We start from the raw sequence: 72,089 nt of genomic DNA, 5'->3' as shown, positions 1-72,089 counted from the left end.
TCAGCTGGTTCCAACCAAGTATTTAATTTTGTGTTTATTGGTAAGAGGGAAATTTAAAATTTGTACCTACCGGAAAAAAAAAAAAAAAAAAAAAAAGAGGACTGTTTTAAATTAATTATAAGTCAAATCAAGAGTAGGTATACCAAGAGTACTTTTGTTCCGTATACAATCTGGAAGAGTGAAAACTTAATCTAAATAAACGAAGACTTACTGTAATTATTTATTCCGATCTTGAATAAACCTCCAAATTTGGGGGTTCTCGATCTGCAAGTTGTTCCTAGACAGTATCAATAGTAGATAAATATAAACGAAACACTCCGGTCCAAAATTAATTAAGAAAAAAAAATATTTAGTGTACTAACGTGCACTTGAATTAACGGGAATGAACTACTGGATAACATGAAGTATATTTTTTTGTTATTAAAAAGAAAATTACCTTTAAATATCAACGGCTTAAATGTGTTGAAATTGCTGGTTCATTTACACCACTGATGCATAGAAGAATTTTGAAAAAAGAAAAGACTATATACTTTGCCTAATGTCCAAAATAAAGTTAGTTACGTATTTTAAGGTGGGAAAACAAAAACTTTTCTTGCTCATGTCTTAGGTTTCCGTTTGCTTTTCTTTTTATAATTTATTAGTCTATTCATTATTTTTTTAGTCCAACTTGGGGAGGGGGAACATGAGACCAAACAACAACTTGGCACAGGTCTGTATTTTATTTTTTCTGAAAGAAAATGACAGCTTTATTAATAATAAAAAACATTATAATTGAAAAATGTAGGAAGTACATCAAGCTGAAAGAAAGGCAAAAAAAAAAAAACTATACTTTGCCTAATGTCCAAAATAAAGTTAGTTACGTATTTTAACGTGGGAAAACAAAACTTTTTCTTGCTCATGTCTTAGGTTTCCATTTTGTTTTCTTTTTATAATTTATTAGTCTATTCGTTATTTTTTGGAGAAATGATTATTTATCTAATTTTGGGGTTAATTAACCCTTTTTACTCAAACACTCTAAGAGATTGCCCACTTACACAATATTTTATATATATTTTGCCATAATACTCAATTAAGTATTTTTTTAATTACTTTTTATTTATTTTTAGGACAATTTTGCCGTCTCCTTCTTTGTCACTTAGAGAGAGAAGTCATCGGAGACCTTACCGGACTCTGGTGACGGGCGGTCGGCCGCGGACTTCGGTGACAGGAATTCGACAACCGGTGATCGGAATCCAGGGTCCGATTTTATTGCTCCCTAGTAATACCTAATAATCATATTATTGCCCCCCAATACTCTTTTTATTGTCTCTCAATAATCATATTATTGCTTCCTAATAATCATATTATTGACCCCCAATAATCATATTATTACCCTCCAATAATCATATTATTGCCCTCTAGTGAATTGCATAAACTCCTAAAACCAAAATGAATACACTTCAGGCACAATTGATCAATTTATATGTTCAATTCTACATGTTCACTTTTTTCATTTTCCCCTTCTCCATTCTCAGAGTTCACAATTTACCAAAAAAAAAAAATTTGGCCACCCAGAAAATGCTCTGAGCACCAAATCGGAGCAAACCATGAAGCCTTCCAACCCCCTGGCCGGGACTTCCTCTCTACCATTCCTTCCAACTACCACCTCCTCCTCATCGCCGGCGACTGCCAGTGCCGCATCGTCCTCCTTAACCTCCGCCACAAGCCCCTGTCCTCTGGTTTGACGCCGACACCACCAACAACTCCCTCCTCCCCGTCCAGGCCCTCTGCTCGGTCCAGGCCCAACCCGAATCCTACCTCCTCGCCACCATCTCTGGACTCTCCTTCCTCTCCGTTTACGACCCCAACAAGTCGTCCAAATCCAATTACGAGAGCGATGACGGCGATGAAACCGCATATGATGACGAAGCCAGCAGACGTTGGCGCCGATCAGGTTCCTACATAGAGAAACAGTGCGCCACCACTCAGCAACAGAGGGCGACGGCGTTGTCAGATTCGGTCTCTGGTGAGAGAAGAAATCTGTGAGGGGGGAAGAGAGATCGAAGAGGGGGAGAGAGAGAGAGAGAGAGAGAGAGAGAGAGAGAGAGAGAGAGAGAGAGAGAGAGAGAGAGAGAGAGAGAGAGAGAGAGAGAGAGAGAGAGAGAGAGAGAGAGAGAGAGAGAGAGAGAGAGAGAGATGAGTGTAGTTTATTAATTAAAATGAGGGTAAAACTGTCAATAAATGTTAAATTGGATAAATGGGAGTAAAAAACTTTTAGTAGAGTAAGTGGGCAATTTTTAGGCTCAAATTGTGTAAATAATAAATATCCCTTATTTTTTTAGTCCAACTTGGGGAGGGGGAACATGAGACCAAAAAAACAACTTGGCATAGGTATGTATTTTATTTTTCTGAAAGAAAATGATAGCTCTGTTTGAGCCCAAAAGTTGAAAATAAGGCCAAACAAGCTCTATTAATAATAAAAAAAACATTACAATTGAGAAATGCATGAACTACATCAAACTGAAAGAAAAAAAAAAGACACGATGCTACGAGGCATAGGAAAACAAAGCCTAGAAAGAATACAAATTTTTGCAAAAATGCATCTAATTAAGCACTAAATATAACTCGGACGATGAAGAAAGTTACTAATGGTATGACTGACCATGAGAGGGCAACCTCCCATCCATATAACTGGTGATATGACCGCCAACACATTTTCCTTGTGCATCTTATGCCAATAAAGGCACAATCTTTCACTAATTTTACCAGTAGTATAACCGATCATGATAGAGCAATCTTCTATCAAGTAGCCGGTGATATGATTGACCAAATATATTCCACATAAACTAAACATAGATACAAAGGCAATCTTCTACCTATGTAACCGACACACCAAATAATAGTAATACGATGCGGAAACCTAACAAAAATGAGAGACCAAGTCCAGCATAGAACCCGACCAAACCCAAACCACAAATTTAATAGATCCCCCTGTGTCCCATATTCATATCCAAACTGAAGCCCTAACTAGCTTGATGGAGGCCCAAACTAAGACCGATAAAGGCACATGCCCAATACCGGTGTCTCCAAGCACCCAGACCATCGCCACCGCTACTGATGTCATTCAAAACAACCACAACACCAGAGCAGCGCAACCCCCAAGCTACCTACCATCAAACCTGTAAACAACATCAACACCGCCAATCATCTCGGCAATAACGCAGCCCAACTCACATTTAATCGCCCTCGTTTAGGTCTCATTGCCGAACAATATCCAAACTCTGACTTGAGAGAGAAACTTCTGTCGGGTTTGCAACCCTTGGCTGTATAGCCTCCAGATTGTCATGTGTTGTGAAGCCAATCACAGCGGCTTACCAAGGAAGGAGACAGCGTATACCTCATCTAAGGTCACGACCCCAATGACGGTGTCAAGAAGGATTCCCATCAAGGAGAAGCGTAGATACAGGATTGCCATGCCCAAAGGCGTCCAATTCGGGCCGGAGAGTTATTATGTTTCCAGTCCTCATTTTTTTTTTCATATAAAAAAAAAGACCAAAATCGTTTAACGAACAATTAACTAGTACAAAAGAGAAAAACCCTATTCTCCTCTCGACCTTATTAGTAGGCTTGGGACGGTTCGGATCGTGTTAAAATTGCAAGGAATTGATAACTAAGCCAGTTCGAGTTTGAGGGCGAAATTTTCCATAACCGTTGTAGAACCGAATCGAGTGGAATAGGTTCAGTTTTTATCATTTTCTGGTTCCTAGTAGGCAACCACCACCGACGCAAGTCGCATTCTGACGACAACCTCTTCTCTCTCTACCCGTTCTGGCAATCAGGGTCCCAAACATTGTCATCTTCTTCTTCTTTGACTCAGATCGTACAGAGCAGCATGGATAGAGCAAAACTGCATCGTCGGTTGCAGGATCGCTACTCTCTCCTCAGCATCTTCGATTTTTAAGCTGCAATTTATAGCAAGTTGTGGATACTTCAAAGAATTTGAAGGTTTCAATTTTGGGATGAAGATAGTCAGTCAATGCGGGGTTTGAATTGGGGATGAAGAATTGAAGAGATGAGAGACAAAGAGAGATGAAGAGTTGAAGAACTTGAGGGTTTTAATCAGTTTCTAGGTTTGAGAAGTCGACAATAATCATTCGGCCTACCAGAAAATTATAGGGTTTTAATCAGTTTCTAGTTTAGCACCAATTAACAAAGAGCGCATGAAAGGTTACTCCATTTGGTTTGACATAATGGTGATATACCGGAAAAATAACTCTATAACAAAGAAACATCATTAGAAATAGCAAAACTTTCCCTATATGTTGCAGCACAAAAATAAATCTGGCAGCACTCAATTTCATCATACCACTAAGAGGTTGTGTCCATTTAATCAAGTAAATAGCTCGCCGCCTCTCTAGGCCAAACAAGGCACATTGAGTGTGCATACCAGGACAAATCCCACTTCATCCTACCAAAGAGTAGTAGGATATTATTGCCGCATAAAGCCACAACTTACTAGAAGTAAAAGATAATAAAACATAACAAAAAAAAAAATAACATAAGCCCAAATCCAAGACCTACGCCCAAAAACTAACAAGCCCAAGTCTAAGGTGACCAATGTGAGTTTTACTGCACCGCTAGCCCGCCTGCAGATCCTTTGCCATCCCACCAGGGGCAGCATCACCGGCGTCCCCTGCTTTGTATCGAGATCCCTCCATCCCGCCATCATTCTCGGACCACCAGCTAGGAGCGCCATCCTTACCACCATCCCCCATCCTTGGTCGCACTCTAGCAACCCAAACTAGATCTCTGTCTTCCAATCTGATATATGCACTGCAGATCTTGACGATGTCGCAACATGCTCATCGCCATTCAGCGACGTCACATCACGCGCCATCCAAACGGTTCACCTACCAGACTCTGATTTCCACACCACCACCCACCCCTTCCTTTCCTCGACAAAAACCCCAAGTGTTCTGACCGGCGAAGCATCTCCCACACTACCTTTACATCGACTGGGCGAATCACTGAACACGAGGTCCCCTTTGGCCCAGCCGACGATGCCGCTACAAGGGCGTGCGGTCGGACAAGACATAAGCCTTAACTGTAGAGACCTAGATGAGCAGCATTTTAGGTCAGAGAAACGAGAGAAAAGTAGAGGTTTTATTATTCCAATGTAGTTACATACATACTAGTAATAATTTTGTCTACCATTAAATAATAAAAGGGGAAATTACTTGTCACACCCTGTACTTTGGGTGCGTCGACAGTTCATTCCCTAACATCTTAATTTTAACAAATAATTCCTTAGACATTCAAATCTCACACAATTTAGTCTAAAATGACTATTTTACCCCTCACTTCCTTTTTTTTTTTTTTAAAAAATCTCTCTCTCTTTTAATTATGTTTTCTCACTTTCTGTTTCTCTCCCACTCTCACACTCTCTCACAATGTGAACCAACCCCTTAACCAGACCGGCGCTCCACCGTCAGGCCGCCTCCAGCCGGTGCCCGGGTATCATTGTCTTCGTCTTGCCGTCGCCGACAACTCTATGGCCTTGGATCATCCATGCATCGAACGAGCTGAGGAAGGAGAATCGACAATCCAAAGCTTGACATTTTTCGACGAAGTCTTCTGCAAATTCCGGTGACTCTGGCGGCCGATTTAACTCCATGTGGTATGAATCTTTCTACCCTCGTCACGCTTGACCAGCTTGTATAAATGGTTTTCGATTTCGAATGGGTTCTGATAAATTTGAGTTTTGGGTGACGTCGTAATTCACTACGATTCCGGTTTATGGCAACCGTCTGGGTGTCTTCAACTCGTTTTTCGTCGGTCACTGCGGTCCTAGAATTGGCTGTGGTGAGCTGACTGCCTCCATTTTGGTAATTAGTAGTCATTGACTTGATCAACTTCGGAATCCATGTTTTGTTGTTGTTGTTTATATTATTATCTCTTGTAATATTTGACCTTTGATTGCTGTTTTGTGTTTCGAAATTGTTGAAGAGGTGGATAGATTAGGATTTGCTTCGGCTTGAATTTCTGGCCTGATTTTGATATTGATTTTTTTTTTTAGTTCTGTCGAGGAGGTGAAATTAGTTAATTAGAGTAGATTTTGCATTTTTTACATCATTCTCTGGTTAATGATGCCACTTTGTGTACTGTTTTGCGATTGTGATGATTGACTGGAGTTGATTCTTCAGGGATAGGATCAGTATCCGAGAGAGAGAGAGAGAGAGAGAGATAAATTTGGTGATCGGCCGGAGTCGAATTCGATTCGGACCTCGTCTCCTTTTTTTTTTTTTTTTTTTTAATAAGAGGGCAGAAGGCTTTATGCTGGAGTCGAAGTGTTTGGGTTTGGTCTTTGCAGGGCAGTGCATACGAGGAGAGGATGAGGAGATTGGAGAGAGAGAGAGAGAGAGAGAGAGAGAGAGAGAGAGAGAGAGAGAGAGAGAGAGAGAGAGAGAGAGAGAGAGAGAGAGAGAGGGGAAGTGTGGGGTAAAATAGTCATTTTGGACTCAATTGTGTGAGATTTGAATGTTTGAGGAGTTATTTGTTAAAATTAAGATGTTAGGGACTGAACTGTCGACGCACCCAAAGTATAGGGTGTGACCAGTAATTTCCCCATTATAAAATTACGAATGTCGCGTGATTGACATTAAAGTCTATTGCAACTCTTTATATGTTGCCATGTCAGTTACAAATGACCTCTCTTTTTTGTTTCGGGGAGCATATATTTCGTTGGAGTTGCATATAATAATTAATGGTTATCTGTCTTAATTTTCTTTCATAACTAAAATGATGTTGTTCCGAATTTTGGTGATAAGTGTTAATTTTGTCTCATTATTAAAATTTTATTGAGTTCCAAAGATATTACAGAGAAAGATAATAGTGATGTTACATTTTCTTTTACTCTCAAAGTTTAAAATAATATGTACATTACGAGATTTCAAAGTTTAAAATATTATGAGAAGTTTTTGATTTTGCTTTAATAAGCCTATAATAAGTTATTTTTGACTTCAATAGTAGGGGTCACTATTTGAAATTTCAACTATTTCATTAGTATTCTTTAATGCTTATTATTACGGGTTTTACATAACTGAATTTGCTATTAGTGTATTTAGCATTTACCATTCTCTCATAAAGAGCATCTATCGTGGTGATGTGGGGGTAAGCTCTAGTTATAACTCCTGTTAGTATTTATTAAACATGTCTTTAAGAAAATTTAAGATAAGGTAATATGGGGGTTATGGTCTATATTTCTGGTCATTATTTACTATTTACTTCAATGATTTCTTTAAACTCCCTATGGTAGGGGTAACACTCATAGCGACTTACGTGATCATTGAATAATTAGTGAGTTATAAATTTACTTGTTCTCATATGGAGGAGAATACTGCCGGTGAGCTGTGACCCATTGGTAATTTATAATTCCAACACTATACAGATCATGAGTCCGATACTCACTGACATATGTAAGGTTGAGATAGGCTACAAGTTTTTATTTATTTTTATTTTTATTTTATTTTTATTAGATATGGAGGAGAATACTCCTATGAGAATTGTGCTTGATGGTTTATTTGAGGTTTGCAGACAATTAAAAATGCAAGAACTTGCATGATAAATTGACAAGCAAGATATGACCAAAAGAAAAGGAAAATAAATATAATATGACAAAAGTCATATAGTATATGTCTAGCGGAGTATGCCTCTATAGTCTTGAGGAGGAGATTATATATAAAATTTCTGAAGGGGGGATGTGCTTAAGCCCATAAGGGGAGTCACCTAGGGAGGTAACCCAACTTCTGTGATTGGAGATCCCATCAAAGAAGTTAATGTGGTAGAAATAACAATCCATACTGCGTAATTCAAATATAGCACACATAAATTTTACGGATATACAAAAGAGATATTTTCCTGTACATCCCTAAGGCATTAAGTGCTATATGTAATGCGACGATAGGAAGGGAAAAAAATGATACCCTAAATGAGTTTTGAGGCAGGCAAATGCTGCCGGGTCCAGGCACACATACCCTTGGAGAACTCATGTGATGACCCGGATTTTCGTTATTTAATTATTGCAATTAATAATGGACTAGTTGTACAAATTATGAGTATTATGCTTGATTCGTATGTTGTTCGTGATGTGAAATTATTTTTGGTCGAACAATTATTTGAAAAGTGTGGATTTAGGGGGGTACGAGGGTTGACTTTTTGTACGTTGAGATTCTCCAAAAACCTCCTTCACAAAATTCGTAGAGTGCGTTGATAGGACTTCGTGGACATGTAGAACATGAAAATCGGAGTTCGTATTAGAAAGTTATGAGCGATTGAAAATTTGAAAAATTCTATAAATAAGGATTTCCATTTTCAGAAATTTACTATTTTCATTTTGGAAACTTCCATTTCCGGAATTTTTTTCAAACTCTCTGTTCTCTCTCTTCAGCCGCATGACCCGACCTGTACCCGGCCGATCCGACCCTACTTTTCCGGCGACCTCCGGCCTTGAAACTTGGACAGACTTCTTCGCCTCCATCGCGCGCTCCTCCCTGTGACATCCTCAAGCGACGATTTTCACCGTGTGCGGCGCTGCAAAACGGCGAACCCGAGGGTAGTTGGACCTGGTCGGAAATCCTAGCTCTGACGACATCATAGCTTCAAACTTTCTATTTTGAGTTCGTAGGAGCCTCCTCAATTAATCCATTGTGGTAGTTTTGATCGATTCACTTTGGAATCGGATCAACTCACTGTGAACAGTGCACGAAAGCTTGTGAAGCAATAGGCTGCGATCTAGGCCAAGTTGGCTTGAAACCTAGTTATTAAAGTTGTTCTATTTGGTGTTTTTGGCATTTTGGACGGTTCGATTAAGTTGGTTTTGAGTTTTGGCCGGTGGTGGTTGTGGTGGTTTTGCCACCGCTTGTGGAGGTGTTCCGGCCATGTAAGGGACAATTTTTGGTTTTATGTATCATCTACTCGTCGATACGAGCGTTTCGATATATAATATGTAATTTTTGGAGATCGTATGAATATGTTATTATTTTTACAGTTTCGGACCATTCGATTATTCGATCCGTGAGGATTCGAGCATTTGATTGACTTTTGGTTTTGACATATCGATCGTAGAAGTATTCCAGAGACATTGGGTGGTCTCGGATGTGGTTTTGCTTCGATTGGCTTCACTTTTGGGGATTTTAGTTCAAAACGGGGGTTTCGGACTTAAATCGCTTGTGATTCGTTACTAAGTTGAGACCGTATGTGATTAGGTACTTGACGAAGTATTCTTGGACAGATATTTTGTGGTTGTGCTGCTTTGTTTTGTATTGAAGACGCAACGGGAATTTTGAGGTGAGTAATCTCACAATGTTCATTTACGAACGAAGTTACCTTTATTGTTTTTAGAGTTATTTATTTAACTGCAAACTATAGTTGGTAATAGTAGGTATTCCTGAGTGAATGACCACATATATATATATATATATATATTTAAGTGAAATATATATGTATTGGTAGTTTTTGTTGATTGATGAAAACAATATGCAAGATTATGCTCATTTATTGTTTTGTGGTGTGCTTTTCGGAAAACAAATGATTGTGGAAATGTGGATTTCTATTGTTTTGAAAAGCATTGAGATTTGTGTAACATTTTGAGTCCTGTGCGACTTCTTTAATGTTTTATTCTGAGGCACTGAGAGGTCCGAGGAATTAAGGTCAGATGGTGACCTTAGGCAGTATATCGAGTAATCATGTCTTTAGCCGGACGAGTGGTTATGATTTCAGTTAGAGCTCTAGTCTGTCTGCCAATGTAACTCATGGGGTAACAGAGCGAGGTTATATCTAACTCATGAGTTTATGTTTAAGGAATCAAGGAGTGAGTTGTTTTCCTTATTTACGATTTAGAAGAAATTAAGGAGTGAGTTGTTTTCCTTATTTACGATTTAGAAGAAATTAAGGTGTGAGTTGCTTTCTTTATTTCGTATTGATAGGAATCAAGGTGTGAGTTGCTTTCTTTATTTCGTATTGATAGAAACCAAGGAGTGAGTTGCTTTCTGTTGTTGCGTTTTGAAAGAAATCAAAGAGTGAGTTGCTTTCCTTTATTACGTGAATCAAGGTGTGAGTTGTTTTCCTCATTTTGGGTATGAGTTGTTTAGTGGTTGTTTTGAGTTACTCATACAAGCTTTCATAAGCTTACCGGTTTTGTTGTGTGGTAACCCGGTGCACTATTCAATGGTGTAGGGGTTAATCCTGCAGGTCAGGATAATCATGACTGAAGCTGAGGTAGCGTCTTTGCAGCTTTACAGTAGGAAGCCATTTTTGTGACTTTACCGTTGATAAGACTTCCGTTGTGTAGTAAGCTCTGAGGAGCATTTACGTTTTATTTTGTTGTGACAGTTTAATTCGTAAACTTATGTAATATATGACTCTGTGGAGCGGGTCTGTACTGACATAGTGGGTTCAGGGCATCAGTTTGTACTTGGTTTAAAAGGGAAAAAGTTTTCCAGGTATTTTGTATTGATGGCTGACCCATCACACATGTATCATTATGAGATTATATATCAATTTTTATTTGTGTTAAAAATCAGGGGCGTGACAACTCACCTAAGTGAGATAAGTTTGTGAGGCCGCGACTATGAGGATTGGGTTATTCTCTAATACTCTCATGAGAATCAAGATACACACATGACCATAAATGCGCCAACACGCAAACCTGTCTAATTACCCATACTGTGTGTGTGATATGTTGAAGTTTGATCAAAAGTGCTGACTTCAACACTTTGTTCCTCAAATGGAGATTATAACTAAGCTAGGTTCAAACCCTAAAGGTATCTATGCCGATTGTACAGTAAAACCACTAACTTATTTTATTTTAAAAAAATTTTATTTAAATTTTAAATCAGTGGGGGTTATATTGTTGGAACTTTTTTGTAATTTAAAATTAGCTTGTCAATTTAAGCCTTGCAAAAAAAAAAAAAAACACGCGCGCGCGCGCACAATTGATAGGGAGATAGACATTCAAGGCTAGATTTACTATAATTTCAATACATAGTTACATTCTAAAGTGTAACTGTTCGATCAGCCTCTTAATTGATGCGCCTTCAGTTTAAGTTTGGCCAACTTAACTAAATACTACTCTAGCGAGCCCAATTATTAAGTGACCATGCAAGTAATGCTCTCTATTCTAGCAAGTAGGGAATAGTTTAATAGATTGCATATACTTGAAAATTTTTAAAGAACAACTCAAAATGGAACGTTGAATTTATAAAATAGAATAGGAAGCCACTCTTCCCATTAAAAATGTAGGGGGACTACATACTAAAATAGTCTTATGAAAGTTTGTTGGAGCATGGTTTTCTCAACATCCCTAAATTCAGTGGCGGAGCCACATAAGGGCACAGTGGGTCCCGTGACCCACTGACTTTTTGACTACAAATATAAAATCACGTCTATGACAATAACCATTTTAATAGATAGAAATTTTATTTAGAGATTTTGTATGTTTTTGGTGTATACATCTATTGCCTCTGAAAATCATCTCAGTCAAGAAAACCGAGAGATCAAGGAACAAACGTCCTTCTCGATGAATAGATTGCGGGGCGTGCCAGCACACAGCCAGAAGGTCAAGTGTGCAATTGGAGATGTAGTGTGCGTGATTCTGACTTCGTCAAGCGATTGAAAGCCGAGGAATGAACAATCTCGGTTGAGGGTTCAATGCCTTTGGATCAAGGACTTTCAGGTTGTTCAATGGATGAAACAAACAGTGATTAGTAACTGAACAATTACGTTAAACTACTTTTAGTGCATAAACGTAGAGTACGATAACAGAAGAGTGAAGAAGTAAACTCTAGACTAAGAGTGGGAAAGTAAATAGCATAAACACAATAGTAAAAGAGCAAGGAAGTAAACTCTAAATTAAGTGCAGAAAAATAAAGAACAAGAAAGTAAATTGCAAGAAACTAAATGAACGATAACGTAAATAGCGAAAAAGTAAACGGCTTGAAGAATAAAACTATCAACTATTACCAAAAAAGTAACAACGGAAACAATTGAAATATCTATACTAGGTAATAAGGAAAACAAAGGGAAATGACTTGAACTAGCAGAGCTAACAACTAAGATGGAGTTTTGGCTGGAGTTGTTTGTGTCTGATGTTTTCTGTCGATGTTTCTATTTATATTGGCTGCTTTGTGACCTGAACTGATCTCTTGACTCTTTGAAGTTGAGTGGAATTCGGGCTCCTCTTGGCTTAATGACTCTATCTTGACTTGGCTCTAATACTTATCGTCGGCTGACTTGACGCTGGACTCTATCTTGATTGGCTTTGATGCTCATCATCAACGGCTGGAACTAATCTTCAAGCAAACTAACTTGGATTGAACTCTCCTTATCGGTTGACTTGAACTTCAAGTCAATTAAAATACTAACTTGATCAAATTTCATCTTTATAACTTATCGACCTTCTCTGTCTATCGACTAGCTATTATCTTCCCAAGTTGCTGTGTCTAAGTTGGACACTGACTAGAGTGATTTGAACAACTGGCCGATGGGCTTTTAGACAATAAACCTTATTTTGAATTGATGACTACGGGCCGGCCGATAACCAATGGCTTAACTTACGAAACCCTCCATCGGCCTAGTTTTTATCAAATTTGTCTTGGACCAAAGGAACTGTCCAATTATTCATTGGCTAATATATCTGGCTGTCGGCCCAGTTACTTATTGGGCAGCTCATTGTAACTCAAAACATTCAATAACTATATGCACATTAGCTATGTCTGAGTGGACATGCAAATGTGGGTACAAACAACATCTGTGCCTCAGTCAACTTAAATTTCTGGCTCTGCCACTGCATGAATTGCTAAGGAACATGAATACGTAATCTGTTGGAGCTACTTTAAGTTGTTTAGATGAGAGTCCTTGCGTTTTAGTTTGGTGCTTCTTAGTTGATCGGTGTACTAGAGTACATGAATAGATAATATTTGTAGTTTTATCCATTAACCTTTTACATATCAATGGAACTCGAGAATTGTACTATTTTGAAATTTACGAGAACTACATTACAAAGCACAGCTATTTATTGAAATAAAACCAGTGTCTTAAAAGTATCATATTGCATATTCTCGAAACAAGCATATTGTGGTTAACTTCCTTTTATAATTTATGAATCTTTTGGACATTAAGGTTCTCATTTTCATGAGATATTTGTTTTGCTTACCAGGTGGCATTGTTAAAGCAGCGGGTTGATGAGTACATTTACTCTCAGTTGATGCAACAAGCTGGTGCTCAACAGACAGCGTTATCTTCCTGCATTAATGCTGCCCGACTTGGTTTGTTACTTGTCCTGGCATGTAACTTGATTTCTTAGTAATCTCGGCTTTTTATCCTCACAAGTTGATTTTCCAAAAGCAAATATCTTATAACATGTGTATTTGTAGAACTAACAACTATAAGTGGGATCATTTAAGTGTATCACAGATGCTGTTAAATATTTAACAGAGGGTACAATATCACTACAAAAAATATGTCCTTTTCCGACCGACTTTTTCCAACTAAATCCTTTTTTGATCAGAAGTGACATTATTTCCGACCAAAAATATTTTCCCATCGGAAATACAATTTTTGGATGACCATTATTTCCGATGGTAAACAACCACTCGGAAAAAGTTTAGAGTGGGGTCGGAAATAATTATAATTTGGCGGCAAAAGTTCCCACTAATTGTTTTTCCGACCAAGTGTGATGTCGTCAGAAAATAAATGGTCATTTTCCGATAAAATTTTGTTTTGTCGGAAAGTCGTCGGAAATTATATATAGGGTTTATTTCCAACCACATAGTCACTGTCGGAAATACCCAAAAAAAAAAAAAAAGAAGAAGAAGTTAAAAGTAGCCATTATATAGATTCCTGCATTTTTTGTCTTCATATTCTTGCAAATTTGGTCATAACATATATAATGAAAAACCAGAATAGGTTCATCATCATTCAATGCAACAAAGTATAGCCACTATTAGAAAGAGCCATATCCGTAAAAAAGGGATCGGGCTCCTCTAAAGTTATTTTTGGTGAAGTTTTGTGAAGTTCGTAAAATCACAATCACAAGTATAATCTAATGGTTTAAAAGGATATCTGTTCCTAGACTTGATATTTCCCTAGACATGTTTAACAAATGTAATCTTTTATTATTTTTTTTTAGGTTAGTATTTTCTCTCGTACTATTCTAATGTCATGGATGATGTTATTCTATCTATGTATTAAGACTATGTAGTTTGCATTCAATCAATTATTCAAATCTTCACTATATCTATTTGGTTCTTCATGTTCCAGAAAATAAATATTCAATTTGTGAAAAAATTCTAATAATTGAAATCGAATGTAATTTCATTTACTATATTTATTCCCACAAGAGGTGAGCCATTTGCGACAACAATTTCCGGACGAAAATGTTTTATTTTGATAAACCATATTGATCGGTAAAAGTCATTTGTAAAGACGGTAATGGTTATTAATTCCCACAAAGCAAATATGTAATCGGAAATACTCAAATTAGATAGTCGGAAATATTTATTCCGACGAAGTTTTTGGTCGAAAATATGTCATAGGAAAATGTTTTCCCGCAACATTTGTGGTCGGAAAAAATTCATGGGAAAGACATATTCCGACGAAACGAGTGGTTGAAACTACGTCGTCAGAAATAGATATTACGACAAAAAGTGTGGTCGGAAATAATGCGTCAGAAATACAATTAATTTCGACCGAAAACTTTAATTCCATTGATTTTTTTCGGATGAAACAAACATTAATTTCGACCAAAACGAGACCAAAATCCAATGGCCATTTTCGTCGGAAATGGCCATGAATTTCGCACGGTTGGTCGGAAGAAAATTATTTCCGACCAAGGCATTTCCGACGACGACTTCTCGTTGGAAAAAGGTATTTCAGACAAAAATATCCTATTTTCGACCATTTTTCGTGGTCGGAAATTACGTCTATGTTGTAGTGATATTGGAAGAACTTTTTCTTGGATAGGTGTTATACCCATCGCACTAAATTGTTCTCTTGCTCTTTTGATTTGCAAGTCATTCATACTATTTGATTTACTTAATGGAGCAAGTTTGTGCGGTATGATCGTTAAAAGTATATTAGCATAGGATAAAGTTTCACCTTCTTTTTTCCATTTTCTTTCTTTGCTTGTGCAATATATTCCTCAATTCTTGTCCCACTTTTAAGCTAATTAAATGTTCTAACCACTTGTAACAGTAAAGGTGAAGGGAATATTCAGATATTGTACCACCATTTCGACATTCAGCACATAGAAAATTCAGACCCCTTTAACTGCTGACTTTATTGCTTCATTAGTGTGTTTAAAAATGTGAGCATTGCAGTTGATGTGCCGGGGTCTTTTGAAATTTGGCTATATACTGCAATTGTTTGTAATGGTTGTGTTTGGACTTTGGAAGATAATTGGAGATAGTGAAGGTTTACATGCACAATCCAGAGAATTATCTGCAACTTCATAAGGCTTTTGAGATGGTTTTCGTGCACGGATTTGTTTATGACTTCAAATGAATTTGGTCATTTGATGTGTGAGTTTTGAAATCTATCCTTGATTTGGAAGTCAGGTTGTACAATAGAGCAATTTTACTTCCTTGGTAAATTGGCTCGGGGCAGTTTACAAATAGAGATATTATTGTTAAGATGACATCAGAGATATCAAAAATCTGCAGTTAAGATATTAACAATATATCCTTGATTTTAATTAAAGTTTTGATATATTTTAAATTTTTCTAAAATTTCCGAGTGCATCAACTTCTGGTTTTGCCACTGCATATTTTTATGAGTGCTCTAGGGATATGAGGTACGAGTGATTTAGGTACCACCTTTAGGCATCAACAAAATTTGTAATATTCATTGAAAATAATGAAAGTGAAAATCTGAAACTACAATTGCATATAAGACAAAAACACATATATTGCACTCATACACACATGCATATATAATTATAGAGAAACATATATGCATATCTTTAGAACAAGATGTATACCTGCTGGAACTGATGAAGCCATCTCAAATACAGATCTTCTATACTTCTCTTTGTTTGCTATCTATCTATGGGGCAAGAACTAAATAGCTCGTATCAAAGAGGGTACAGGGACCTAGTATTTATAGTGAAAACATCCTAATACAATTGTGGTGACCCGAGAGAGGGGTCCCACAGCGCCGCGACCCCTAGCCATTGGGAAACCGACACGTCACGAATGACATCCCGATAACTCTTCAACCCGAAATCGCAAGGCGTTTTGGGTTCAAACTGTTGGTTTACAAAACACTTTCTTGGACAAAAGTCACAAAACATTCTAGCAACCGAACAACATAGTTTCGAAAGCGGAATTTAAAGTGGGCTAAAAGATTTGGGCTTACAATAGGAGCCCAATTTGGAAAATAACAAATCACTAAGTAAATACAAGTATGAGAGACGCGCCCCAGGGTTGCCGGTCTCCCGAAATTTTGTAAATAATTGAGTAGGAAACAATTAAATAACTAAAAGTAAATAAATAAGTTACTTTAAAATCCGATAAGGGACCAAAACCTTCTTTTAACTGAGTCAAAGAGAAGTGCGCCAAGTCGGACCATGTGCCTCCCATGTAAGCTTCCCTACCACTTGCTCGAAACTTGCACACTGTTGTAGGGGTGAGCTTTCATCCTCGCATGCTCAGTAGGGGCCGACCCAACCATGCTAGGTTTGAAAAATAATATACTTGAAAATATTTATTACATAATATTGTGCACGTTTATCGAAAAATACTTTAGGAAAATAGGCAACCACAAACATTTGTTTTCTTTTATAAAAACATATGCAGTATGCTTCACACAACTTGGAGCTCCGAGATACTTACCTGCCGGCTAATATAAATCAAATCGGTGACCGATCTGGTTCGTCATCCTTCGAGAACCGGCCAACTACTCTGTAGTCCTTATAACTACAAGTAACGAAAGTGTCCATTTCCTGGCTCTGAGTCTCCTATGACTGGTTCACTGTCTGTACTTACCTTTCCTTGACAAACATAGGAGCACAGCCCCCTCAAGAGGTTCACGGTTATCGACACCGTGGGATCCCTATGAATCTACGCGTCTAGGTCCTATTCACTTTCAGGTCACAAGTACAAACATACAAAGGGTACAGTATCTTAACATGCAAGTCTAGCCTCGGTTTTCGCAATAAGTAATTATCAGTTATGAAACACATGTATCATAAGGCATCGACTAATGAACAACCAAAAACGCACTTGCAAGCAACATACTATCTTAGTATAGCATTCCATATATATCGAAAACCTCTAACAAGGAAGGGACAGCTCACTCTACCTGGAATTGGAGTGCTCGCCCAAACTTAGCTTCGTTTCCAACTTTCGATACTTCTTCCAATTTCATGTGCACACGCTCGAGTCCTTTAACAAGAATTATACCAATAAGTAACTAATTCATAACTCACTTTAAAATTCACCAAATAACCCATGATCGATAATTATTAGGAACCATTCCCGAACAATTCACTTAGAATAGTAAGCTCATTCGGGATATGGTGATCATACTTCTTTCGATGAGATAGGTCTGGTTAAATATTTGATGTCATTGTCTACCATTCGTTTCTTAAGCAACAAATACACTTACCATTCCCAAATAATCCAAGGGATGTAACATTTGAATTATTTAGGATATGGTGATTATACTTAGCACTTTGACCAAAATTCATTTAGCATTTCTACTTTAATAAAACAAATGACAATTACCATTTCCGTACGATTTCACCTCTCAAAATTATTTCGGGATATGGTAACATTAGAATACTCCGAGTTTCTAACCTTGTTTCATGAACCTCAATTGAATATACAAAATCCATTATTTTCATTAACGGTCCATTCTCATTTATCAATTTCTTTCTATGTCGCATCACATAGTAATTCTATTGAATAGAAAAACAAAAGGGGTACTTTACCATTCCCAAATGATTTTGCTTATTATGTTCATTCCGGGATATGGTAACTAAGAAAACACTTTAATTTTGATTGTCCCCTTAACTTTAATCGAATAACATCATATGGGATCCACCATGTTCTTGACCAATTGCTTCTCAATATTAACATCAATCACAGCATTTAGTTCACTTCATAAAATTGATCCAATCTCAATTACCAATCTGTTTAAGCATTTACCCAAAGTAAAAGTCATCTTAAATCAACATTCCTTCAATTCATACACCAAGTTACATTTATGCATCTTTTACTCAACAGAATACATCCACAATAATTTCAACACCAGCAAGACCAAAAATCCGGACCCTTACCATTCTTCTTCTCCAACAAGGATAACCCATTTATGTTGCTGTGAACTGGCTGCTCTATCACCACTCCTTTCTCAAATCCCTAGCAGCATAACATAATTAAAATCAACCCTCAACCAATTTTCGTAACCAAAACAGAGTTCTTGGTTCTTACCTTACCCAATTCAATTCGAAGCTAAGCTAGCAGTTTTCCTCCTCCAAAAACCTCGAGTTCCCAGACTCCATGGACCTCAAAGCTCTCTAGATCAAATAACAAGTTATTAGAGTTCACTCTACTCAAACTAGAAGCTCCAGCTAAAGAGAAATCACAGAATTACCTAATTGAGAAGTCTTGACGATTCCGGCGACTGTGAGCGATGGAGTTACGGTAGTCCACGCGCCTGTGGCGGCCCATAAGGTGCGTGCGGCGGCTCTAGTCGGAGCTAGAGGTCGGGGGTCTAGGGCTTTGATAGATCGTTAAGCCCTGATTCCATCCTTGGAGGCAGCGTAGCTCAATTTCGATCGGAGGAGATGAATTGATCTTAGCAGAAGCTAAGACTCCGGCATAAGACGTGTACGGCACTTTTCGGCATCGGCAGTCAATAGGGATTCAAGGTTTAGACGTTCGGCGGCTTCTGAGTAGAGAAGTGATGACAATGTGGTTAGCTGATGGCCGGAAATCAAGGAAAGCCAACGAGCAGTGGCGTCGCTGCTTTGAGGAACCTGTGCGGAGGCTGAAGACGATGCATGGCGGTGCTGGGCTAGGGTTTTGGTCAGATATAGGAGCTGGTTCGAAGGGTGGAGGCTGTGAGTGGAGAAAGTGATTGGAAGTTGGGTTTCCCGGCGATGGCAGAGAGAAGGAGAGCGGAAGAGAGAGGTTGGGTCAATGCATGGCTTCGATTTCTCCTGGGTTTGGGTCACATCTTGGTGTTGCATTGATGGGTGGTGGCGGTTTTTGCAAGGTGGTGGCCGGAGATAGGGTTTTCTGACGTTTGCAAAGGGAAGAAGGGAGAGAGAGTGCAAGAGGTCGGGGAGAGAGAGATGCGGCCGAGAGGGAGAGAGGAGAGTTTTGAGGTTTTAGGGTTTCTATTCCTATTTATACTAGTGTATGGGAAATGTCAATTTTGCCCTTTCGATGAGTTACAGAACTCCTCTAGCTAACTGCTTTCGGTTTTGAGCTCGTAACTTTTCTTTAATTCGTTTTGTGTCGAAAACTTCCTAAATTAATTCTTGACTTCGTCCTAGGCCCAAAACTCAACTTCGTTAAAACTAAAAATTCAAATCTTCACTACAACTCAATTCGCCTTCCTTTCAAATTTGCTTCAACGATCTCTTGCTTCAATGAACTTCAGTAACCTTCTAGGCCCAAAATGAAGGACTTTGGCCTAAACGTAAATCATAAGGCCCATTAGATGGTCTCGACATTAAAACAATGTCCAAAGTCATTTCCTCCACTTAAATCACCTTGCGGAAAAATCTTATTGGTAAGAAATTACTTTCAGAAATTGCCTAAAATTTTCAGGGGCTCACAACAATGCCCTCCCATAAAGGATAATTGTAATCACAATAATGTCTGTAATCACTATGATATATGTATTCCGACATCTTAGTGCTTGATTCAAGCTATTTAGGTTTCCCAATATATTCATTTGATTCATATGATAAATATATTTGACAGGGAAAATGAATTACTTAATATCTCTAATTACTTGCTCTATTGGTAACAGTAATTGTTGTGCTAAATATAAGCTTGTAATTGTTCAATTCCAACTTACAAATAATAAATTGAGGGTGTGGCTATTGCGATAAGACTTCAAAATTATTTCGTTCTCTACGGAAAATCCGGTATGGTGGCTCCGATAATATGTGGGTGCTACGGTGATTTTCTAGAAGACATCAGTGGGGGATTTGTAATCTTAAATTAGGAACATATAAATGAGTGATTTTGCTACGAACTCTTTTGACAGACGGTGACTATTTTCATCCCCTGTGCTTCACTACAGAGGGTGGAGGTTAAATGGATAATGAAGGTTTGCTTCAGAACATGATAAGAGCAGTAGTGCGACGTGGTTATGGCTGTGTTTGGCCGCAAATGGATTGCCTATTACCTCTAAACTTTAATGTGATGATTGTTGAGGTTAGGCGATTATGTGATGTGGATGGCAGTGACAAAGACTCAGGGAAGAGATTGGCTGAAGCTTTAGCCTTATGCTTGTGCTTCCTTGATGGACTCTCCCAAATTGTTTACTTTTTTTTTTTTTTTTTAAATTACATAGTTTCCTATGAAGTAACCAAACATGGATTAGTAATGCGCTTAATCGTTTAAGAATAAGTAAAGTTCAGTATCTTCCCGAATAAAATAAGTAGATATTTAAACGCATCACTTATGTTATTCATCTTCTCTCCTTACTATAAATGTTTTCTCTCTTATATAACGCACAGCACATGAATTATTCCATTAATCTCATCCATAAGCACCCCCTCATTAGTATGGTCTTTGAAAAAGTTAAATATGTTCATTGGGCTTAGCTATTACTAATTTATAGATAAGTGTTTATGTGAACATGGTGCCTATCTACCGTGGGCTGGCCTTGGGCCAAAGTCAACTTTATGAGGGTTTTTTTCGGTCATTTTCTCTCCTTAATGGTTACAGATGAGATTGGTAGAATTATGGTCCCACAGATTTTCCTATAAAATTAAAGATACATAGCATTTTGTTCAAGTAAATCCTTATTTGTGTGTCTGGCCCAAACTCTAGGTTATTTAACCTAGTGGTAATAGGGTTTAATTAGAAGAATTTAGATATTCCTATTCAATGTATGATTACCTTTCCAAGTATAATTCGGATTCTGTGCATTGTAATCCTCTACATAAAGAGACCCCTTTTATTAATGAGAACACACAGCAATTCTCTCTCAAATATCGTTTCCCTAAAACACGTTATCAGCACGAAACTCTAACCCTGAAACCCTAATTTCGTAGCCTTCAATCCCTAGCAACCACCGTTGTATATATTGAAGTCCCAAATCTTAGGAGTCCAGAACCGGCGGCACCACCCCAAGAACCGGCAGGAAAGACTGCGAACCGGCCACCATAAAAAGAAGAACATCCTCTGTCCGGTTCGAACCATTCCAGTCCACTTTTGACCATCATATTTCGTTAGAGACGGCATCTCTATCCTACAATCCGGGAACTGGAAAAATTATTCTCGGAACCGACCTTGAAGTTCCCGAACCGGCCACCAGAATTGCTGAATCAGTGAACCGCCGCCTTAATTCTCCTTCAGTCCCAGACAAGCCTAGAAAGGAAAAAAAAAAAAAAAAAGAGGAGAAGGAAGCGACGCAGGCCATCCCAGAGAAGAAGGAAAGGGAGCTCGGCCCAGAAAGAAGATTGCTCGGCCCGTGGCCCACTGAAGAAGGAAAAAAAAAAAGGGGACAGCAGCCTGGCCCACTAACATCAGAGGCCTACTGACTCGTCTCTGGCGCACTCCAGCTCCACCTCTACTCCGAAACAATGCCAACTCAGCCTGCCACATCAGCTACCGTCAGCACCGGTGCCACGTCATCACCGGCAACTTTCCGGCGACTTTTTCCGACCACTTTTTCCTGTGATTTTTTCCTGTCAAATTTTCCGGCGACCTATTTTGAGGTATTTTTTTTTTCTAAAAGTTCTAGTTTTTTTTAGAGTTTTTTAATTCAATTTCTCTTCTTTTTATCGGGGACTTGGAACCTTCCTTCTTCTGCCTCCCCCTTTTTTCGTCATAGGGGAGACCAAATTAAGCTGAACTGTGGGGTTTCGTGCTCACTCCAAGCTTAGAGCTTGTTGAGATCTCCAAACTTAGAGTTTGTAGAGAATTTATGATCGACCACTTATGTCATTGTTTTGATCTAATCTAATACTTCTTGGAATTTAATTTCTTGGAAGCGATTACGCTAAAAAATTCCTAATTTCTTGGAAGCGATTAGGAATTTTATATGTTTTCGTAGTAGCCTTTTACGCTCCGAAACTAAACTTAATTTCTTGTTCTCTTTCAGGATGAGTAATCTGAACTTTATTAGGGACAACTGGCTCTGAATATCACAGGTGGGTTCGTGATGTCCGCCAGTATCTTAAGGCCGATGGAATCCTAGATACGATTCTCGTGCCTAGCCAGAACGTGCTAACTGTTGAGCATGCTCAAGCTTTGGAAGCAAATAGAGTAGCCTTAGAGGCAAATAAGGCGAAAGCTATCATCCTAATGACTCGTCATATGGATGATTCGCTCCAGTACTAGTGTATGAATGAAGAAGATCCCAAAAGGCTGTGGGTCTCACTCGAAGAAAGATTTGGCAACGTCCATGACTCCCTGGTTCCTGACCTAGAAGCGAGATGGCATAGCCTCCGCTTCTGTGATTTCAAGTCAGTTCTTGACTACAGCTCGGAAGCACTTCGCATTAAATCCTTAATGGAATTTTGTGGTAAAGAGATCACAGATGCGATGTTGATTGAGAAGACTCTCTCTACTTTCCCCGTCTCTGCATTGATGGCTGATAAGAACTATCGAATCGATGTTACTGCAGGACGGATCACAAGGTTTCATGAGCTTATTGGAGCTGTGAATGTCGCTGAAAAGCATGACAACATCCTTGTGAAGAACTATAATTTGAGATCCATGGAAACAGAGCATATTCCAGAATCCAATTATAGTCGCGCCTCAAAGAGAGGGTGCCAAGAGCGAAACCCTAATCTTAGGGATACGTCTGGACATTCTGGTTCATATAATCGCTCTACTTAGGAAGGTAACCGCCAAAATAGGCGAACACGGAATCGAAGAGGTCAACGTGGAAATAGAGAGGGAGGCAACGCCTCTATCCATGTTGGTGACGCCATCAACAATAAGAGCCCATGTAAATGACGCTTTTAAAGAGCCTCAATCAATGGAGTCTGAGCAAAGAGATGTATGTTCTTGATGTGGAGAATTCGGTCATTGGGCACACATTTGTAGAGCTTGTGAAGAAATTGTCACCACCTACAAAGCATATTGTGAAGCAAGAGAAACTCACTATGTGGAACAAGAAGATCATGAAGATGATCTAGAGTGAAGGGTTAAAGACTACAAATCTGGATGGGATCAATAGATCGCCAATTCTGTTTAAGTCTTTATTTTTCCAAGAGATGTAATAGGCAATTGCCATATATTTTGTAGTAAATGCCAATGGTTTAAGTCTTTCTTCAAAGTAGACTCACCTAAAGTAAGTGTGATGTTTAGGAAGCTTCTGAGATTAGTGGTAGTAGTACTTAAGCGAGCCTTGCTCCACCGACATCTCTCTACTCACCTGGTCACATTTATTTTGGAATTACTAAAAGAAGTTAGACGACTACCATTGTTTTGCATTAGCTAGCATTTTGGATTAGATTTTCTCTGGTCAAAGAGACAATGATGTAACTCCGTTGGCTTATGAATAAAATTTTGAGTTCTTTTCATGACTCAATTTTGATTCTGAGCATATTACTTTGTGACTTCAATGGCTGGGCCATCAGTATTAATTCAAGGACATGGAATAGCCCAAGTTCCCCTTGCCAAATGGCACCTTGATTACTGTCACAGAAACTCTCTACGCTTTTAGGGCAAATCGTACCCTATAGTCAACAGATTCCATGTGAAAACGCATGTAGAGAACGGAAATGAGTTCTTTTACAATACCTCTAATGATTGCGAACAAAGGCGCATCTTAGAGAAGTTTATGTGTCTCTCTAGTGGACTATATGTCACTATTCGAGCTATTAACTCTAATGAAGATATGAGAGAAGATGTCTTGGATTTAGACACATATTGGCTTTGTCACGACATGATAGGTTATCCTAGTCATGATATGATGATTCGTCTACTAAAGGCTTCACATGGACATCCTTTCTTTCGAGCAAACAGAAGCATGAATCAAAAAGTTGATTCCTGGACTAAGTGTGACCTACGCTGCTGCCTAGGGCACCGCCTCCGTCCACCACCAGCCTAGGGCTGGCTCAATCTTTATCCATGATTCCATGGATAGCGTACATCATGGTGATGACGCCCCAAGTGATGTTGTAATCACCAACTTTGCTTCAAATAGCGTATCAGACACTCAGGCCCAACCAAAATCCTCATTAGTTGCTTCTAAAGCCTCTCGCTCGTTTTACAAAGCTCGTTCCTTAGGGAAATTAGGACTGAGACCGTCCTATGCAAAGGATATGAAAATAATCATTTTGTTCTTACATAGAACCCATGGGGATTCTATGGATTGATTCAACCAACTTGCGGATGTTTAAATATCTCATGATGTTAGTTGACACACAAACACGCTGGTCACATGTTGTGCCATTGTCCACTTGTAAATGCTGCTTATGCTACACTCCTAGCACATATCATACAACAATGGGCTCACTCCCCGGATCATCCTATTCCGTCAATTGGACTTGACGATGCTAGAGAGTTTACATTGAAGACTTTCTATGGTTATTGCATTGGGGTTGATGTTGGACATCATATTCCCATGAACACACCCTAATGGCCTCGCGGAAATGACTACAATGTTAGTCTGAACATTGGTAATGCACACCAATCTCCTTATATCCGCTTGGGGTGATGCAATATCGCATGCAGCTATGCTAATTCGTCTACGACCCATCGCCACTCAATCTACCTCTGCGTTACAGCTAGTGACTGGGTACAAGTATCGTATTTACGCATATTTGAGTGAGCCATTTATGTGCCAATTGTGCCACCACAGCGCACTATGATAGGTCCTTACAGACAAATGGGCAACTACGTTGGATATGAGATTCCAACAATCGTCCGCTACCTAATGCCCTTGCTAGGTGATCTCATTACCGCTAGATTTGCGGATTGTCACTTTCATGAGACAGTCTTCCCGTCATTAGGGGGAGATAAGAACACGAATGTTCAGCAGGAACGACAGGAATTGTCGTGGCCTGTCCCCACTATGTCTCATCTCGATCCCTACTAAAGTGATGAGATCACATATCTGTTGCAAATATGCCTGCAAGGAAGTGCGTCCCCACAAGAGGACATAGCGCCACCCTACACAGAGGTAGGCATGGCGCCAATGCCAAAGAAAGTGGTACTCTGGCGTTATAGGCCATGGCCCCAGCTAGGTTGCGTGGGAGGCCCATGGGTTCGAAGGATACTTTGGCACATTTCAATCCTTTGATCATCAAGACTCAAAATCTGTCTCATGAGAATCTTCCGGATTATGGTTATTGTTGGGGCACTCCTCAATGTCAGAACCTATTCCTGAGAATACAGAGCTCTTTGAAAATTACACTAGTGTACATGAGACATGGGATAGAAACTCCATCATAATTGATGATGTAGTTGCGCATTTCATTGTGCATGAGTTTGTTTGATTCCGATGACATCGAACCACGCTTCGTTGATGAATGAATGCCAATGTAGAGAGATTGGCCTAAATGGAAAGATGTGATCCAGGTTAAATTGGATTCTCTAATAAAGAGGAAGGTTTTTGAGCCAGTGATGCCAACACCTCCTAACATAAAACCCTGTTGACTAAGGGTTCTTCGTTAGAAAGCGTGATGAGAAAAAAAGATGGCAATCTCGCCTTATGGAGCAAGGCTTCTCACAAAACGCCCTGGAATTGACTAGGATGAGACATATTCTCTCGTAATGGATGTCATTGCACTCCACTACCCTATCAGTTTGGTAGTTTCTGAATAACTGATTATGCAGCTTACAAATGTGGTCACTACGTATCTCTATGGGGATCTAGATACGGAATACACATGAAGGTTCATGGTGAACTTCATTTACCCAAGTCAAGTGGCTCTTTACAATAAGGTTGAAACGCTCACTAAGGTGACTACTTGATTGGGAAGAGATATACCCACGCGTTTCCATAACAAGTTTCGAATTCTATCGCAGTTCATGTTAGACATGATCATCATTGGAAGCCCTTAAAGAGTTAAGGGAAACCGTTGAACATTTGAAATCCGAGTTTGAGATGAAGGATTTTGGGAGAACACGATTATGTCTCAGTTTGGAACTTGGGCATCGTGTTGATAGATGCTTAGGCCTTTTGACAAGGTCAAACCTTCAAGCACCCCCATGATCGTCCGTAGTCTTGATCCTGAAAAGGATTCTCTTCGTTTGAAGGATGATGACGGAGATGTGCTAGGGGTAGAAATGCCCTAGTTAAGTGCAATAGGCGCATTATTGTACTTAGCTCAATGCACAAGACCGGATATCTCATTTGCAATGAACTTGTTAGCTAGATATAGCTTTGTGCCAACGCGACACCATTGGATTGGTGTAAAAGATATCTTTCGGTACTTGAGACGTAGATTGATATGAGCTTGTTCTATCCCTACAGAGAGATGATGGATTCAGACCCATCACAGACTAGGAATGCCACCAACACTGGCCTGGTTCCTCTATCCCTATCCCAAAACGACATCAGTGTTTTGGAAGGTTTTGCTGATGTTGGGTATCTCTCTGACCCATACAAAGGTCATTCCCAAACTGGTTAAGTGTTCACCATGGGAAAAGACTGTGATATCTTGGAGGTCTACAGAACAGACCTTTGTCGCTATATCCTTGAACCATGCAGAGATTATTTCTCTTCATGAAATGATTCATGAATGTATATGGATTGGATCCATAGTTACGCATGTTCGAACAATTGTGGTTTGAAGTCTACCACAGATAAGCCTACAAGCATTTAGGATAATGCTGCTTGCTTTGAATAAATGAAGCAAAGGCTACATCAAAAGTGACAACACCAAATATAATCAACAACAAAAAACTCTCCTCAAGATCAAAGTGAACTAGGTTCGATCTGAGGACAGTATGATAGACTTGCTCACTAAGTCATTGCCCAAATTCTACTTTCGAGAAACATGTTCGTAGCATCGTTTGCGGAAGTTATCCGAACTCCAATGACCGTAGTCATCAGGGGGAGATGCAGACATCAGGGAGAGGTGTCTACATGTATGGTCTAGAAAAGTGAAGGGTGTGTTATGCTCTTTTTCCCCTTCGACCGAGGTTATTTTTGTCCCACTGGGTTTTTGTTACTCGGCAAGGTTTTTAGCGAGGCAACGAGAGAAGCACCACATTTGGGCGACACAAAGGGGAGTGTTCAAGTAAATCCTTATTTGTTTGTCTGGCCCAAACTCTAGGTTACTGAACCTAGTGGTAATAGGGTTTAATTAGAAGAATCTAGATATTCCTATTCAATGTATGATTACATTTCCAAGTATGATTCGGATTCTATGCATTGTAATCCTCTATATAAAGAGGCCCCTATTATCAATGAGAACACACAGCAATTCTCTCTCAAATATCGTTTCCCTAAAACTCATTTCCAATTTAACAAAAATTCATATTAATAAGAAATAAGAATCCAATGAATTCACATCGGTAAACTTTATAAAATAAATCATGTTACAACTTTGGTTTTGCTAATAAAGTTTTACCAGCCACACATTGCATGTTATCTTATCAATTACTCTTTTATAATTACCATTATTGTGAAATTCTCATTTATTCACAATAAATCAGACAACAAAGATTCCATTAAAGATTGGATATGTTGGATATGTTTTAATTGATAACCCCCTCACCAACTTGCCTATCTTGGCTTTAACCCTTTGTATATATACCAGGTGGTGTCAAGAAAGTAAACCATCTTAGATCCATTGTTTTCATTTTATTTGGTGAGGTCTATCCATGGCTAGAAAGAAAGTCAGAATGTCCTACATTACCAACAATTCAGCAAGGAAAACTACATTCAAGAAAAGGAAAAAGGGTATGATGAAGAAGTTGAGCGAATTGAGCACTCTCTGTGGAGTTGATGCATGTGTTGTTATTTACAGCCCATTTGATTCTCAACCTGAGGTTTGGCCTTCTCCATCTAGAGTCAAAAATGTTCTTGAGAAATTCAAGAACATGCCTATGATAGAGAAGAGCCAAAAGATGTTGAACCAAGAAAGCTTTCTGAGGGGGATGATATCTAAAACGAATGAGCAATTGAAGAAAGTAAGAAAGCAAAATCATGAGAAGGAATTGAGACATACCATGTTCCAAAGTCTCACAACAGGAATTCCCCAATTCCAGAATCTGAATCTGATGGATATGGGTGATCTTGAGCAGCTTATCAACCAGAAATTAGATGAGATTAATAGCATAATAGAGAATCTCAGTGAGGAGGTGATCGAAAATGAAACCAAAATGTCCAAGTTGAACAATAATGCATGCGAAGGAATCCATGGCATGTGAACATGGTGAACCCAAACCACACCAAAATATGGGATGTGATGCAGATGAAGTTCTCCCATTTGAGGATCCTCATCATAATGATGTTGTCCCCTAAGAAATTAATGTGGTGTTAGTTTCCTTCTTGGTGATTTCTCTTTAGATCACAGTGTCATTTCTAGCTCTTACTTGAGTTTATGTAATAAATCATTAATAAAAGTATTAAATAGAACATTGAAAATTTCTTCATCTTCAATCTTATGATTGATATTCAAATAAAAATTTTCTTTAAACATTGAAGGATTCAAAAAACACACACACACACACGGATTATATTTTTAGGTTACTACCCTAAACTTTACACCAAAAATCATGTCAGTCCCTGATGTTTGAATTTCATCAGCAACACCCATATGCTTATAAATTTGATCACTCCGTCAATTTTGTCAATTTTGACCGTTAAGTGCTAAAGTAGCTCAAATATAACCCACAATTTTTAAGACATTGTGATGACTTGAAATGACAATTTGGATCCAGTTGACAAACGTGGTGGTTGGGCTTGGCTTTATTTTGAGATCCAGTTGTCATTATTCAACCCCAAGTCATCACGTCATAAAAACAGGTGACACCTACTTGAGCCACTCAGTACTTAACAGTTAAAATTGATAGATTGGACTAGACTGATCAAATTGGTAAGCATAAGGGTGTCACTGATGAAATTAAAACATTAGGACTAACATGATTTTCTGTGTAAAGTTCAAGGTTAAAAATTTAATTTGGTCGTTTTAAGAAATCGCTTATTAGAACAACTTTTCAGTCACATATTGTGATCTTAACCGTTTAGTTTTAGGTACCTATTAGTAGATCATTTCTGTAAATTTTCAGTCAACTTGAGGATCGTTTTAAGGTACCAAACTAGATCAAATCAATAGACAAGCTAAATCTGTCAAACCTGAATCGTTCATGTTCCTAATTGTAAATCACGATTATGAACTGTAATACCCAAGATTTTCGAGTTATTTTTTTCAGTATTCTATGTGCTAGTGCATGTGCCCACTTCAGAATAAGGAAAACACTTACTCCATTAGTCCTCCTCATAATTTTCTCCTCAGTGGAGAAAAAAAAAATATCAGCTTTATAGCAGACTATGGAAGCTTAAGCTTTACTAAGTGCTGAACCTTCAAAAAAAAAAAAAAAAAAACGTTTCTTTTCTTAGACCTTAGAATCCTTTGAGCTACTGTTATTAATGTGTGTTTTTACTACTCATGGTTTTTGAAGGGACTAACAGTTCCCGCGTTCATCCTTCAGTATTCGAGGTAATGTTTCTAGTATAGCGGCATCTTTTGCATGTCGATTCAAAAATTTGGAACTCAAATATTTTAGTATTTGAGTTGTATTGCTTCTCTAATTAGTCTTTTTTTTTTTTTTTTTTTCTCTCGGACTTTGGTGGGGCTGCTATTATAGCAAGAATCTCACCATGCATTTTAGTTTTTAAACTCTACCACATGAAGTGTATGATAAAAGTCCCTAATTAGCTTAAGCTAAGTAGTAGGGAGTTTCTTAGGATCTGTGTTTGGTTTGAGACTTAATGAGTTATCTTTGTTTTAGATAAGCAAAAGGAGGGGATCAATTTGGAGCAAGCTACTGAGCCCCATGATACTACAAAAACCACTTGATTATGCGAAAATCAGTTTCAAGCTACTGGTTTTTTGTTTCACGTAAAAGGAAATTTGATAAAATGGTTTGTTAAACTCAACCAACAGTCTTCTTTGTTTTGAAAGCATTGATCAATCACTTGGTACTGCATGTTTTATCTTTTTTGTTACCGAGTAAAGAGAGGCTGTTTTGTTTAATTAAGATCCTTGATGGTAGTGCTTGTCTTGCTTTTTTGTCCAATGAAATTTCTGCACGCTATGTTTTCAGATTTCAAACTTACATGCAATAACTTCATTGCTTCTTTGAGCTTGAAAATCAAAAGCTAGTAATATTTGGTTTAAGAAAATAGAAGTGGTGAGTATGTAACTTGGATGATGATTGTGAAAGCTCACGCACAATGACCCATGAGTTTTGAATTGTTATGGGCACAATGACCTAAATTCCCTGGGGAAGCCCCTTGTGAGGGTGTAAATGCGATGAGTTATTATAGTATGATAAGGTATGCTACACTCCTTTCCAGAAACACATTGAATTTTACGAAATTACTTTTGTTTTGATTTGGAAAGTTAGAGACCTATTTCTCAATGAATGTTTGTTTATGCTATTGTCTAAGAAACTCTTTCATACCTTACTACAATATTTTATAGTTTTCAGCTATTTAATGTATACGTGGTTTGAGAGTTTGTTGAAAACCGTTTCAAGAATGCTATGACAGATCTCTTAGACAAATGAAGTTTCACATTTCTTTTAGAAACCCCTACTGGGCATCGTTTTTGCTCATCCATTCTCCTCTCAAATTTCAGGTGATGGTTAGTTGGTTTGTTTGAAGATGAAACTGCTCTACTTACTATCAGACTATTGTTGAAAGATCAAGATATTTTGGTGAGTTGTAGGCTAATTCATATACGATGATTAGTACATTGTATTTTGCAGTAGATAACTTAGAATGTTAGTCATTTTGAAGTATGCATCTAACCAGATTGCAGCTGGTTTGGCTACTTACTTGGGATATATATGAATAGCCAAATGAGGTTGTAACGTTGATTGTATTCTCTTTATATTCCCATGTATACTCTCTAATGTTCAGTTCTATTCATTTGGCTTGTAAGCTTGTCTTTTGTTGTGCCTCTTATTTATAATATCAAATGCTTTTTTTTTAGAAATTTCGGTAGTTTGCAGCCTATTTTTCCCTTCCATTGTTTGAGTCCTCTACAAGGTTTATGAATCTCTATTGCATCAAAGTATACCCTTCAAGGTTTCTCACAAAGTAATTTTAACCAAAACAGACCAACTTTAAAATTAAAACTTCATATTGAACTTAAAAACAGCTTTGCTGAATTTCTGAGAAAGCTGCTAATATGTGAACTTTGAGCTTTGTGTTACTCTATTTAGTGATCTCCATATGTCTTGAAATTTTGACATGTTACTGTTCTGTTAGTTAGCAAAGGATCTAGAAAGTTTCATCATATTTCGGTGTATAGTGAATCTTCGGTGATTTTTTTTCCAAGTCTAGTATGCTTTTGGCAAAGTTCCAGAATTTTTATTGTATCTTCAGACTTTCTGTTGAGATTTGAACATCTATTTGAATCATTTAACTTCTGATTTTTTTGTGTAATGAACTAGACATTATGATGGTTGTTTGAAAACTATTGTCTTGTCAATTAGACTTAAAATGAATTGTTGGTTAATTTTCCAAGTTGTCAATGTTGCTGCAATTTTTTTTTCACCTCATAGTTCAGTCAGTTTGTGTTCTACCTTTGCCGAACTTCCCAAACTTCGAATTGCATGAAAATTTAGTATGTTTTTCTTTGACACGTTTACTTTGAATCTGGCAGAAAATTTCAAGTTCATTGCTGCACAAATGAAGTTTTATTAAATCTCCAAATTTAAGTTGTTCGTGCCTTAACTTTCCAGTCCACTTATGTCTCCCTTTGGTCATAATACTATTGAATCAGTTTTTAGTTCTTTCACCTACAGTTTTCAAGTTCAGATAATATATTATGTGCTTGATTAACATATAGTTTTCATTTGTTTTAATGTTACTTACTTTTCTCTCTTTAAATCAAATTCCTTTCCAAAGTAGTGCTTCAAATTATACGGCCAAGATTGTGTCAATCTTGGTCATTTTCCCAATTCCTCTTGCTTAAGAACCCTATAAGTCATACTCCGAGTTTGGGGTGTGACAATACTAGTACTAGGACAATCACTACCTCCGGTATGACCGTTCGAGAACGCCACCATCACTATGACTTTGTGTTTTTCTATGTTGCATAGCCATTTGCAACCGAATGGCGATGAATAGAAATTTACCAATTAAAATCAGATTTTTTTTCCACGCCACGATAGCTCACTTCATAAGCATTTACGTCGGAGAAAAATTGAATCAAGAGAAAGAGAAATAACGCTTGTTCTTCTGTGAGCAGAGGTTGAAATTGGGATGAGCGGTTTGGACAAAACAGCGGGGTAATTGGAATGAAAACGACTTTGATCATATTTATGGCTGAGAGTAAAACACCTCTTTGTTTGGGGTTATTTGATCATCAGCGGCATCACTGTAAATTTTTCAAAAAACTAAGATAATTGATAATTTTGCATTAAAATCCGGAATCAAACTTGCTCCATTTGCTTTGAGCCTGAGCTTCATATTCTTATTTTTATGAAGCCTTAATAGCCAATTTGTTACCTTAGGCTTCACCTTGGTGTCAATTTACTACCCTAAGTTTTATTTCAGCCAATTTACTACCTTAAATTTTCACAATTAGCCAAGTTGCTATCCTAAGTATTATTACTGCCAATTTGCTACTTTATGTTTTCAAAATTAGCAAATTTGCTACATTTTCGTCATATTAGTTTGTCAACTTCTTCATCCAAACATGAATTAATTTTGAAAATATAAGCTAACAAATAGCTAATTTTGAATATTTAGGGAAGTAAATTGGTTAATCTTGAAAACTTAGAGTATCAAATTTGATGGAAGGGTACCAAAATTAGCTAAAATAAAACCTAGGATAGCAAATTGGCTAATTTTGAAAACCTAGGATAGCAAATTAGCTGAAATAAAACCTAGGGTAGCAAATTGATAATAAAGTGCAACCTAGGGTAGGAATTTGGCAATTATGCCTTTTATGAAACTGTCAGTTGAGTTCTTTTGTTTTTCCAACTTCTGTCTGCTGCTACTATGCATGTTTCCTATATATTATTTGCCCCATGTTCAAGTAAATTCAGAATATGTTTTTGGCCCAAACTCGAGGTTACTTGCTCGAGTTGAAATAGGGTTTATATTAGAGATATTTTTGGAGAATCTTAGGAGATATCCAATCAATGTACAATTATGTTTCCATGTACAACTCTATCTCTATGCTTGTAATCCTCTATATATAGAGGTCCCTATTGCAATGAAAGTGCGATTCAATTCTCTCCCAATTTAGTTTTCCTTAAACACGTTATAAGCACGAAACCCTAACCCTGAAACAAATAGCCAAACCCTGATTCAAGAAGTTAAAACCTTAAATCCAAATACAAAACCTTGAACCCTTTTCTGCCTCCGCCACACAACTTGAAGCCCTTGACACCAAGAATCCAGAACCGGCCGAAAACATACCGAACCGGGCACCGGAATCTTCAAACCACCTGCAGCAAATATTCCACCGGTTTACCGCCTTCCGGACATCCAATTGCTACCAAATTTTTTCAGCAATAGCACCTCAATCCTAGAAATCTAGATCTGCAAGAAAAACCTTGAAAACCGACATAAAAGTCACTGAACCGGCCGACTGAATTGTCCGGCAGAAGGAAAAGAAAAGAAAAAAAAAGGAGGAAGGAGAAGCCCACTACAACTGGCCCAAGCCTTCAGCCCAGAAGAAGAAGTTCTTGGCCCAAAAGCCCACTAACCCAAGCCTAGAAGCCCGCTGACTTCATCAGCCACGTCAGCACCAGTGCCATATCAGCCTGCCCCACCAGCAATTTTTATTGTTTTCGCGGTAGCCTTTTTCGCTCCGAAACTAACCCTAATTTCTTGTTCTCTTTCAGGATGAGTAACCTGAAAAAATTGGACTTTGCTCCATTGGGAACAACTGGCTCTGGATATCACAGGTGGGTTCATGATGTCCGCCAGCATCTCAAGGCCGATGGAATCCTGGATATGATTCTCGAGCCTAGCCAGAACTTGCTAACTGTTGAGCAAGCTCAAGCTTTGGAAGCAAATAGAGCAGCCTTAGAGGCAAATAAGGCGAAAGCCATCATCCTAATGACTTGTCATATGGATGATTCGCTCCAGTACGAGTGTATGAATGAAGAAGACCCCAGAAGGCTGTGGGTCTCACTCGAAGAAAGATTTGGCAACGTCCGCAACTCCCTGCTTCCTGACTTAGAAGTGAGATGACATAGCCTCCGCTTCTGTGATTTCAAGTCAATTCTTGACTACAACTCGGAAGCACTTCGCATTAAATCCTTAATGGAATTCTGTGGTAAAGAGATCACATATGCGATGTTGATTGAGAAGACTCTCTGTACCTTCCCCGTCTCTGCATTGATGGTTGCTGAGAACTATCGAATCGATGTTACTGCAGGACGGATCACAAGGTTTCATGAGCTCATTAAAGCTATGAATGTCGCTGAAAAGCATGATAACATCCTTATAAAGAACTATAATTCGAGATCTGTGGAAACAGAGCATATTTCGGAATCCAATTATAGTTGCGCCCCTAAGAGAGGGTGCTAAGAGCGAAACCCTAATCTTAGGGATATTTCTAGACATTCTGGTCCATATTATCGCTCTACTTCGGAAGGTAACCGCCAAAATAGGCGAACACGGAACAGAAAGGTCAACGTGGAAAGAGAGAGAGAGGCAACACCACTGGCCATGTTGGTGGCGCACCAACACTAGGAGCCATCTAAATGATGCTTTCAAAGCACCTCAATCAATGAGTCTGAGCAAAGAGATCTATGTTCTCGATGTGGAGTATCCGGTCATTGGGCACACATTTGTAGAGCTCGTGAAGAAATTGTCACCGCCTACAAAGCATATTGTGAAGCAAGAGAAGCTCACTATGTGGAACAAGAAGATCAAGAAGATGATCTAGAGTGAAGGGTTGAAGACTACAAATCTGGTTGGGATCAATAGATTGCCAATTCTGTTTAAGTCTTTATTTTTTCAAGAGATGTAATAGGAAACTGCCATATACTTTGTAGTAAATGCCATTGGTTTAGTTTTTCTTCACATGGGCTTATCCAAAATGAGTTTGATGTCTAGGAAGGTTTTGAGATAAGTGGTACTTAAGCAAGCTTTGCTCCACCGACATCTCTCTACTCACCTGGTCATATTTACTTTGGAGTTACAGAAAGAAGTCAAACGACTACCTTTGTTTTGCATTAGCTAGCATTTGGCTTAGATTCTCCTAATGGTTAAGAGACAGTGATGTACTCTGTTGGCTTATGAATAAAATTTCGAGTTCTTTTTATTATGACTCCATTTTTGATTCTGAGCATATTACTTTGTGACTATGATGGCTGGGTCATCAGTATTAATTCAAGGACATGGAATTGCCCAAATTCCCCTTGCCAAATGGCAACTTGATTATTGTTACAAAAACTCTCTACACTCTTAGGGAAAATCACACCTATGAATAGCCAATGGATTCCATGCGAAACGCATGTAGAGAACGGAAATGAGTTCCTTTGCAACACCTCTAATGATTGCGAACAAATGCGCATCTTAGAGAAGTTTATGTGTCTCTCTAGTGGACTCTATGTCAGTATTCGAGCTATTAAATCTAATAAAGTTATGAGAGAAGATCTCTTGGATTTAGACACATATTGACTTTGTCACGACAGGATAGGTCATTCTAGTCCTGATATAATGATCCGTCTACTAAAGACTTCACATGGACATCCTTTCTTTCGAGCGAAATGAAGCATGAATCAAAAGTTGATTCCCGGACTAATTGTGACAGCCGCCGCTGTCTCCGGAGCCGCCGCCGTCCACCACCTGTCTAAGGCTAGCATAGTCCTTATCCATGCCGCCATGGATAGCGTACATCATGGTGATGACGCCCTAGGTGATGCTGCATTCACCAACTTTGCTTCAAATAGCGTTTCAGATGGTTTGGCCCAACCAAAATCCTCATTGGTTGCTTTTAAAGTCTCTCGCTCGTTTTACAAAGCCTGTTCCTTAGGGAAATTAGGACTGAGACTGTCCTATGCAAAGGATATAAAAATACTCATTTTGTTCCTACATAGAGTCCGTGGGGATTCTGTGGACTAGTTCACCCAACCTGCTGACGTTTAAATATCTCATGATGTTGGTTGACACGCAAACACACTGGTCACGTGTTATACCATTATCCACTTGTAAATGCTGCTTATATTACACTCCTAGCAAATATCATATGACAACGGGCTCACTCCCCAGATCATCCTATTCAGTCAATTCGATTTGACAATGCTATAGAGTTTACATCGAAGACTTTCGATGGATATTGCAATAGGGCTGATGTTGGACATCATATTCTCATGAACAAACCCAAATGGTCTCGCGAAAATGATTAAGATGGTAGTCAGGACATTGGTAATGAGCATCAATCTCCTTATATCCACTTGGGGTGATGCAATATTGCATGCAGCTATGCTAATTCGTCTACAACCTACTGCCACTCAATGTATCTCTGCGTTACAGCTAGTGATTGGGTACAAGTATTTAGTATTTACGCATATTTGAGTGAGCCATTTATGTGCCAATTGCGTCGCCACAGTGCACTCCAACAATCGTTAGCCACTTAATGCCCTTGCAAGGCGATCTCATTACCGCTAGATTTGCGGGTTGTCACTTTGATGAGACAGTATTCCCGTCGTTTGGGGGAGATAAGATCATAGATGTTCAGCAGGAACGACTGGAATTGTCGTGATCTGTCCCCACTATGTCTCATCTCGATCCACATTAAAGTGACGAGATCACACATCTACTGCAAACATGCCTGCAAGGATGGACGTCCATATGAGAGGACGTAGCGCCACCCTACACAGAGGTAGGTACGGTGCCAATGCCAAAGAAAGTGGCACTCCGGCGTTATAGGCCTTGGCCCCAGCTAGGATGCATGGGAGGCTCGTGGGTTCGAAGGATACCTTGGCACAACCCAATCCTTTAATCATCCACACTCAAAATCCGTCTCATGAGAATCTTTTGGATTAAGGTTACCGTTAGGGGATGCCTCAACTTCAGAACCTATTCCTAAGAATATAGAGCTCTATGAAACTTACACTAGTGTACATGAGACGTGGGATAGAAACTCCATCATAATTGATGATGTAGTTGCACATTTCGTTACGCATCAGTTTGTTGAGTCCGATGATATCGAATCACGCTCCGTTGATGAATGAATGCCAACGTAGAAAAATTTGGCCTAAATGGAAAGATGTGATCCAGGTTAAGTTGGATTCTCTAACGAAGAGGAAGGTTTTTGAGCTAGTGATGCCAACACCTCCTAACATAAAACCTATTGACTAATGGGTCTTTGTTAGAAAGTGTGATGAGAAAAAGATATGGCAATCTCACCTTATGGAGCAAGGCTTCTCACAAAACCCCCTGGAATCTACTACGATGATACATATTCTCTCGTAATGGATGTCATTGCACTCCATTACCCTGTCAGTTTGGTAGTTTCTGAATAACTGATCATGCAGCTTACAAATGTGGTCACTACATATCTCTATAGGGATCTAGATATGGAATATACATGAAGGTTCATGGTGAACTTCATTTACCCAAGTCAATTGGCTTTAGACCACGGAGCGCATTCTACAAAGAGATTGAAACGCTCACTAAAGTGACTACTTGATTGGGAAGGGATATGCCTAAGCGTTTCTATAACAAGTTTCGGATTCTATCGCGGTTCATGTTGGACATGACCTTCATTGGAAGCCCCTTAAAGAGTTTAGGGAAACCGCTGAATACTAGAAATCCGAATTTGAGATGAACGATTTTGGGAGAACACGATTATGTCTCTGTTTGGAACTTAAGCATCGTGTTGATAGATGCTTAGGCATTTTGATAGGGTCAACGCCTTCAAAGCACCCCCATGATCGTTCGTAGTCTTGATCTTGAAAATGATCTTCTTCGTCTGAAGGATGATGACGAAGATGTGCTAGGGGCAGAAGTGCCTTAATTGAGTACAATAGGCGCATTATTGTACTTAGCTCAATGCACAAGACTGTGCATCTCATCTGTCATGATCTTGTTAGCTAGATATAGTTTTGCGCCAACGCGACTCCATTGGATTGTTGTAAAAGATATCCTTCAGTATTTGAGATGTACGATTGATATGGGCTTGTTCTATCCCTACAGAGAGACGATGAATTCTGACCCATCACACACCAGGAACGACGCCAACACTAGCCTGCGTCCACTATCCCCATCCCAAAACGACATGTGTTTTGGAAGGTTTTGCTGATATTGGGTATCTCTCTGACCCACACAATAGTCATTCCCAAAATGGTTAAGTGTTCACCCTGGGTAAAGACCGTGATATCTTGGAGGTCTCCAGAATAGACCCTAGTCGCTATATCTTGGAACAATGCAGAGATTATTGCTCTTCACGATGTCATTCATGAATGTCTATGGATTGGATCCATAATTACGCATGTTCGAACAATTGTGGTTTGAAGTCTACCACAGACAAGCCTACGAGCATTTAGGATAATGCTGCTTGTTTTGAACAAATGTAGCTAGGCTACATCAAAAGCGACAACACCAAGCATAATCAGCAACAACAGACTCTCCTCAAGATCAAAGTGAAGGTTTGATCTGAGGACAGTGTGGCAGACTTGCTCATTAAATCATTGCCTAAATTCCACTTTCGAGAAACATGTTGGTAGCATCGTTTGTGAAAGTTATCCGAACTCCTATGACCGTAGTCATCAGGGGGAGATGCAGACATCAAGGGGAGATATTTACATGTATGGTCTCGAAACGTGAAGGGTGTGTCGTGCTCTTTTTCCCCTTCGACCGAGGTTATTTTTATCTCACAAGATTTTTGTTACTTGACAACGAGAGAAGCACCATGTTTGGGAGACACAAAGGGGAGTGTTCATGTAAATCCAGAATGTGTGTCTAGCCCAAACTTGAGGTTACTTGCTCTAGTTGAAGTAGGGTTTATACTATAGATATTCTCGGAGAATCTTATGAGATATCCAATCAATGTATGATTATGCTTCCATGTACAACTCTATCTCTATGCTTGTAATCCTCTATATATAGAGGCTCATATTATCAATGAAAGTACGATTCAATTCTCTCCCAATTCAGTTTTCCTTAAACACTCCAATCATTCTTATCCAAAAGATAGGGAGGCAAGTCTGCCCTGTGGAACATTTCGCTCACAAATTTGAATACAATAATTTAATATTTGTTGATATGTTGACCAATTATTTTATAAAATATTTAAAATTCCCAACTATTTTTGTCACGCCCTGAATTTTGAATAAATAAATTCAAATCCAAAACACGAAAACAAACACAACAAAAAAACACATAGAAAAATTTTCATTTAAATTAAGCAACTAACCAACTGAGCTCACAATGTCAATTCCGACTCATTCTTAAGAGTTTACAAATTAAACTGAACAACACTTCAATAAGTAATCACACTCACCAACTCACTACACAGCGGAAGACTACAATTGTCAACACTATTCTACACCCACGCTACCGAACGTTCACCTCAGCTTCGACAATGATCACTTGATATTCTAACCTGCATAATACACCCTACACCATAGAATAGTGCACCGGGATTGCAAACAACAAGCCCGGTAAGCTTTTTAAGCCTGTATGAGTAAACTCAATTAAAGTGACTCACGTCACGCATGCTTATAATTTCTCAACTCGTGAGACAATTTAAAACAACAATATTTAACTCCACAAACACAACCGAACATATAATCACACTAGGTAAAAATTAGTAATCCTTGCATAGAAAATTAGTTCAGGAGATCACATAAAATCACACAATTCAAATCATATTAATCTCTGCATAGAAATTTAGTTCAGGAGATTACATTAAATCAAACAAAGAACCCATAGTAATCTCTACATATAGTTTAGTTCAGGAGATTACATTAAAACAATTGAAATGAAAAAGGAAAATAAATCAAGAAATCAAACAACTTCCGCCAAAACCAAGAAATCATCCTTCAACTCCAAATAAATGAATCACACAAAATGACTCGATTTCAAAACTCGACATCCTTACCTCTTACGGGTAACATACATCACTTAAAGTGACAAAATCATATAAAAATCAACTCCCCATTTTAATATGAAATTCAGGTCCCTCATTGGACAATTAAAAGAAGAATACACCCCAAATTCTCTTTTAAAAACACGTACCCATGAGTTGCAAGTAACCTACTTGTTACCCATCAGGACATACAATGGCAGACAAACTAGAGCTCTAACTGAATCATAACCTCTAACCTCGGCCGAGGCTCAGTCTTACGATAATAATTGCCTCTGTCACTACTGTGACCCGAATTCGTAGATCCGAAAACATTTAAAGTCGTACATGACTCGACATGATACACTCATAACTCATGTACACTTTCAACACAATATAATCACCAATTACACAAAATGTTACATTCCCGTAAAGAGTAATTGTTCAAAACAATTACTTCAATAAAATCACAATTATTATGCATATCACAATGCCACACCATCAATATATATATTTCACATATATATATATATATATATATATATATTTCACATATATAGACACGTAGTCATTCATGCAGGAATGACCATTAATACCAACTATAGTTCACATGCACCAAAAATCGAGAAATTCATTTTTATAATAAACTGGTTTTCACTTACCCATGGACTGTAGAGATCAAGTCCATTTTATTTAAAAACAAATATTATTTTCATAAAATAATTTTCACAATTAATAAATAAATATACATTAACAAGGTTCGGTTCGTAAATGAACCATGTGAGATTTACTCACCTCTAATCCAGCTGCGGCTTCTATATAGCTCAAAATCACAATTGCAACTGTCCGCCCAAACAAAACAGTAAATCACTTAATCAAATACAATCCCAACTTAGCAATTGACTCATAACACACTTAAAAGAAAATCCAATGGTCAGATTCTCATGGATGGCCCTTGGGATCATCCTATCAAGATTATACGAAGATCCAACGGTCGGATCCTCGCGGATTGCAAATCGAAGATAACTCGTAAAACCAAAACCCTAGCATGCATCAACTTTCTCCAAAATGACCTTATAATATATCAAAACGACCGTATCGATGAGTAGACGAATAAACTGAAATCAGAACACAGAAAAGACGCTGCACGCTCCGCCGGCGGCGGGTCAGTGTGTGGTCAACGTTGGGTCAACCACCTTCGATGCAAAAGTCGTCAACTACAAACTTGTTCGTATTCAAGAGACGAGAAACCTTCATACCTGGAGCTAAGCGAGATTCGGTCTAGATCGTCCTAGATCAAGCTTGCAAATTGAATTTATCTCGGTCGTCGATCACGTTTCCAGATTCAACTAGAGCTGTCTAAATCTTCAAACCTTGATCTTTCACTCTACACTTTGAATCGTCCATCTAGGCGGGTATGGGAGTGATCTAGAGGAGAAGAAGTTTCCATAAAGCTGAAGATCGGCCCGAGGGAATGCCGGAATCAGGAATTCTGGTCTGATCCCGAAAGCGTAAAATTTGGGTTCTCCGATCTGCTACTTCCAGCGAGGCACCGATCAACTCACCACCACAACGAAGTAGATGAGGCAAGTCTGAGTAGTCCTTGGCTCGTCCGGTCATCGGAGGTGACTGGAGTTGAAAGATTCAGTCGGGTCGGGATGCTGGGTTTCATACCGGGTCGGGTCGCACCGAGGAGAGAGAACAGAGAGAATTCTGGGGGAGAAAATGCAAAAAGGGAAATTTTGGGGTTTTATGAAAAATTCCGGAATTTTTGCTATTTATAGAAATTTCTCAACTTTTCAATCGATCATAACTTTCTCATACGAACTCCGATTTTCGTGATCCACATATCCGCGAACTCGTATCAACGCGCTCTACAAGTTTTATGAAGGAAGTTTTCATAGAATCCTAACGCATAAAAAGTCAACTCTTGAATCGAAGCTTTCCTTGCAAATAATTGCTCGAACTAATTTCCGCTCTACCCTCGAACAATGAAAGCCCACTAACGAACACTTTATTAATTTCTAGTAATTCCAAGAAATTAATAACAAATTTCCAGGGTCTTACAATTTTGCTAATCAATAATCTGTAAAGCCACGTAGCAACTAATCGGTCCTAATATTTGTTTTTTTTTTAATTACATAATAATCCTAAATCTTAACATGAAGATTTTTTTTTTTTTTACTTTTTTTATATAGAAAATTACTCATAAGTGTTATTTTGAAACTTTTTTATATTAGCCTTGACTTGGTTGATATACTCTCGCAAGCGTACGAATCGTTGTAAAGTAAGGGAAGTATTTAGACCTTAGTTATCGTACCTCGGGGATTAGGTGTTGGACCTAACTGAGGTAATTGGAGCTAAAATAACTTAAAAGCATACAATGAAAAATAAAAATAAAATAAAGTAAAATAATATTCACAAGACACCAAGCCTCGGCAATGCTCGGCTTGGCTCACACTAAGCTTAATCAAAGCCACTAACTTGTAGCCCAAATGAGTTATGCACAATGGAAGGTAGAATTTTGTTTGGAAGTTTTGAATTGGGAATTAACTAAATTAAATGCAAACTAAAATAAAAGCAAATAACTAATTATCAAGTAAGAAATTAAATTTGGATTTCAAATTACTGAGAACATGGGAGTGTTGGGTGATTCACACTAACTATCTTGTAAACATCGATGCCAATTTCACAAATGTATGTATTTCCTATATGTGTCGAGTCCCGTATCTAGTACCGGTTAAGGCTACTAAACCAATTATCCTTTCGGTGTATTGACTATGCCGGTTAAGGCCACAACCAACTCTCTAATTTGGGCATTGCGCCTGTTAAGGCCGCAATATCCAAAATTAGAGGCCTAGAGAGCTAGATAATAGAGACCCAAGCAAGCTTAGCTACAATTAAGCTAACTAATGGTCACCACACTTAAATCCTAGATGCCACAAGACCAATAAGTTGTCAATTTATCAATCTATTCATTACAATTGCTTACAACATAATTTCAAAGGGTGACAAAGCCTAGAAACATGCTTCTAAGGACCAATAAATTCGGATTTAAAGCATACACAATGGAAATTGCATTTATTAAAATTAAAGCATCAATATTTATACAAGATGAGTTAGGACTTCACAACCCTAACTCCCAAAATTGAACTACTCACTACCCATACTCAAATACATCATCCAATATATAAGAAATTAAGAGAAATGATAGAGGAGAGAGGGAACACAAATTAAGCTCACAATTTGCTATAGGCAAACATGAACCCAACTTGATATTAAGCCCCCACTCTCTACCAAAGCCAAAATCCCTTGTGGTGATGAAGCCTTGATGATGTGAAGTGAAAGCCCCTTGATTTTCCCTTGAAAAATGCTAGAGAATGATAAATTGGGAAGAGAAAGAATGAGAGAGAAGATGGCAAATGGAGGAGAGGTCTCTAAATTCGGCCAAAAGGCCTAGGGTGTAGAAAAATGGGTATTCTCCTTGTGTAATGTGTGTGCAAAGGTGTTTAAATACCCCCTTGGGTTCTAGGGTCAAGATTGGACTTATACCCTAGATCCAAGGGCTCAAAAATAAGTAGAAAATAGATAAAATGAAAAGACTAAAATAACCTAATAAAATGTAGAGAATTAGAAGTGGAAAACATTTTGGAAAATATCAAGAAAATAGGAGGGCAAAAGTATAAGTGAGTGTGTGCCTAGTGTGAACACAAATAAATATCTCCATCCACATGTGTGATGTGTGTGAGGTGTGGTTCACTATTGTCATTACATCCATTTTGAATTTGAAATTTAAATACAAATATGTAATACAAATAGGCTTGGGTGTTCACTTGTGCTTCTTTGGTCTTGGGCCTTGGACTTCTTGCTATTGGGTCAAGTTGACTTGGTTGACCCAATGGTCAATTAGTTGACTTTTCGTCCTTTTGTCGGAAACCCCATTTTGCTCCAATTTTGCACAAATTCTTATGAAATCAACAACTCTGCTTATTTACTACAACATAAATAAAAATAGATTAATTACATAATAATTACTTTAGAGATTAGCTTAATTCTAGTGTTTAGAATGTAATTACGCGCATAAAAATACGTGTAATCACACCCCCACACTTGAACTTTGCTTGTCCCCAAGCAAACTAAATGTAAACATAATCCGAAAATCTACTAACGCACAAACATAAAGGAAGCATAGTATTAGCCTTTCCAACCATAACCCTTGGAGAACTAATTATGTACATAACCATGAAGTAGATGTAAGCACAACTTAAGATTTTTGAATTTGTAAGGCAATTAGGATGCACATGTAAGAAATGCTCAAGTATATGCATGTGTTGACTATGTGTCAAATCAATCCACCACAATTAAATAGGCATATAGAAGATCCGACATAACCCACTAAACTCACATAGGTTCACTAAATATTACCGCTCAAGTGTTTAGGGGCTATACATGTTTCACTCAAAAGCAATTTCACAACATGCGCCGCCATTTGCTTGCTCTTCGATCTCATCTCCACTGGGTAGCTCACAACATTCAAGATCAAGAGGTCTTTTATTTGGTTGTAATGGGGCTAAAGGCAAGTGGTTAAGAGATATGAAGGATAAGGAAATACAAAGTCCATAGAAATCGGTGAAGCAACTCTCTCTTGTAGAGATATATGACTTTTGTTTCCGAATGCTAACTCACTTACTCCAAACCCAATGTACAACCCACACTACACTATATACAATACTTTACTTTCTTTCTATTTTGGGATTTTCTTCTATTTTACTTTCTCTTCTTTTTTTTCACCCTTTTTCCTTTTTTTTTCTTTTCTTTTCAAACAACTCTCTCTCTCTCTCTCTCTCTCTCTCTCTCTCTCTCTCTTTTATTTTTTTTATTTTTTTATTTTTTGAAACCTTCCTTTCTAAACAAAATCGCTCACCCCCACACTTATTCTTTTGTAACCTCACACTTTTGACTTTTTTTCTTTTCTTTTGAAGCACTCAACATAAAGTAATTCTCTCGAATCACTTCACCAATTACCATAGAAAGGTAGGATAAAAGTGTTTAGGCTAGGTAGGGATTTGTGGTGCTAATGAACAAAAAGGCTAAATATATAAATAGGCTCAAAGTGGCAATCTAGTGGTAAATATCTTTGGGGCACATGCTTCTTTGGCCATGGTGGTATTAAGCCTAATTGCCTCAATCCTTTCTATCCAATCATAAGCCAAAAGTAGCCTCAAGAGGCCTCAAGTAAGTTCTAGATACACAATGTCATGAAATTGTACACACATGAAAGAATAAATGAATGAACGATGCATACACTATAGATATTAGGCTCAAAAACTCACAAATAAGGCATGCAAGTTCATCGAATAATCTATATGCTTCTCTAACTATGATGAACGAACTTAACATAGGCAATGTGCACACCTATAATTAAGCATAGATCACATATACACTCATTCACAAACAAATTCAAAGTCCTAGATCATGCTTAATCTATCCACAATCATAATAACCTAAGTCTATGTCTCGTCATTGGGGTTGGAAAAAGGCATTAACCACTATATATTATTACAAAAGCTAATCTAAAAATGGAACTTTTTTTATTTTTTATTTTTATTTATTTATTATTATTTTTTTTTTTTAGGACGCCCGATTCCTCATCCCCACACTTAAAACCAACATTGTCCTCAATGTTGTTAAGTGAGCTCGAAAGCTAAATCCATGTTGGATTTAGGCATGAGAGTGAAGTCCGGGCGAAGGCACAAGAATTAAGTATGAAAATAAAATCTAAATGCGGAGAAAAGATACGGAAAACCCCCTTTGTAGACACCTCCATTGCTCACAACCTTCGGAGAAGACTAATATGAGACACCAACCTCAAGGCGCAAGGCCTTGACTTCCTTAACGTATGCTCCAAGCTAGCACTAGCTGCTCATGAAAAGATTGACTCCATTTAGAACATAAATGTCCTTGAGCAATGCGTCACACAACAACCACTTCAAAGAATAAGGAAAAGAGTCCTCCATTAAGCTCATGGTCTTGAACACATCCAACACATCTCACAACAACCCTATAATGGCCTCCAAAGATGAAATGAAAGTGCAAAGAAGTCCAATCAACCCGAGTGAACAAAACTAGTGAGTGTACAAAACTTCCAGCAATGACCTTTCTGTCTTCAAATACCCATATCTCAAACTAAGAAATAGATAAGTAAGTGAGACTTCATGGAATAGAAAGTAGACTCAGAGAGATTTCTATCCATATAAAGTACGACACCTACATCTAAATGAGATGAAAACCAAAGCTGGTTAAAATTTCTGATCTGTCATGAAGTCTTCTGCTGACCCTCAGTCACCAAAACAGAAATATCTGAAGCTCCAGAGGTGCAAAGAGGGTGAGAGTAACTGAAAATAAAAGTAGACTCATCGAGATACCTTCTATTAAAATTTCACTAGAAAATATATTATGAATCAAAAATAGTTGCCCTCCAAACTCACTCTTGTGTTCTGCAGTTTCTGCTGTGCCCTCTTTCTGATCTCTGTCACTTGGAACACAATATCTGAAGCTAGGAAGGTTCAAAGTAAAAAACATTGTATCAACATATATAATACATATGAAGATACATCCCTGAAAAATTTTGGCTCCAAATATATTGATATGTAGAGGGTGTAGCTTCCCAAAGTCACTCTACAGTAGCTACCTCTGTTCTGACCTTCTTGCATTGACCACTAAATAACTTGAGTTCCAGTGACTCAACAAGGCTGAAATTTTGGAAGTACACAGTAGACACACAGAGATATATCTTGAGAAAATTTCAGCTGAAATTAGCATGTGGATTGGAAGCTATAGTCAACCAAATTCAACTGAACTTTCTGGACAGAAACTGCTCACTGCCATTCATTCTTTCTTCACATTTCAATCTCCGGACACCTCCCATCCTCCCAAAAAGATGGCTAAATAGCCTTATTGATGTAAAATAAATAAGAAAATTTCAAAACTACCTAGAGTTGCCTCCCTGAAGCGCTTGTTTTTAAAGACCCCAAGCCGGTCTATAGAACTTGGTCTCTTCAAGGTGGCTCTTTCTTTCCACCACCGCCCACACAAGCTTTCGTAGAACTAGAAGCTCCACAAGATGATGCAAGAAACTTGATATTCACCAGAGTGTTCCACTCAAGATACCCTTTCTTCTTCTTCTTTTTCAACTCACAAATCTCCCTGATTGTCTTGATTTGATTCTTTTGCTCCTCACTCAATGCGAGATCCGCATTCACATTTAGCTCATCAAGAGTAGAAATTGCAAACACCTTGCAAGGAGAGGAAGAATTAGAAACTAATAGCTCTTGGTTGTAGTGTGGGACTTGGTTCAATGGGCCAAATATTCTATCTCTTTTTGCTTCATTCAAGGTTCTAAAAAACGCTAGGTGCTAGTCGGGCAGTGACCCGGGGACTAGGCGGTTTTAATTATTTTAGTTTTTAAACTATTTTTATGATATATAATTATATAAATAAAAATATTTAAAATTTGCAAATTAATTATAAATAGTGTAATTAATCAAAATAGAGAAAAGAAATTAAGAATTTAACAATATATAATACTTAATATTAGCCTAATTGGGTTTGTTATATGATTTGATCCAATGCAAACTAGAAGGACACGTTTGTTTTGTTTGGCAAACGTGTCAACTTGAAACATCCTTTGCTGGGTTGTCTCTCTATCTTTTTTCTTCCTTCGCCCCCTACACCAGAAGACAAAGCCTCATTCTCTCTCTCCCACGGCGACCGCATACACCATTTTCAACCACCACCTCTCCATTCCCATTGGCAATGGGCCAGCTATTATTCCTTAGAGAAAGGCTACAGGGGACAGCTACTATTCTCTTGAAAGAGTTTCTGGCTAAGTATAACAAGAATTCTGAGAATTCAAGGCATGGAGTTGAAAAAGTTGGGAGCTACCAATTGCAAAAAAAGAATTCCAACAAACCTCAAGGTTTTGTTGATGTTTCAATCCACATTTCTGAGGATGTGGAAGGGAGAAGCTCATACATAGGTATTCCTAGAACCTTTCGAAGAGTTGTTCCTTTTCAGTTTGTTTCATATGTAATTTGAATTCTCCAGTTGAAATTTCGTGTTTAATGGAAATATGATCCTTGAGAATGACCATAAATGTGATGAAATCGAGTTCTGCTTTGTAGGAAATGAGGGAGGACCTGGGGATCACAGCAATACGACCTGTTCATCCACCACTTAATTCAGTCTTCACTGGAACACCACCCTCACCGTCGCGCCGCTCACACTAGCAAACTCAACCCCGATAACAACTTGTCTGGGTCGGAGTTCGAACTGCCGGAAAGTGAGTCTGTGAGTGAGTGAAGAGTATTAAAACAAAAAAACAAAAACAGAAGCCGCCTAATCGCCAAGCGCCCAGCACCCAGACAAACCCGCCTACACCGCCTAGCCCGACTAGGCGGCCGATTTTCAACCCAGCGCCTAGCTCGATGGATTAGCCTAAAATCCGAACAGCATGGAGGAACCCAGCGCCTAGGCGCCGCCTAGGCCGATTTTTAGAACCCTGGCTTCATTGCCTTTGACCAAGTTAATAGAAATCACACTTTTTACCACCTCCAGAGGGTAAATGGGTTCAAGACTCTTGAGTAATACTTTTTCGCCCAACACCTTCATTTTGATAGTGCCATTTTGAACATTAATTTTGATTCCCGCGGTTGCCATAAAAGGTCTATGAAGAATGATAGGTATGTCCTTATCACAATGAGGTTCATCATCCATATCCAATACCACTAAATCCGCCGGTAAGTAGAACATGTTAGCTTTGATTAACACATCTTCAATAATGCCCATAGCTCTAATAATACTTCGGTCCGCAAGTTGCAAATATATAGGAGCATGCAGCTTTAATAGGCCCAAGGTCAAGTTTCTGAAAAGTCTCAAAGAAATAATGTTAACACTTGAACCAAGATCCATCAAAGCTCTATCAAAGACTTTCTCACCAATAGTGCAAGAGATATTGAAGCTCCCTGGATCCTTGAGTTTTGGGGGAATCCGTCTTTGCAAGATAGCACTAATCTTCCTTTTGTGGGTGCACAAGTCCTTTAGAAATTTTGCATAAACCGGCATTTGTCGAATGACCTCAATCAAAGGTATATTGACATTGACCTTCTTCAAAATATCATGCACTTTGAACATCAAGCCAAATTTCTTCTTTTTCCCACCCTTCTTCACATTTTCTTTCCTTGGCACATTAGGGTAAGGAAGTTGAGGCTCCGGTGTGCTCAAATCAAGAGGTGGATGAAAGGTGAGACTCCCGGTGGTGCCCCTAAGGGTAGTCACGGTCCTACTAGGGTTCTTTGCCTTCAAGGCCTCGCCTAGTGATGAATAGACCGGACCACTTCTATCACTAGAGCTACCATGAGCATGTAGGTCTTCCTCCTTATTCCTCCCCCCTTTTTCTCTTGTAGTAGATGGCTGAAACTCATGAGGAGTGGGTCTAATATCATTAAGAACCTTCCTAAAGGTGTCATTGGCCTTAGATGGGTCCCTAGCCTTCATGGCCTCACCATCTAATCTTGAGGCCGAGATATCCTCATCCCTAGAAGTGTTCTTTCTCAATAAAGCTCTTTCCTTTTCGCTATCAATCAAACCATATTTTCTCGCATTATTCTCAAAGGACAAGAAACCATAACCTTTATCAAGAATAGCATCTCCGGAGGGTACATTTTCTTCCCCTCCGGCTACCTTATCCACCCTCTTGTTTCTTCCTTTTGCATTCAAAGGCACATCACCCACTCCATATTTACCGGAAGGTACATTTTCTTCCATTCCGGTCCCATCCTCCTTATAATAAAAAGAATCATGATGTGTATGCAATTGGTCATCAACAACACGGCGAAGTGGTACATTTTCTTCCTTCTTGGCCCCATATGAATGCAAATCATCATCTTGCACAAATAAAGGATTTGAATGGAAACTAGAAGATGAGGGCATGTAAACATGATTATCATATACCTTTCCTGAACGTAAAGTGGTGACGGCTTTGCACTCATGAACTTTTCCTCTTGGATTTGGCTCCGGTTGTGAAGATAGGGATCCTTGTTGATGTGTGCTAAGCTCTTTTGCCATTTGACCCAATTGAATCTCTAACTTCACCACACATTGTGCAAGTGAACTTTGACCTTGAGCAAGAATACTAAGAGTTTGATCGGTCTTTGCTTGGCTTTGTGTAAGAGAAGTATGACTTTGAGCTAAGGTGGCCAATATATCATCCATATGAGACTTCTTTGGTTCTGGTTGTGGTGCTTGCCTATTTTGAAATCCGGGAGGAGCATTTTGTATAGGATTGGCACCTCCAAATGATTGGGAACTTTGACCAAACCCTTAAGTATCATGTGGGGCTCCTTCATAAGCATGTGTAGCGCCAAAAGATGTCCCTTGGCCTTGAGAATTGTAACTAGATGTTTGCTGCCCATGAAGATTTTGTGCACCAAATTGTGTGTTACCATGGCCGTGGGGACTAAAAGATGAAGAATTAAGGCCTTGATTTCCTCCATATGAATTAGAACCACCTTGGTGTGCATTAGAGGACCCTCCACCATCTCTCCATGAGAAATTTGGGTGATTACGCCAACCCGGATTATATGTAGTAGATTAAGGATCATTTCTTAGTGGCCTTTGGTAAGAATTAATCGCTTTAACTTGCTCCTCAACAAATTCCGGAAATTGCGAAGTCAAGTGACAATCATGAGTAGAATGATGAGGGGACTCACAAATCAAGCAAAGATGTGAAGTAGTAACACTCTTAACATGTCAAGAAGAAGTACCATTACCTTTTTGCGCTTGAAAAAGCATCTCAAATTTCTTGTTAATCTTTGCTTCAAGCCTCTCAAGCTTAGAACTCATAACTCCATCTCTAGAAACATGAGAAACATCATATAAACCTCTACCACGAGGCTCCATACCAACTCGGCCTCTAGATGTGGTGTGGTCATCTCTACCTCCTCTTCTCCTTTGATGATTATCCCATTGACCGGATTGTGTAGCCACTTCCTCACAAATATCCCAAGCGGCATTAGGACATTTCTTTAGAAAATTTCCACCCGAAGCATTATCCAATCTCCTTCTATCATCAATAATCAACCCATTGTAGAAAGATTCACAAAGAAGCCACTTGGTGAGTCCATGATGAGGGCAAACTAACTCAATATCCTTGAAGCGCTCCCATGCATCATAAAAAGTCTCATTATCCTCTTGAAAGAAGTTGGCCAAGCTATCCCTTATATAAGTAGTCCGATGATGTGGATAATATGCATTCAAGAAGACTCTTTGCATATCGGCCCAAGAGAGAATGGATCTTGGCTTGAGCTTATGAAACCATGTGCGTGCTTGATCTTTCAAAGAAAATGGGAATAATCGAAGCTTCAAACCCTCCAAGGTTAATCCTCCCAAGTGCATAGTGGAACATATGGCATCAAACTCAATTATATGATCATAAGGCCTCTCACTAGCCATGCCATGGAAAATAGGTAGAATAGACAACAAGGTAGGCTTGATCTCAAAGTTGGCATTTGTCGGAGGGAGCACAATGCAAGATGGAGCATTCACAATACTAGGACATGAGTAATGGCTCAATGGAAGCTCCTCCTCGTCTTGTGGTACTTGCCGCTCGTTAGCCATATCTACTACAAAATTGACAATAAACTAGAGGGGTGAAAAGAGAATGAAAAATAAAAAGTACTATGAAAATGAGTAAACTAACAAGCAAGAAGTGGAAAAATAAAAAATAAAAAATAAAAGGTAAACAAATAAACAAAGATACAAGAAATAAAAATAAAAGTATGCTATAAGTGACCCTAAATGCCAATTACCAAGGGATTAAGATCCGAAGCCCTAACCCCGGCAACAGCGCCATTGACTTGGTTCATATACTCTCGCAAGCGTACGAATCGTTATCAAGTAAGGGAAGTATTTAGACCTTAGTTATCATACCTCGGGGATTAGGTGTTGGACCTAACCGAGGTAATTGGCGCTAGAATAACTTAAAAGCATACAATGAAAAATAAAAATAAAATAAAGTAAAATAATATTCACAAGGCACCAAGACTCGGCAATGCTCGAAAAAATTAGTATTCCCAAGACTCGCACAAGACTCGCACAAAAATTAGTAATCCTTGCATAGAAAATTAGTTCAGGAGATCACATAAAATCACACAATTCAAATCATATTAATCTCTGCATAGAAATTTAGTTCAGGAGATTACATTAAATCAAACAAAGAACCCATAGTAATCCCTACATATAGTTTAGTTCAGGAGATTACATTAAAACAATTGAAATGAAAAAGGAAAATAAATCAAGAAATCAAACAACTTCCGCCAAAACCAAGAAATCATCCTTCAACTCCAAATAAATGAATCACACAAAATGACTCGATTTCAAAACTCGACATCCTTACCTCTTACGGGTAACATACATCACTTAAAGTGACAAAATCATATAAAAATCAACTCCCCATTTTAATATGAAATTCAGGTCCCTCATTGGACAATTAAAAGAAGAATACACCCCAAATTCTCTTTTAAAAACACGTACCCATGAGTTGCAAGTAACCTACTTGTTACCCATCATGACATACAATGGCAGACAAACTAGAGCTCTAACTGAATCATAACCTCTAACCTCGGCCGAGGCTCAGTCTTACGATAATAATTGCCTCTGTCACTACTGTGACCCGAATTCGTAGATCCGAAAACATTTAAAGTCGTACATGACTCGACATGATACACTCATAACTCATGTACACTTTCAACACAATATAATCACCAATTACACAAAATGTTACATTCCCGTAAAGAGTAATTGTTCAAAACAATTACTTCAATAAAATCACAATTATTATGCATATCACAATGCCACACCATCAATATATATATTTCACATATATATATATATATTTCACATATATAGACACGTAGTCATTCATGCAGGAATGACCATTAATACCAACTATAGTTCACATGCACCAAAAATCGAGAAATTCATTTTTATAATAAACTGGTTTTCACTTACCCATGGACTGTAGAGATCAAGTCCATTTTATTTAAAAACAAATATTATTTTCATAAAATAATTTTCACAATTAATAAATAAATATACATTAACAAGGTTCGGTTCGTAAATGAACCATGTGAGATTTACTCACCTCTAATCCAGCTGCGGCTTCTATATAGCTCAAAATCACAATTGCAACTGTCCGCCCAAACAAAACAGTAAATCACTTAATCAAATACAATCCCAACTTAGCAATTGACTCATAACACACTTAAAAGAAAATCCAATGGTCAGATTCTCATGGATGGCCCTTGGGATCATCCTATCAAGATTATACGAAGATCCAACGGTCGGATCCTCGCGGATTGCAAATCGAAGATAACTCGTAAAACCAAAACCCTAGCATGCATCAACTTTCTCCAAAATGACCTTATAATATATCAAAACGACCGTATCGATGAGTAGACGAATAAACTGAAATCAGAACACAGAAAAGACGCTGCACGCTCCGCCGGCGGCGGGTCAGTGTGTGGTCAACGTTGGGTCAACCACCTTCGATGCAAAAGTCGTCAACTACAAACTTGTTCGTATTCAAGAGACGAGAAACCTTCATACCTGGAGCTAAGCGAGATTCGGTCTAGATCGTCCTAGATCAAGCTTGCAAATTGAATTTATCTCGGTCGTCGATCACGTTTCCAGATTCAACTAGAGCTGTCTAAATCTTCAAACCTTGATCTTTCACTCTACACTTTGAATCGTCCATCTAGGCGGGTATGGGAGTGATCTAGAGGAGAAGAAGTTTCCATAAAGCTGAAGATCGGCCCGAGGGAATGCCGGAATCAGGAATTCTGGTCTGATCCCGAAAGCGTAAAATTTGGGTTCTCCGATCTGCTACTTCCAGCGAGGCACCGATCAACTCACCACCACAACGAAGTAGATGAGGCAAGTCTGAGTAGTCCTTGGCTCGTCCGGTCATCGGAGGTGACTGGAGTTGAAAGATTCAGTCGGGTCGGGATGCTGGGTTTCATACCGGGTCGGGTCGCACCGAGGAGAGAGAACAGAGAGAATTCTGGGGGAGAAAATGCAAAAAGGGAAATTTTGGGGTTTTATGAAAAATTCCGGAATTTTTGCTATTTATAGAAATTTCTCAACTTTTCAATCGATCATAACTTTCTCATACGAACTCCGATTTTCGTGATCCACATATCCGCGAACTCGTATCAACGCGCTCTACAAGTTTTATGAAGGAAGTTTTCATAGAATCCTAACGCATAAAAAGTCAACTCTTGAATCGAAGCTTTCCTTGCAAATAATTGCTCGAACTAATTTCCGCTCTACCCTCGAACAATGAAAGCCCACTAACGAACACTTTATTAATTTCTAGTAATTCCAAGAAATTAATAACAAATTTCCAGGGTCTTACAATTTTGCTAATCAATAATCTGTAAAGCCACGTAGCAACTAATCGGTCCTAATATTTGTTTTTTTTTAATTACATAATAATCCTAAATCTTAACATGAAGATTTTTTTTTTTTTACTTTTTTTATATAGAAAATTACTCATAAGTGTTATTTTGAAACTTTTTTATATTAGCCTTGACTTGGTTGATATACTCTCGCAAGCGTACGAATCGTTGTAAAGTAAGGGAAGTATTTAGACCTTAGTTATCGTACCTCGGGGATTAGGTGTTGGACCTAACTGAGGTAATTGGAGCTAAAATAACTTAAAAGCATACAATGAAAAATAAAAATAAAATAAAGTAAAATAATATTCACAAGACACCAAGCCTCGGCAATGCTCGGCTTGGCTCACACTAAGCTTAATCAAAGCCACTAACTTGTAGCCCAAATGAGTTATGCACAATGGAAGGTAGAATTTTGTTTGGAAGTTTTGAATTGGGAATTAACTAAATTAAATGCAAACTAAAATAAAAGCAAATAACTAATTATCAAGTAAGAAATTAAATTTGGATTTCAAATTACTGAGAACATGGGAGTGTTGGGTGATTCACACTAACTATCTTGTAAACATCGATGCCAATTTCACAAATGTATGTATTTCCTATATGTGTCGAGTCCCGTATCTAGTACCGGTTAAGGCTACTAAACCAATTATCCTTTCGGTGTATTGACTATGCCGGTTAAGGCCACAACCAACTCTCTAATTTGGGCATTGCGCCTGTTAAGGCCGCAATATCCAAAATTAGAGGCCTAGAGAGCTAGATAATAGAGACCCAAGCAAGCTTAGCTACAATTAAGCTAACTAATGGTCACCACACTTAAATCCTAGATGCCACAAGACCAATAAGTTGTCAATTTATCAATCTATTCATTACAATTGCTTACAACATAATTTCAAAGGGTGACAAAGCCTAGAAACATGCTTCTAAGGACCAATAAATTCGGATTTAAAGCATACACAATGGAAATTGCATTTATTAAAATTAAAGCATCAATATTTATACAAGATGAGTTAGGACTTCACAACCCTAACTCCCAAAATTGAACTACTCACTACCCATACTCAAATACATCATCCAATATATAAGAAATTAAGAGAAATGATAGAGGAGAGAGGGAACACAAATTAAGCTCACAATTTGCTATAGGCAAACATGAACCCAACTTGATATTAAGCCCCCACTCTCTACCAAAGCCAAAATCCCTTGTGGTGATGAAGCCTTGATGATGTGAAGTGAAAGCCCCTTGATTTTCCCTTGAAAAATGCTAGAGAATGATAAATTGGGAAGAGAAAGAATGAGAGAGAAGATGGCAAATGGAGGAGAGGTCTCTAAATTCGGCCAAAAGGCCTAGGGTGTAGAAAAATGGGTATTCTCCTTGTGTAATGTGTGTGCAAAGGTGTTTAAATACCCCCTTGGGTTCTAGGGTCAAGATTGGACTTATACCCTAGATCCAAGGGCTCAAAAATAAGTAGAAAATAGATAAAATGAAAAGACTAAAATAACCTAATAAAAATGTAGAGAATTAGAAGTGGAAAACATTTTGGAAAATATCAAGAAAATAGGAGGGCAAAAGTATAAGTGAGTGTGTGCCTAGTGTGAACACAAATAAATATCTCCATCCACATGTGTGATGTGTGTGAGGTGTGGCAGTGTGCTTCTTTGGTCTTGGGCCTTGGACTTCTTGCTATTGGGTCAAGTTGACTTGGTTGACCCAATGGTCAATCAGTTGACTTTTCGTCCTTTTGTCGGAAACCCCATTTTGCTCCAATTTCGCACAAATTCTTATGAAATCCACAACTCTATTTATTTACTACAACATAAATAAAAATAGATTAATTACATAATAATTACTTTGGAGATTAGTTTAATTATAGTATTTAGAACGTATTTACGCGCATAAAAATGCATATAATCAGGCCTACTAGCTCAGCCTATTGAGATGTTGTATTTTTGGTGTAATGCATAAGACAGATTAGCAAAACTGTGAAAGGAAAGTAGATAAATTCTCCAAGTGGACCCAACATTCGTACCTAGGCCTCATCAACCGGCCTGGCCCGGCCCATTCATAGCGGGCTTGGGCCGAGCCTTACTATATTTTTAAATAGTAGAGGGCCAGGCTGGGTCAGACTTTATTGTAAATCGAATGATCTAAGCCCGTCCATATAAAGCGGGCCTTGCGGGCTTTTGTGGGCCTGGCCTTGCGGGCTTTTTTGGGCCGGGCCTTGTGGGCTTTATTTACAAATAAATCTTTAAAGATACTAATTTTTTTATAAACTTATATTAATGTATCATACACTCCAAAGAGCAACGTCCATCAATTCAAAAAAAATAAAAAAACTAACCGTTGGATATGATCATTACAATAAATTATGTATGTGGTAAAAAATTTAGCCAATTTCACCATATTTTCGAATCCGATCGAATTGGTCAACCGTCGTCATTTCTATGTCTTCTTGGTTGACCGATGGCGTAATAACCGTGAAACGTGCTTATTTTTCAACATCACGTCTATAAATATTCCATCGATGCATATGTGTGGACATAAGATAAAAATTTAAATCTTAATTATAAAGATGTTGACATATACCAATTTGCCTCCTAAAGTTGTATGACTTATATGTTGCATTTAAATTGTTGAGGTTCACTCTAAAACAACCATGAAGTGGAAAATGAATTTAGATAAACCAACCGCTTGATAGAGAGATTGTAATATTTTATGGTGATTGTAAAAAAATCCAGCCTATTTGGTTCTCGTTTCGAATTCAATCAACTAGGTCAAACTTAGTTACTCTTATAAACCTATATTTATATATCATGCACTCCAAAGAGCAACCCCTATCAATTCAAAGAAAATGAAAAAACCGACCATTGGATGAGATTATTACAATAAATTATGAGTGTGGTAAAAAATTTAGCCAATTTCACCATATTTTCGAATTCGATCGAATTGGTCAACCGTCGTCACTTGTATGTTTTTTTGGTTGACCGATGGCTTGATGACCGCAAAACGTGCTTATTTTTTCACATCACGTATGTAAATATCCAATCGATAGATGTGTGTGTACATGAGATAAAAATTTCAATTTTAATTACAAAGACGTTGGCTTATATCAATTTGTCTCCAAAAGTTGTATGACTTGTACATTGCATTTAAATTATTTCGGTTCATTCTAAAGCAACCATGAAGTAGAAAATGAATTTAGAGAAACCAACCGCTCGATGGAGAGATTATAATGTTTTATGGTGGTTGTAAAAAATTTCAGCCAATTGGGTTCTCGTTTCGAATTCAATCAACGAGGTCAAACTTAGTTACTCTTATAAACCTATATTTATATATCATACACTCCAAAGAGCAACCCCTATCAATTCAATAAAAATGGAAAAACCGACTATTGGATGAGATTATTACAATAAATTATGAGTGTGGTAAAACATTTAGCCAATTTCACCATATTTTCGAACCTGATCGAGTTGGTCAACCGTCGTCATGATATGTAGAATATATTTGCACATATTCTATATAGAAGTATGAGAACTTCCACAAACATATATAAACACACACATGCACACATACACATATATCTATATATACAGGCCGGATCACAGACAGACGTCCGCACTATCGCTAAAGTGCGGACGTCGACGCAGCAGCCTCTTTCAGGCCACGACGGCGGTGCGGGGTTTGCCGGACGGATGCCAGAGGCATCCCAGACGACTTCTGGGCAGCGATCGATCGAGGTCGGAGGAGGTCGGGGTTGCAGGTTTTTGGGCAGCGAACTCACCTGCAACTGCAGGTTCTGGACAGCGCTGCAAACCGCTCGCCGGCGACTCCACTCAACAGTAGACTGGCTTCGCAGACCCCTGGCCTCAGTCCGGCAAGCCGCGTTGCGCCGTCGACGCTTGATAGAGGCAGGAGGAGCGACGTCCGCACTCGAACGGCTCCGTCTATATATATATATATATATAAACACACACACATATTCTTTTATTTATATATATATCTATATATATATATATATATATATATATCTCTATATATAGATATATATATATATATATATATATATAATATATAAAAGAATATGTATGTGTTATATATATATAAATACACACACGCATATCTATATACATATAAACACACACAGATTCTTTTATATATTATAAATATATAGATATCTGTAAATATATAATATAAAGAATATGTGTGTGTGTTTATTTATATATATATATATATATATAGATATATGTGTGTGTGTGTGTGTTTATATATGTTTGTGGAAGTTCTCATACTTCTATATAGAATATGTGTTCATATATATATATATACATATATAAGTATATATGTGTGTGTGTGTGTGTTTATAAATATATATACTTATATAGATATATGTGTGTTTATAAATATATATATATATATATATAACATATACATATTGTACATACATGTACATTTGCAAGCATAATTAGCTATAATGGGCCATGCTCATTGTACCGCCAGAGGTACTAATTCCAACTAAAGGAATGACATGCAGACACACTGCCAGACGGGCTACAGCCTCAACGTCGGACCACCTCCAGATCGCCGCCGACGCGCCGCCACGCGCCGCGCCAAGATGGCATCAGAGGCTTCTGAAAAGGGGAACTGAAGCATATCAGTCCTACATCGAAAACAAAGAGAAGGTCAACCTCTTCCCCACCCATAAAAGGTTCTCTCCTCTCTCCTCATTAAGAGGGCATTCCATATTTTACCTATTGTTACTCTATCAACATAAATACGTGGACTAACTTAGGCATCGGAGAGTCGAAGACCGCCCAGCGCGGTCTCCCTCTGACGTCCCAGTGTTCTATTTGACAGATAGTGTAAGCCTCAAGAACATCGCAGGTATTAACCCGCCAGTCGGATCAGCGTTAACAAAGGTTCAGCTACCGCCGGACTTTTGAACATTAACACATATATAATAGTTTACCGGCTTTTACGGGCCGGGCCTAAAACCACCAACCACCAATGGCATGGTGTTTTTGTTTCATTAGTCCTTTAATCCAACCCGTGTCCAAAGCCCATATTCCAAACCCAAACCTGCTTCCATGGCCTCCTCCTCATCTGTGTCACCCAATAAGTGGACTTCCCAGACCCCCAACCCTGACATATCAGGGTTGAAATGGACCAAGAAAAACTCACGTCACTCTTGCCAGTCGGGCAATGAACCCCAATTCCCCAACCATGACTCGGCAGCTGAGCTACCTGACCACAACTCCGACACTGGGGAAAACCTCATTGACCAGAACGAAGTCTTGTCCGAACAGCCGCACCCCAAGAAACCAAATTTGAAGGTTTACATCCGGCTCAAGCTGGACAAAGACGGCGCTCCTCAATTTTAAAAAGCAAAGGATCAAAACCCTAAATCTGATGATCCTGCTGTTGCTGCTTTGGCTGCTTTAGCTGCGGGGGAAGGATTGGAGGAGAAGGGGAACAAAACATGGAATCTGAGGCCCAGGAAACCGGTACATTGCATTTAAATTGTTTAGGTTCATTCTAAAGCAACCATGAAGTAGAAAATGAATTTAGAGAAACCAACCGCTCGATAGAGAGATTGTAATGTTTCATAGTGGTTGTAAAAAATTCAACCAATTTGGTTCTTGTTTTGAATTCAATCAACGAGGTCAAACATAGTTACTCTTATAAACCTATATTTATATATCATACACTCCAAAGAGCAACCCCTATCAATTCAATAAAAATGGAAAAACCGACCGTTCGATAAGATTATTACAATAAATTATGAGTGTGGTAAAACATTTAGCCAATTTCACCATATTTCCGAATCCGATCGAGTTGGTCAACCGTCGTCATGATATGTAGAATATATTTGCACATATTCTACATAAAAGTATGAGAACTTCTACAAACATATATAAACACACACACATATCTATATATATATATATATATATATAGATATATATAATATATAAAAGAATATGTATGTGTTATATATATAAACACACACACATATTCTTTTATATATTATATATATATATATAGATATATATAGATATATAATATAAAAGAATATATATATATATATAATATAAAAGAACGTGTGTGTGTTTATATATGTTTGTGGAAATTCTCATACTTCTATATAGAATATGTGTTTTTATATATATATATATATCTATATATATGTGTGTGTGTTTATAAATATATATACTTATATAGATATCTGTGTGTTTAGAAATATATATATATATATAACACCTACATATATAATAGTTTACGGGCTTTTACGCGCCGGGTCTAGTGGGCTTTTGGCGGGCCGGGCTTATGGGCAGGGCCGGGCTGGGTTTTTGCGGGCTTTTTCAGGGGCCGGCCCTCTACCTACCAAGGCGGGCTTTTGGCCCTACTGGCCGGTGGGCCTCCATCTGCCCACTTGATCCACGGGCTTTTTGATGAGGCCTATTCGTACCCCTGAGTTTTCAACTTTAATATATCTTTCCAAATTACAAATACAATCACGAAAACAAATATGCATTTCCTTTTTTTGTTAAATTTATTTCCAGGAAAGAGATTGGTGTTATATCATAAATGAGGGCATATGCAATGAAAAACTTCGCACAAATATTTTCCAAAACCGGAATTTAGACTTTGGATACATAATTAGATGCAAAACTAACTAGATTCAGAATTAATTGAGATGCCTAATTTTGAAATATGAGAAATTCAATGAATAGTGAAGCCAAGGGAAACATGTACTTTTGAATTTCATTTCAAATTTTTTTTTTTCTAATCTAATATGTTTATCTGAAAATGAAAAGAGTTACCATTACAATTTCAGTAAATTCAATAGTTACTAGAATTTTACTTGTGGGTCTCTTTTTTCTCTTGCAATGCGAAAACTTGTCAACCTGTTTAGGTATTAAAATTGACTTGCATAAAAATATTCAATGTAGATTTATCTTCATTAACGTCATTTGTCTTATATCGGTACATGACAGTAGTTGATAGAAACTTCAAATTAAAGACACATGTGAAAAATGTAAAGTTACTTTAACAATAACGTAATAAGTGCTTGTCGATCGTCACATTACTGAACAACCGAATAAATCTCAACGACCTAATAACGTATTAACAAACATTACAGTTTGAAGCGGGCATGCTATTAAATTATACATGTGGAAATATTTTCGAAATGACAAATCAGTGCATGAAGTTTTCATCCGTACGTAATATACGAACAAACACATGCACGTATGCACTCTCTGTTAAGGTTTTGTGTAACACCTGACTTTGCAAATCTTTACTCACAAACTAATTGCAATTTGAAGAATTTTTTTCTTGTAATTCCAGTTTAACATACTTTGTTGGTGGTAGAAATGTTTTAAGCAAATTTAATAACAAACAACCCTAGGTAAAAAAATTAGTGGGGGGTAAAAACAGAAGAAGTACAAAACCTATTGCATTTTCTTATTAAAAAAAAAACAGCCAACCAATGTTAGGCAAACATGGAAAAAAGTTGGAAGGGTATTTTGGGCACACTGAGAAAAAAATACAACCAAGAAGCCATGTTTGCATTTTTCCAGATACAGAAACAAAATAAACTGCCATATTCTTCTTTGTCGCCACGCACTCTCGCTCCTCCTTTCTCACGCTATAAATTCCACTCGCTTCTGCAACTCTGAGTCACCGATTAGTAAAGCACTCACTGCCTATCTCTGTGTTTTCTCAGGTTCTCAGTGACAGAAGAACTGAGAGTCTGTGTGAGAGAGAGAGAGTTCAAAACCACCAACCACCAATTGCATGGTGTTTCTGTTTCATTAGTCCTTTAATCCAACCCGTGTCGAAAGCCCAAATTCCAAACCCAAACCCGCTTCCATGGCCTCCTCCTCGTCTGTGTCACCCAATAAGTGGACTTCCCAGACCCCCAACCCTGACATATCGGGTTTGAAATGGACCAAGAAAAACTCACGTCACTCTCGCCAGTTGGGCAATGAACCCCAACTCCCCAACCATGACTCGGCAGCTGAGCTACCTGACCACAACTCCGACACTGGGGAAAACCTCATTGACCAGAACGAAGTCTTGTCCGAACAGCCGCACCCCAGCAAACCAAATTTGAAGGTTTACATCCGGCTCAAGCTGGACAAAGACGAAGCTCCTCAGGTGAAAAAAAAAGCAGAGGATCAAAACCCTAAATCTGATAATCCTGCTGTTGCTGCTCTGGCTGCTTTAGCTGCCGGGGAAGGATTGGAGGAGAAGGAGAACAAAACATGGAATCTGAGGCCCAGGAAACCGGTGAAGAAGCCTAATGGGGAGGCTAGTGCCATGAAGACCGGTGCACCGGTGGGGAAGCATAACGAAATCCCGGAGCTGGGTCGGTCCAGACTGGCTAGAGGTTGTCAAACGAAAAAACCTACGGAGCCGAGGATGGAGATATCGCTTACATTGACTAAAGAGGAGATTGAGGAGGATCTTTTACTCTTGACAGGGAAGAAGCCGTCGCGCCGGCCCAAGAGGAGGCCTAGGAGTCTGCAGAAGCAGCTGGATGTACTGTATCATATTCCAATTCAATTGTCGTTTGGCTGTTCAATTTTATTTCTGTAATTTTTATTTTTATTTTGGTAAATTTTTAGGTATTTGGGTCATTAGGGTTTTGAGTTGTTTGGTATTTGATACGGTTTTGATGGTTTTGCAGAATATAACTCCAGGGATGTATCTGGATATGCTGTCTGCAGAAGCCTACCAGGTTTAAAGGTGAAATATTATGAACATTTTGGGCCTGTTCTGAATATATTGGGGATTGCTAGGTTTCATTGAAATTGTGTAAATTAAGAACATATATTAGTGCTGATGAGTAGCTGTTTGAATTGGATATGGAGCTGATCGAGAATTTGATTATGCTGCTTGCAGGGTTAGATTGGGTGTGCTGATGTTGAAAACTTGTGACTGCTCTGAAATTTAGAACACAGAAGAAGGTATAACAGTGTTGGATCTGGCAAGGTTCAAGGGAAACACAAATGTACCCTTCTCTCTCTCTCTCTCTCTCTCTCTCTCTCTCTCGCTTTTACTAAGGAGCTCAATAAATTGTGGGAGGTCGTTGTATCATCGTAGCTATTATGAGTAGCTGCAGATGTAGATAGGGGTTATCAGGGATCAGTTACAAGTTGGATGAATAAATAAAAAACAATAAAATGATAATTTAGGCATTGTCTTTTTGCTTGAATTGGAAATGATTTATCACAGCTTATTGTGTCATGCTAATATACAAGATATATATTGTTTTCTATTACTCGAGGCAAGCGAATTTAATCGTGCACCCTTTATCCGAAATGCCCCCATGTTGTACTTTATAATTGAGCATGTTGTCTTGATTGTCTTTCTCATGACATAAACTTGTTGGATCTGTAAAATTAGAACTAGCCTACTGCAACTTAAATGCAGAACATATATATAAACAGAAGATATATTTCTATGTCAGACTAGGATTAGATATAGAGTTTAAGTAAATGACCAGTTTGGTTGGTGTTGTCCATTCCTTCTCCAAGATCCATACGATATAATCTCCTTGTATTGATGGGAATATATATAGAGATTAGTTTATGTTCTTGCAGGGGAATCAACAAATCTGTAGAACAGTTTTGTAACTGCTTTGCAGTTATAGCAGTTCCTTCCATCAAGGAAACTGTTTATAACTCCTTATCTAGTCAGACAAGGTCTTATCTTAATCAATGCATAATTTGAATGTTTGTATTCAAATCAGATGGCTTTAATTAAGTGTTTATAAATGATTTTATAACTTAATTAAATCACCAATGTTTTATTTAAATCCCAATAACTTAGCTTCATTTTCTTTTGCTGCTGCAACTCGTATTCATACCAGCTTTATATATCTAGTTCAATATGATCTTACAATCTTCCACTGAACTAGATATATGTCTAAATGTAAAAATGAAACAACCTATTGCTGTAGTGTGCACTGGATTTAAACAACATTCATCTGATTCTCAAAATTCTGTCAATTGCAATCAACTGTGCTGAATCAAAAGAATTGCAGTATGTTAACAACATAAAGTTTCTTGAAATCACATCACAGTAATTGCAATTACATGAATTACCTCAAATGCAAAGAACTGAATATGCTTAACATATATTGTAATCAACAATTCTTTAAGCATTATTGACTCCAGATTAATCTTGGAAATAAGTCTATTATCTACTGCATAATATCACTGATTCATATCAGTACTTTATGTATACTTGAAATGATTATGCAGATGCAATATTCAGTTAAATTCATACTATATAAAATGAAGTAATAGACTTAAATGTGAAAAACAAATCACTTGAATATTGTAGCACTTATTAATACTGCAACCATTACACAGTAAACCTACAATTTCAATAACTTAAGCATCAATACTAGACAACACTCCCATCTTCTTAACATGCTCCACAAAACAAGCAACTGGTAAAGCCTTTGTCAAGGGATCTGCCAATTGTTCCTTTGTTCCTATCTTCACAATTTCCACTTCTTTATCTCTCACACTTTCTCTTACTGAAAAATACTTCACATCTATATTTCTAGATGCTGAAGTTCTCTTGTTGTTCTTTGAAAAGAAAACTGCTGCTGCATTGTCACAATATATAGCCATTGGTCTTACTGTAGAATCAACAATCTTCAATCTTGAAATAAAACTCTTAAGCCATAATGCATGAGCTGTAGCTTCAAAAATAGCAATATATTCTGCTTGGAATGTTGATGTTGCAGTTAATGATTGTTTGCTGGTTTTCCAGGATATTGCTCCACCAGCAAGCATAAATATGTATCCAGATGTCGACTTTAAGTCATCTGGATCTTGCTTGTAAGAAGCATCTGTAAAGCACTCTACCTTCAATTCTTGATCCTCAATTTTTCTGTAGACCAGCACATGATCTCTCGTTGCTTTTAGATACCTCAAAACCTTCTTACCTGCTACCCAATGCTCATGACCTGCATTGGATTGAAACCTGGATAGCATATTGACTGCAAAAGCTATGTCAGGTCTTGTGCAAACCTGAGCATACATTAAACTTCCTACCAGCCTTGCATATGGAACATTTTCCATGTTTTTCTTTTGGAAATTGTTCTGTGGACATTGACCCTTGTGAAGCTTATCACCTTTTGACATTGGTGATTCACCATTTCTCCCTTTCTCCATGCCAAATCTATGCAGTATTTTATCCACATAATGCTTCTGAGATAATCCCAACACATGTTTGCTTCTGTCCCTCTCAATTTCAATACCAAGTACATAGTGTGCTTCTCCCATATCCTTCATGTCAAAATTCACATTTTTCTTTATTGACAGATTGCATTGCCTCCTTGTAAGAAACAGGATCATTATCTTCTCCCAAATCAAATTCTACCTCAGTATAAAATAAATGATAATCATCAGAAATTGCAGGCCTTCTTTCTCTTGTTGATCTCCTGACTGGAACTACTTCTGGAACAACTTCAACTGCTTCATTCTCTTGAAATTCCACACCATTATTTGCTTGATCTTCAACTACTGCAGCTGGTTCATTTTGCAAGGTTTCTATTGGAATTTGATTTCCAATGATCATGTTTTCTTGAGTATAAGGATTATCTTCAACTACAATTTCTGGATAAACAAACCATTCTTCAAAATTCTTCTCATTTTGACTTGTGCTTGATGCATCTATTACTGCCTCACACTGATCAAATAGCTCATCAAAGAATGTTGCTCTATTTGTCTCAAAAATTCTTTGACTTCTTGCAGAATTATAAAACTTATACCCCTTTGATTTTTCTGCATATCCAACAAAAAATGCTGATATTGACTGTGAATCCAACTTATCTTTCTTCTCCACATCATAGACTCTTGCCTCAGCCTTACATCCCCACACATGAAAATGGTTTAGGCTTGGTTTATATCCAAACCACTGCTCAAATGGAGTATTTTTCACAACTTTTGTAGGAGTTCTGTTACTAATATAATTAGCTGTCTTTAAGGCTTCTCCCCATAAAAATTTTGGCAGGCCTGATCTAACAAACATGCTCCTAACCATGTTTATTAGGGTCCTGTTCCTTCTTTCAGAAACCCCATTCTGTTGAGGAGTGTAAGGTGTGGTGTATTGAGCAATAATTCCACACTCTTCCAAATATAAAGCAAAGGGTCCTTTATGTTGTCCCTTTTCTGAGTATTTGCCAAAATACTCACCTCCTCTATCCGATCTCACCATCTTAATCAATCTCTCAGTTTGTCTTTCGACCTCATTCTTGAAAATTTTGAAACAATCCAACATTTGTGATTTTTCATAAATGAGATAAATGAAACAATACCTTGAAAAGTCATCAATGAAAGTGACAAAATATGAATTTCCACAAATGGTTTGAACTGGAAATGGTCCACACACATCTGAATGTATTAAGTCTAAAAGATGCTCACTTCTTTTAGAATCAAGATTTCTGGAATTTGTCATTTTTCCTTTTAAACAGTCAATGCAAGTTTCAAAATCATTGAAATCTAATGCAGGCAAGACATTTTGTTTAACTAGTTCCTGCATTCTAAATTTTGAAATGTGACCTAATCTCTTATGTCACAAAAAAGATGAGGCATTGTGCTTGAACTTTCTTTTGACACCAGAAACTTTATTGATTGAAAACACATCAGTAGAACAACTATTTTTGCAGAAAACTTCATTAACACAATTAACATGCCAATAGCCATCAATGATATCTGCATTACCAAAACAGAAATCAGCTTTATAAAACAACATCCTAATATTATTACTTGAAAAGCTAAAATTACCATCTTTTACAAATTGAGAACCAGATACTAGGTTTCTCTTTATTTCTGAAATACAATACACATTAGATAGTTCTAACACAAACTTATTGCTAAACAATAACTTGACAATTCCTACAGCTTGAACTTCTACTTTTTGTCCACTTGCAGTACATACTTTAGTCTCATTCCTTCTTGGGATTGTTATTCTGGATAATCCCTGCAATGAGTTCACAATGTGAATAGGTGAACCAGTATCAAACCACCAAGAATTGTCAGTTTCAAAACCATTTGACTCAACAGAGAAAATAGATTTGAGTAAAAAGTTACCTTTCTTATTCAGCCAATTCTTGAAGCCATCACAGTCCTTCTTGAAATGTCCAACTTTCTTGCAAAAGAAGCATTTCACTTGACTTGGCGATGCATTGAGAGATTTACCCTTGGTGAAGTCAGATTTCACAGGGTTCTTAGATGAACTTCCCTTGAAGTATTTTCCAGAATTTTTCTTAAACTTGGGTTTTCCCAAGTAGTTCACTGGGTTTCCCATGTAGTTTATGGTTATAGCCTTACCCCTCTTGAGTACTTCAGTCTCCTCCTGTACACATATGGAGATGAGTTCATCAAGACTCCATTTTTCCTTCTGAGTGTTGTAGAGACTCTTGAGATGGCTGTATTGGTCTGGCAGTGAGTTAAGCAGCAGATACACCAAGAAAGTGTCTTCAACTGTCACATTTAGGCCCTTCAACTTCCCAGCAGTGTCTATCCCTTGCATAATGTACTCCCTGATGCTTCCTTGTCCATTGAACCTCATCTTGATCAATTTATTCATCAAATTTCCAGTCTCAGCTTTGTCAGACACCTTGTACTTATCTGCAATGGAGTTGAAAAACACCCTTGCATTTTCAGAATCTGCAATTCCTCCCTTCACTGCATCTGTCATGCTTTTCTTCATGCAGATCAAGGCCATTCTATTATGCCTATGCCACTGCAGGTACTTGTCCTTAGTCTCCTTGCTTGCATTAGCAGCTGGCTCCTGTGGTGGATCCTCCCTTAGCACATGATCAAAGTCTAGAATTCCCAGGTTCAATTCAATGTCTCCCTTCCATTTCTTGTAGTTTGATCCATTGAGCAGTTCAATGTTACTGATGCTCATTGGAAAATGCAGTGCTGCAATATGTATTGATGTATTCAGTATGGTATCTATATACCATTGACTCAATATAATTTCCCAATTGCAAATTGATAATTTGCATTTCATACAGTGTATATATTCAAGATAAACATTCGTCAAAATAAGAGTGATATCATTTGTGATATACAATCTCAAAAGACAACTAAAAAGTTCTTTCTTACATATACACATATCATCATACTGATTTAATTGAAATGACTTCTTTGGAAGCATATAACAATTCAAATGATGTTATCTTGATTAATGTTTTCTTGCAGAAAACTATAATGCTCTTTTACTGTGACTACTTTGATAGCATACAGTATAACAACATTGGTTCCTTATATGACATTTCATAAACTTTAACATGTCAATCTATTCATGACTACTGTGGTAGCATATGAACTTCAATGAAATTACACAACATTTATTCTAACAAAATTTAATTATGCATACAGGCTTTATCATATTAATATTGTAAATTTTAAAAATAACCAGATCAATATAATCATATAAGCATGTATAAGCATTCATGTAATCTCAGAATCATAGATATATCAATCTTAGTCTAAGCATAGATGCTCTGATACCAATTCTAAAATTAGAACTAGCCTACTGCAACTTAAATGCAGAACATATATATAAACAGAAGATATATTTCTATGTCAGACTAGGATTAGATATAGAGTTTAAGTAAATGACCAGTTTGGTTGGTGTTGTCCATTCCTTCTCCAAGATCCATACGATATAATCTCCTTGTATTGATGGGAATATATATAGAGATTAGTTTATGTTCTTGCAGGGGAATCAACAAATCTGTAGAACAGTTTTGTAACTGCTTTGCAGTTATAGCAGTTCCTTCCATCAAGGAAACTGTTTATAACTCCTTATCTAGTCAGACAAGGTCTTATCTTAATCAATGCATAATTTGAATGTTTGTATTCAAATCAGATGGCTTTAATTAAGTGTTTATAAATGATTTTATAACTTAATTAAATCACCAATGTTTTATTTAAATCCCAATAACTTAGCTTCATTTTCTTTTGTTGCTGCAACTCGTATTCATACCAGCTTTATATATCTAGTTCAATATGATCTTACAGGATCATGAATGGTTTGTTTGCTCTGCTGATCGATTTGGTAAATATGTGGAAGTCCTAACGAGTACATGCTTCCCTTGTGTGATTTTCGTTCCTATTACCTGTGTCCATGCACCATGCGCACGTAATTGGGTGTTGATGAGTAGAAAGTACAGGCACTAGAAGGAGGAGAATTGAACATGTGGGAGGTGGGAAAAGAGGATTGATCTTGTAGGAGTTGGGTTGGAAGTACAGAGTTCCGATGGGAGAAAGACAGAGATATGGTGTTATGTCAGATTAGTCATTGGAGAGGTCTAAACTCGAGCTATGCAGATTTTTTCATCTACTTGTCTCCAGATATATATTATTCACAGATAGAGAATAATCAGTGCTCAGATGAAAGAGGATTCAGAGTGTTCGAATGATTGTGGAAGCTAGATCCCAGATGAAGGGGGTGTTGTTCCTGGTAGAGACTCCATCAAGTTTTATCCATAATGCTCTCTACTAATGTCTTGTCATCTTGTGTAGTAGTGAAACTGTTTTAAGAGCTTTGTGCAAATCTGAAAGCGTGTTTTGTTTTATAGTCATTACGTATTTGTAGTTCCATTACTGAGAATTATTTGTACTTCTAGTTTTTTTATCCTATTTTCAAATGGTTTTAGATAGATTACAAGTTGCATTTCTTTTCATTTGTACATGAACTGTGTTCAGGTTTCATGCACTTTCTGCATTATCAGTAATCTAATTTATAGTTTGTTCAACTGAAAGAAATTGATCAGACATCATTGCGAACTTATCCTCGAGTATAAGAAGTAAAATGGATGGTTTTCACTGGAATTATAGTGTTTCCATATAGAAGATATGAATAACCTGTTTTAATGGGGTTCAAACACCAGTTGAGATCTAGGTTTTAATTTCTTAACAACTAGTATGAACCGTTGAGAGTTTAAAATTGTTGGTGTGCAAAATCAATCTTATTATTAATTGTGGATCACTGATTCTTTTTGTGGGTTATTCATGTAGCTCTAGGGTGTTCACCATGTTGTTCTCTCTGTGTTCAGCGTTCTATGTGTATGTTGTGGATTTCCTAGAATTGTAAGAATTCTAAATTTGGTGATACGGTAATACAGAAAAGGAAAAATTTCGCAAACAGTACACCAAGTAAAAACTACTAATAATTCTTATACACAAAGTTTCAAACCAAACATTTCGGTACACGAAATCTGAAACTCGACCCACTATCAGTACATGACGTCAATTTTTGACACCAAAATGTCCATTATGCCCTCAGTTCTTTTTTTTTTAATAATTTTTTTTTCTGTTATTTTTTTTCCTTCATTTATAAATGACTCGAGTCATTTTTTTTTTCTGTTATGCGAGGTGAGGAAGGCAGCGTTGGAAGTGAGGGAGTGAGCCCGGAAGAAGGAAGAAGGAAGAGATAAAACGAAGGAAAAAAAAATAACAGAAAAAAAATTATTAAAAAAAAACTGAGGGCATAATGGACATTTTCGTGTCAAAAATTGATGTCGTGTACTGATAGTGGGTTGAGTTTCAGATTTCATGTACTGAAATGTTTGGTTTGAAACTTTGTGTATAAGAATTATTAGTGGCATTTACTTGGTGTACTGTTTGCGAAATTTACCCTACAGAAAATTAAAAACTGACATATAGGAGCTATATATTCCTCAGTGGTAGTTCCAGATGCTTATTTATGTATTTTCTTTTCGCTGAAGTTTCACGTTTGCTTTTGACTTTGCAGATTGAATGAATGGCATTTCTGAACATGCTTGCATAATTCTCAGAAGCATTTGGGCTTACTGTGAACAAAGAGCTTCCCTTGGGTAAGCAATGGAAGGGTATGGTCTTCCTCCAAATTAAGGTTACATTAATTCAGAAACAGATGCCTATTATGCATGCAACTTCATGGGGGAGGCAAACCTGCCGTCCACTGATTAGAGGTAAATGGTAACTAATCATGAATATGCGCCCACTCACACACACACATCTGGTGTACTGCCTATAATTACTTGACATTTGTTCTCGATAAAGTGCCTATAGTTACTGGATTAGGACTTGCAAAATACTTCTTTTGATTTCATATTTAATGAAGGATCTGCTTTCAAAGATCAGTTACTACCATCGAT

The 72,089-nt window shown here is 37.8% G+C and overlaps 3 protein-coding genes and 1 non-coding gene across 4 annotated transcripts; 3 read left to right on the top strand and 1 right to left on the bottom strand.

The window, feature by feature from the left end:
* Positions 1-27,692: 27,692 nt before the first annotated feature.
* LOC112181617 (agamous-like MADS-box protein AGL80) lies at positions 27,693-28,759 on the top strand. The gene has a single exon (XM_024319993.2). It carries the CDS (start codon positions 28,008-28,010, stop codon positions 28,554-28,556), a length of 549 nt encoding a protein of 182 aa, XP_024175761.1. The 5' UTR covers positions 27,693-28,007; the 3' UTR covers positions 28,557-28,759.
* Positions 28,760-51,572: 22,813 nt separating this feature from the next.
* Positions 51,573-51,679, top strand: LOC112183155. The gene has a single exon (XR_002929749.1). It is a non-coding gene; the product is annotated as a small nucleolar RNA R71 (small nucleolar RNA).
* Positions 51,680-62,782: 11,103 nt separating this feature from the next.
* Positions 62,783-63,659, top strand: LOC112166538. Its single transcript, XM_024303414.1, has 2 exons — positions 62,783-63,454; positions 63,603-63,659. Exons 1-2 carry the CDS (start codon positions 62,783-62,785, stop codon positions 63,657-63,659), a joined length of 729 nt encoding a protein of 242 aa, XP_024159182.1.
* A 4,594-nt stretch (positions 63,660-68,253) lies between these two features.
* LOC121049395 lies at positions 68,254-68,848 on the bottom strand. The gene is made up of 2 exons (XM_040506548.1): positions 68,400-68,848; positions 68,254-68,290 (listed from the first exon to the last, which is right to left on the bottom strand). The coding sequence occupies exons 1-2, from the start codon at positions 68,846-68,848 to the stop codon at positions 68,254-68,256; spliced, it is 486 nt and encodes a 161-aa protein (XP_040362482.1).
* Between the last annotated feature and the right edge of the window lie 3,241 nt (positions 68,849-72,089).

The sequence above is a fragment of the Rosa chinensis genome, chromosome 1 (assembly GCF_002994745.2).
Source record: "Rosa chinensis cultivar Old Blush chromosome 1, RchiOBHm-V2, whole genome shotgun sequence".
Classification (NCBI taxonomy): domain Eukaryota; kingdom Viridiplantae; phylum Streptophyta; class Magnoliopsida; order Rosales; family Rosaceae; genus Rosa; species Rosa chinensis.
Note: the sequence above shows the minus strand (reverse complement) of the source record. Positions and strands in the feature narration are given on the sequence as shown.

Bases quoted from the DNA above. Each gene is read 5' to 3' on its own strand.
- LOC112181617 (XM_024319993.2), top strand. From the start codon at position 28,008: ATGGCTAGAAAGAAAGTCAGAATGTCCTACATTACCAACAATTCAGCA.
- LOC121049395 (XM_040506548.1), bottom strand. From the start codon at position 68,848: ATGAGCATCAGTAACATTGAACTGCTCAATGGATCAAACTACAAGAAA. The intron at 68,291-68,399 runs GTATCTGCTGCT...ATATGTGTACAG, and splicing joins GTTGAAGACACTTTCTTGGT to GAGGAGACTGAAGTACTCAA.
- LOC112166538 (XM_024303414.1), top strand. From the start codon at position 62,783: ATGGCCTCCTCCTCGTCTGTGTCACCCAATAAGTGGACTTCCCAGACC. The intron at 63,455-63,602 runs GTACTGTATCAT...ATGGTTTTGCAG, and splicing joins GTCTGCAGAAGCAGCTGGAT to AATATAACTCCAGGGATGTA.